This window comes from Phocoena phocoena, chromosome X (assembly GCF_963924675.1).
Source record: "Phocoena phocoena chromosome X, mPhoPho1.1, whole genome shotgun sequence".
Taxonomy (NCBI): domain Eukaryota; kingdom Metazoa; phylum Chordata; class Mammalia; order Artiodactyla; family Phocoenidae; genus Phocoena; species Phocoena phocoena.
Window position 1 is genome coordinate 5,280,245 of NC_089240.1, and position 72,089 is coordinate 5,352,333.

Here is a 72,089-nt window from a genome sequence, read left to right on the forward strand (position 1 = left end):
ATCAGGGTGCCAGCATGGTCAGGGTTTTAGTCCACTGAAGCTGCTACAACAAAATACCGTAAACAGGGTGACGTATAAACCACAGAAACATACTCCTCACGATTCTAGAGGATGGGAAGTCCAAGATGAAGGTGCCACCAGATTCAGTGTCTTGTGAGATGCTGCTTCCTGGTTCGCAGACGGCTGTCTTCTTGCTGTGTGCTCACATGGCAGAAGGGGTGAGGGAGTTCCCCACGGTCTCCTTTTTAAGGACCCTAATCCCAGTCATGGGGGCTCCACCCACATGACCTAATCTCCTCACAGTCATGGGGGCTCCACCCACATGACCTAATCTCCCAAAGGTCACCCCTCCAAATGCAATCCCTTTGGAAATTAGGATTTAACTTATGAATTTGGTGGGGGGACAGAAACATTCAGTGTGTGGCAGTTGAGTTCTGGCGAGGGCTCTCTTCCTGGCTTGGAGACGGCTGCCGTCTTGCCGTTTGTTCAGCATGGTGGAGAGTGGAAACGCTGGTGTCTCTTCCTCTAGCTATAAGGACACGAATCCCATCATGAGGGCTCCAACCTCTTGGTCTCATGTAAACCTAATCAGTCCCCATTGGGCCCACCTCCAAATACCATCACACTAGGGGTAAGGGCTTCAAACTATGAATTTTGAGGGCACACAGTTCAATCCATCGTACCAACATTCTAGATGAAAGTTTATACTGACACATTGAGCTGGCTTCTTTGCTTCTAACATGCACTGAGAGATAAAACAAAAAAAGTAAAACTTGAAGGGTGATCGCCAAACTCCCAAATGAGGACGTTGTTTCCTTGGAACAGAAACCAAACAGGAACTCCAAGCAGCAAGGGCCAAGGATGCTGGGCTATAGGTCCAGACGCAGGGAGGTACTAGGAATTCAGTTCTCAGGAAACAATGGACGTTGCCTTCATGAGTCTGTGAAACTGAGCTTGCCCTTTCCTGAAACAAAGAATAATCCTGTCCAATATTTCTACTTTCAATCCTTTTGGAACTTCACCCTCACCATTCATATCTTACTAATATCCATCTGTGTTCTGATTTATTACCTTCATTCAGGACTACTTTCGACAGTTAAAAGATGTCGTGGGAAAAATGAAAATGGCATCAAAACTTCCAAACTATTTTCCCCTTCAGAAGTAACTTTCTACACAACTGTCTACACAAGATTTATTTTATTCTTCCAGTACTGAAAATACAAAGGCACTCATGGAATATAAGAAGAGAACAGGATAAGTTGAACACAGACATGACTTAAAAACAAAAAACAGAAACACAAAACTCAATGACCAAATTTGAATCTGCATTGAAATTATGAAAGAATGGAACTGACAAGAAAAAATAATCAACTTTCTGGCATGTAGAAACACGGGACACTTTCCCGGAGTGCAGAAAAATAGATGTAAATGGCGAGAGATTAAAATTATAAATGAGAAAGAAAAGAATCAGCTCCTAATTAGTGTTCTTGAAGATGATTTGAAAGCAAACAGAGCAGAAATAATAGTCAAGGTCTGTAACCAAAGAAAACTTTACTATAAAGTGAGAAAACAACATGAACCTAGCTTGAATGGCCTCACTTGGGTTTCAGGCAAAGTTAATAAAAATGAAATCAACTTGAGACATGCTGTGCCATCGTAGCTGTAATAAAGATGAAGTAGCATCTCTAACTCCCCTGGCAGATAAAGCAGGTGACATAGAAAGGCAGCAAGGTGGGGCTGGTCCCACGCTTCTCTGGAGCACCACGTGCTAAAAGATCCAGTAACGACATCTACAGAATGTGGAGCGGTTAGTATTCCTGACCCAAGAATTTCCTCAAGGGTGAAGGCAAGTGAAGCATATTCCCAGGCCTGCAGTGGTTCCCAGTGTAGACCATACAAGGAGCTTTTCTGAAAACGATGACTTAAAAATAGATTCCAGTCCACGAAGATACAGATTTAAATGATGAATAGAAAATTGTTCTAGCGATGAGCCTGGGAGTGAATTATTTGTCCAGCTTTCTAGACAGTTGTTGACAGTGTGATTGTGATGGAAAGAATGAACTCAACGTGGTTTTTGATCTTTTCCCCATTAAATGGGGGCAAGAAGAGGTGTTGTAGTCGTCACTGTTGGGTATGCACCTTCTAGGTGGCGCTTGCCGTATTTTGGAATTCATACAGGTCACCTCTTTTCAGTCTCCTCACGATCACAGGAGTAACGTATTATAGGCCAGACACATAGATTTTAAAAATAGAAGTAGATGACATTATGTCTCCAAGATGCTACGGAAGTTTTGTAAGAACTAGATTCTGGATGACAACCACGAATGTGATGGCTAACCAACGGCGATACATGAGCCCTTCAGGTCAGCAAAAATCTAGACCAACGGTTTCCAAATAGCTGTGCAATGGAGTTACCTGGGGAACGTCAAAAATTAGTGATGCGGGGCTTCCCTGGTGGCGCAGCGGTTAAGAATCCACCTGCCAATGCAGGGGACACGGGTTCGGGCCCTGGTCCGGGAAGATCCCACATGCTGCAGAGCCACTAAGCCCCTGGTGCCACAACTACTGAGCCAGCGCTCTAGAGCCCGTGAGCCACAACTATCGAAGCCCGTGCACCTAGAGCCCATGCTCCGCAGCAAGAGAAGCCACCGAAAAGAGGAGCCCGCTCACCGCAACGAAGAGTAGCCCCCGCTCGCTGCAACTAGAGAAAGCCCGTGCGCAGCAACGAAGACCCAACACAGCCAAAAATAAAATAAATTAATTAAAAAAATCAGTGATGCCTCTGTGCTGTCCTCAGAGATCCTGATTTTATTTCTGGGGTGCCATGTGGTCTTTGAAGTTTTGTAAGAATCATCCATGATTCTAATGTGCATAAGAATTTGGGGACCGCTCATCTAGACAATAATATCTGATTTCCTCTGCAAAGACCTGGAAATGGTGTGAGAGGACCAGAAAGGTGTTTAAACCTGTCATTGTTCATATGGAATAATCCACAGTTATTGGTGTGGTTCTCATTTTGATAACGAAGGACTGGTTGATAAGAACTGAATTCACTCCAAGGAACTCCCCAGTAGGAAATATTGGAGAGTCTGAAGGGGGGGATGTCCCCAGAGAATGGGGCTGAGCTCAGCCAGTGGTGCTCTACATGGGTGACTGTGCCCTCACAGCAGACCCCTGGCAATGTCTGGACTGAGCACTGAGGAGAGGGTGGGAGGGTGACTTTTGGAATCTAGTGTGCAGAAGCCAGAGACGCTGATAACAATTTGGGGGGAAATTGGAGTTCCTGCTAGAGACCATGTGGTATGTCCTAAAGGTACATGTGATGGTTAATTCTCTGTGTCAACTTGTCTGGGCCAATGGGGAGCCCAGATATTTGGTTAAACGTTATTTCTGGGTTTGTCTGTGAGGGTGTTTCCAGATGAGATTAGCATCTGAATTGGTAGCCTGAGTAAAGCAGATGGTCCTCTCCAGGATGAGTGGGCATCATCCAGTCTGTTGAAGGCGTGAACAGAAGAACAAGCCGGAAGAAGAGAGAATTTGCTCTCTGCCTGATTTCATAAGCTGACCATTGGTCTTCTCCTGCCCTTGGATGGGCACTTATACCACCAGTTATCTCTTTCTCAGGTCTTGAGACCTGGGCTGCAACTTTTTTTTTTTTCTTCCTTAACAAATGGGAGGCTTGTTGCATCCCTGCATTTAGCAAGTCTATTAGCACCGTCTTTCCAACACCATTTGCTCACTTCATGTCTCTGTGTCACATTTTGGTAATTCTCACAATATTGCGAAATTTTTCATTATTATTATATCTGTCATGGTGATCTGTGATCATTGATCTTTGATATTATCATTGCAAAAGATTATTACTCTGAAGGCTCAGATGACGGTTAGCATTTTAAAAAAATTTTTATTGGAGTAGAGTTGATTTACAATGTTGTCATAGTTTCAGGTGTACAGCAAAGTGAAATCTGTTATACATATAGCCACTCTTTTTTTACATTCTTTTCCCATACAGGCCATTACAGAGCATTGAGTAGAGTTACTTGTGCTATAGAGCAGGTCCTTATTAGTTATCTATTTTATATATAGTAGTGTGTATATGTCAATCTCAATCTTCCTGTTTATCCCTCTGCCCACCCCCTTACCCCCAGTAACCATAAGTTCATTTTCTACATCTGTGACTCTGTTTCTATTTTGTAGATAAGTTCATTTGTGCCCTTTTTTTAGATTTCTCGTACAAGCGATACCATATGATATTCATCTTTGTCTGACTTACTTCACTCAGTATAAGAGTCTCTAGGTCCATCCGTGTTTCTGCAAATGGCATGGTTTCATTCTTTTCTTTTTTTAAAATTAATTAATTAATTAAGTAATTAATTTTATTTTTGGCTGCATTGGGCCTTCCTTGCTGCTCGTGGGCTTTCTCTAGTTGCGGCGAGCGGGGGCTACTCTTCGTTGCGGTGAGCGGGCTTCTCATTGCGGTGGCTTCTCTTGTTGCAGAGCATGGGCTCTAGGCACGTGGGCTTCAGTAATTGTGGCACGCAGGCTCAGCACTTGTGGCTCAAGGGCTCTAGAGCACAGGCTCAATAGTTGTGGCACAGGGGCTTAGCTGCTCCACAGCATGTGGGATCTTCCTGGACCAGGGCTCGAACCCATGTCTCCTGCATTGGCAGGCAGATTCTTAACCACTTCACCACCAGGGAAGTCCCTCTTTTCTTTTTTTAGGGCCGAGTAATATTCCATTGTATATATGTTCTGCATCTTCTTTATCCATTCAACTGTCGATGGACATTTAGGTTGCTTCTATATCTTGGCTATTGTAAATAATGCTGTCATGAACATTGGGGTGAATGTATCTTTTTGAATGAGAGTTTTTGTCTTTTCCAGATATATGTCCAGGAGTGGGGTTGCTGGAGTATATGGCAGCTCTATTTTAAGTTTTTTAAGGAACCTCCACACTGTTCTCCATAGTGGCTGTACCAGTTTACATTCCCACCAACAGTGTAGGAGAGGTCCCTTTTCTCTGCACCCTGTCCAGCATTGATTGTTTGTAGACGACTTTTTGATGATGGCCATTCTGACCGTTGTGAGGTGATACCTCATTGCAGTTTTGATTTGAATATCCCTAATAATTAGTGATGTTGAGCATCTTCTCATGTGCTTTTTAACCATCTGTATGTCTTCTTTGGAGAAATGACTATTTACATCTTCAGCCCGTTTTTTGATTGGGTCGTTTGCTTTTTATAGTGACCTGCATGAGCTGTTTTTTTGTGTGTGTGTGGAAATTAGTCCTTTGTCAGCTGCTTCGTTTCCAGATCATGGTTAGTATTTTTTGGCAAAAAAGTATTTTTAAAATAAGGCACGTACATTGAGATTTTTTTAGACATAATGCTATCGCACACTTAAGAGACTAAAGTATAGTGTAAATATAACTTTTACATGCACCAGGAAACAAAAAAAATCTGTGAATTGCTTTATTTCTGTATTCACTTTATTGTGTTGGTCTGGAACCAAGCCTGAAATGTATCTGAGATACGCCCATAATAAACCATATAAATATATGGACTGGTTTCTGTCTTAAGGAAACCACATGAGAACTTCATAACTTGCTTTAAAAGGACCTTTCTGCAAACAAATGCAAACTATGTTTCATTCGCAGGTAACTGATACCAAAAACCCTACTCAAAAGTATAATGCAAAAAGGGACACCTAATGACTCATAAAACTTAACAGTCAGTCAGTAACTAGATAAGAACTCCTTTGTCAGGGACACTTTTATTGGAGCTGTGTAAGCATTGTAAACACTCAGTAATGTTTGGTGGCAACTGTGTATTATTATCTTATTGTAAAATTGTAAGGTAACTTTTTCTGATGAAAGAAACCTGTAGGCATTACCTTTAATGTTGACAGACCTACTGTTCAGGGAAATTCTTTCCTGAAACTCTTTTCAGAAACTACTAGTCATTTTCTATACACCAGCAATGGGTCCAAAAGAAAACAGTATCAGACATCTTTTAGAAAACGTATCAAAAGAAAAATGTAAGTTGGAAGTGCCGATTTTCAAAATAAGTCCTTAGCCAGCTGCTACCTTTTTTTAATAGAAAATGACATTTATTTATTTACTACAGTTTTATATATTTAAAAAATTTTATTGGCGTATAGTTGGCCTACAGTGTTGTGTAACTTTCACGTGTACAGCAAAGTGAAAGTTTTTATACCTATGTATACATATCTATATATTATGTATATCAGTGTATATATAGATCCATATATAGATATTTATCCATTGTTTTTCAGATTCTTTTCCCATATAGGTTATTACAGAAAACTGAATAGAGTTCCCTGTGCTATACAGTAGGTCCTTATTAGTTTTCTGTTTTATATACCGTAGTGTGTGTATGTTAATCCCAGTCTCCTAATTTATCACTTCCCCCATGTTTCCCCTTTCACAACCATAAGTTTGAATTCAAGATTAGTGAGTCTGTTTCTGTTTTGTAAACAAGTTCATTTGTATCATTTTTTATTAGATCCCACATATAAGTGCCATCATATGGTATTTGTCTTTCTCTGTCTGATTTACTTCACTTAGTATGATCATCTCTAAGTCCATCCGTGTTGCTGCAAATGACATTATTTTGTTCCTTTTTATGGCTGAGTAATATTCCATTGTATACACGTACCACATCTTCTTTATCCATATTCCTCTGTTGATGGACACTTAGGTTGCTTCCATGTCTCTTGGCTATTGTAAAGAGTGCCGCATTGAACATTGGTGTGCATGTATCTTTTCAAATTATGGTTTTCTCTGGGTATATGCCCAGGAGTGGGATTCCAGCTGCTACTTTTAAAAAATAAATTTTATTGAAGTATAGTTGATTTACAATGTTGTGTTAATTTCTGCCGTACAGCAAAGTGATTCAGTTATACATATATATATTCTTTTTTTAAATATTCTTTTCCATTATGGTTTATCATAGGATATTGAATATAGTTCCCTGCGCTATACAGTAGGGCCTTGTTTATCCATCCTATATATAATAGTTTGCATCTGCTAACCCCAAACTCCCAATCCATCCCTCTCCCACCCCCCGCCCCCTTGGCAACCAGAAATCTGTTCTCTATGTCTGTGAGTCTGTTTCTGTTTCATAGATAAGTTCATTTGTGTCATAATTTATATTCCATATATAAGTGATATCATATGGTATTTGTGTTTCCGACTTCACTTAGTATAATAATGTCTAGGTCCGTCCATATTCCTGCAAATGGCATTATTTTGTTTTTTTTTATGGCTGAGTAATATTCCATTGTATATATGTATCTCATCTTCTTTATCCATTCATCTATTGATGGACACTTAGCTTGTTTCCATGTCTTGGCTATTGTAAATAGTGCTGCTATGAACATAGGGGTACACATGTCTTTTCAAATTATAGTTCTGTCTGGATAGTTGCCCAGGAGTGAGATTGCTAGATCATAAGGCACACTAGTTTTCTTTTTTTTTTAGGAACCTCCATACTGTTTTCCATAGTGGCTGCATCAATTTACATTGCCACCAACAGTGTAAGAAGGCTCTCTTTTCTCCACACCCCCTCCACTTGATACTCTTGATAGACTCTTTAATGATGGCCATTCTGACCGGTGTGAGGTGGTACCTCACTGTAGTTTTGATTTGTATTTTTCTCTAATAATTCAGCTGCTACTTTTAATCAACATTTAGTGTAATGTTCTCCAGGTCCATCCATGTTTCCTTCCTTCTAAGGATAGGATTCCTTCCTTTTTAAGGCTGAATAATATTCCATTGTTTGTATATACTTTTTCTTTTTCCATTCATCTGTTGATAGAACTTGTGTTGTTTCCGTATCTTGGCTATTGTGAATAATTATGTAATGAATGTGGGAATGCAGATATCTCTTCAAGATTCTTTTAGATATATCCTGAAGTAGGATGCTGGGTCATATGGTACTTCTATTATTTTTTTGAGGGTAAGTTTCCCATAGTGTTCACCATTATCCATTCCCAACCATGTACAAGAGTTCCAGTTTTTCAGCATCCTCATCAACATTTTATGTTTTGTTTTTTTGTTGTTTTTTTTTGGATCAGTAGCCGTGCTAACAGGTGTGAGGTGATGTGTCACTGTGGTTTTGATTTGCGTTTCTGTGATCCTTACGATACTGCATATCTTTTCATATACACCTGCTGGTTATTTGTTTGTCTTCTTTGGAGAAATATCTGTTGAAGTGAAATAAGCCACATTTACGGGACAAATACTGCATTCCACGTATCTAAAATAGTCAAACTCATAGAAGCAGAGAATGCAGTAATGGTTGCCGTGCTCGAGGCTGGGGAAATAACGTTTCCGGTACACGGGATGAATAAGTTCTAGAGAGCTGCCATATAGGACATAGTGCGTATGTTAACAGTGTGGTGGTGTGCGCCTAGAAATTGTTGAGAGCAGATTTCATGGCACGTGTTCTCAGCACACAAACAACAAATGGACACAAGGAAACTGGGAGGTGTTGGGTATGCTGTTACCTTGATTGTGTGGATGGTATTACAGTCATTTGCATATGTCCAAACTCATCAGTTGTACATGTTAAATATGTGCTGTCCTTTGTGTATCAGCCATTTCTTAATGCAGCATTTACAGTAGCAAAAGTAGAATGAATTGGGAGGGAGAGAGATAAATTAGGAGTTTGGGATTAACATATACACACTACTATACAGAAAATAGGTAAACAGCAAGGACCTACTGTGTAGCACAGGGAACTATATTCAATATATTATAATAACTATAATGGAAAAGAATATATATACACACACACATATACATGTGTGTATATATATAAAACGAAATCACTTTGTTGTACACTTGAATTTAATATAACATTGTAAATTAACTGTACTTCAATTTTAAAAAAAAGTAGAATATAAAAAAAAAGCATGTTAAATTCAACGCAAAGAGGATACCAAATAATTTGTTTGAAAATCAATAGTATGACTTATTTTTTTCATTTCTGAAAGTGATAATATGATCTCTCAAGGAAACATTGAGAAAAGCACATTAGCAAAGAAAGCTTGCCTATTTAAAACGTCGCATCTAGATAATGGGGATTTTCTTCCATTAAAACATTGTCAATCAAAGGAGTCCTGCCAAAAAAGAACTGGGAATTTTTCGTGGATTCATAGACACCATTTGCCAACCTGATCCAATTTTTCTCTTGTTGAAACTGCTTCATTAATTTAATGTGCGAGAAATAAATATTTGATGTGCAATTAGTTGCAGATTATTATAGCCCTAATGGAAGCTTTCCAAATAAACAGCTGCTCCAGCACTTCAGATGCACGGAAAGCAAGGCACAAAATGGAAAATATAATGACCCACCATATCTACAGAGGAAAAAAGTTAAAATATTCAATTAGTGAGGAAGATTCCTGTTCATTGAGAAGTTTATCAAAGCATAACAACAAAAAAAGCGGCCACACATGGAGCCAGATATCCATCCACCTGAGTTTTCCTGGAAATGTTTACCTGCAGATGTAGTACATTTTTGCCCAAGACGAAAATGTTATGGAAATTGATATGGCCCAATTCCACCAATTCTTCCAGATTAGCCATTTTATATATACAGATGTATATCAGTGTATGTTTACTGTATCTTGATTATTCTATATTAGATTCGCATTCATGGTCTAAGTGTCTATTTCTGTGTCCACACATGAATTGTAATGATTCCACTTCAGGAGCGAACGGTGTCAGCTGGAAAGTTCAGTGTTGATCGAGCTGTTTTAATTCAAGAAGGCTTTGGGGTTTCAGAGCACACGCTCAGACCCTGTGAGGGAACTGACATCATTCAAGTACTTAAGCTCCCCTTGAGTTTTACAAAACGGTACCTTCCCTTCGAGACAGATCATAAGAACCGAAGTTAGTTGTCTCTCTCCCCTGCAACACCGGAAGCAGCTGAGGGTAGAGACTGTAACAGAAGTCTCAGCATCTCCAAATTCTGGTAGAGCTCCTGACGGAGTAACTTAGTCACGTTCCTTGCAAGGACGCCTGAAGCTCTTTGCCCTACGGAAAGAGCAAGAGATACACCTCAAGGGGTGAGCATTCTGAGCTCCACAGAAAACTGCTGGCTAAAAGTAAATGGATGTCTCTTATTAAGAGCGGAGTGAGAGGACACATCCTCCTCTTAGGGCGCCAATGGAAAGAGCAAAGGGAGTTTCTGGAATTGGTAAGACTCTGGCTTGTGATGACAGTTGTGAGTATCCAAAGAGTCCGTGGGAACTGCTTACAATAACCAGTGTTCTGGTATTCTCTTCTAGAAAGCTGACTGGGGCAAATGTACTATTTGTTAGGGCTCTGTTCCATCCTGAGGTTAAACTCTGCAGTCCACTGCGTTTTACCTTTACTCTGCTCTGAAACGCCCCTTTGGTCTAAGGGAGGTCGGATTCTGTTATTGTTTGTCTCAACTTCCCTGCCACCTCCGTAAGCCAGACACGCACAGACCAGAAACAAAAGAAGAAAAGCGCTGCGTTGACACCATTTCTTCTGGGCGGAAATGAACTATCTTGTGATATATTGATGCAGACTGCTTTGATGATCTTCTCATGATGATAGGTCTGGTTAATATTCGCTCTCCTGGATCTGGGTGGGTCTGTCATGTGACTAGGGCGGAAGGGACGCCATGCTGTCCCTGAAGCCTCGGTACCCAAGGTAGGGCAGCTTCTTCCTAGGCATCCACGCTTCGGAAGGCAGCCATCATGCTTCAGGGAAGCCAGTAATCACACACTAGTGCCCGCCCAGCAGCCCGGCTGAGGTCCACGGACCGCCAGCATCATCCCCAGACATGTGAGGGATCAGATGGTTGAACCCCGAGCTCTCCCGCCAGAGGCAGCTGTCACCGCAGGAACAGCCACAAGCTCTGACCACCGAGACATGCCCCAAATTGCAGATGTGTGCAGAATAAAAACAAATGATGGCTGCTGGTTTCAGCCAGTACCTACTGGGATTGCTTATGAGGAAGTAAATCACAACAAACACGCGAGCGCCAGAACTGAGGCCACTTATTCAATACGTTTATTTTTAGCTTATAATGTACAAAAGCTATTCAGACGTGTGGCTTTGTGGCCACCCATATCCCGCTCACCACAGATGACTCAGTAGGGAAAGGAGATTTAGTGTAAACATCTTTGCGTGAAACGAGAACCTAAGTCATTTGCCCTGGCCAGGAGCTGACATTATTATAGGGAAAATGGGGACAGACACCTAAATCAGTACCGTAAAGTGGCACCCAGGAGTACTTTGCAGGTTATTCATTCAACACTTGTATGTTGGGACCTGCTGTGTGCCAGGAACGCTGGCCTCTGTGGTATAAATCCAGCGGGAGATTAACAAGGATCCTGCTGTCAGGGATTTTATATTCTGACAGGTGTAGATAACACACTAGCAAATAAAGAAAAGTGCTTCTGATAAAGAAAAGTGCAGGACACAGCAAGGTGGAGGGGCTGAGGGGAACCACGACCTAGAAGTATCAGGGAATTCTTTGATAAAGTGGCCTTGAAGCTGAGACTTGTGATGAAAGGGGTCTGGGTAAAGGCAACACAGCAGGGGTGAGTGAGAGGGAGTCTTGAAGAAACAAAGGAGGAGCGGGGAAAGGAAAATCTTCTGCAGACGGAAAACCTTTGGGTCCTCACAGGCCCCGGAGAGGTACCTGAATTGTATTATTGTGATTACAATACCTGGAAAAGTCTAAATGATTCACGGACACCACTTAGAAGGATGCAGTCCCTCCTCGTTATTCGCAGGTCCCCTGTTTGCAAGTTCATCGGTGCCACTATGATCTATTTTTAACCATTAAATGAACGCTCCAGGTACTTTTGGGGTCATTCACAGACGTGCTCAGCTGGGGTTGGACAGGGCAGCAGTGCCTCTGGTTGCAGCTTTCAGGCTGTCAACAAGTGTCCTTTCTGTGGACTACTTAGTGCCACGCTTTTCACATTTATGTGTCTTTTGTTGATGACGTTGCTGTTGGAAATGACCCCCAAGCCCAGTGCTTCAGTGCTGTCTGCTGTTGGGAAGAAAGACCAAGAAATGCCTTAGGGAGAAACTACATGAGTTAGATAAGCTTTTTGTAGGCGTGAGTTGTAGCGCTGATGGCCCCGAGTTCCCTGTGGATGACTCGGTGGTATCTATTAAATAAGGTACCTTTAAACAGATACATACAGTTAACACAAGATTATGTATTGGTCAGCTGGTGAAAATGTTGTGACCCGAGGCTCCCAGATACCTAACCCTGTACTTCCTAGCAGCAACGGTTTGCTATTCACTAATTCAGCACCTGCGATGACTCTCCAGGGCATAATTGCAAGAATGATGAGAATGGGCTGTATTTTCAGGAGGTCCAGTTGAGAGGCAGACATTGTGGGGTGAGCAGTGGTTGAGCTTGGTCACGTGACAGGCTTTGGCAGTGACCTGGATGTCAGGCATAAATCCAGCAACATCCCAGGGCTGTGATGCTAAGTGTAGAGTAGGAAGAGTCTTCCAGTGGAGAAGGAGGGTCACAGGAGGGTTGATGGAGAAGGCAGCACTTGTGAAGAAGGCAGCTTTTGAGCTGCATCTTGAAACGATGGGCTAATGTATGTGAGTTTATTTATCACAGAGACACGTGTATTTATGTGGTAATTGTATATTCACATAGTACCGAGCAGAGCAGTGCAGAAAACTTAGGAGCAAATTAAACCCATTTTTTTAGTTGAAGTATAGTTGGTTTACAGTCCTGTGTTAGTGTCACAATATATACAGCAAGGTTTTTTCAGATTATTTTCCATTATAGTTAATACATGATATTGAATATAGTCCCCTGTGCTATACAGTAAATCCTTGTTGCTTCTCTATTTTATTTATGGTAGTTTGTATCTGTTAATTCCATACTCCTAATTTATCGCTTTCCCCTTTGGTAACCATAATTTGTTTTCTATGTCTGTTCCTGTTTTGTATATAGATTCATTTGTATTATTTTTTTAGATTTGTATTTTTTTTTAGTGATATCATATAATACTTATTTTTCTCTGTCTGACTTACTTCATTAAGTATAATATTTTCTGGGTCCATCCATGTTGCTGTAAATGGCATTATTTCATTCTTTTTTATGGCTGAGTAATATTCCATTGTATTGTTATGTATGTACCACATCTCCTTTATCCATTCTTCTGTTGATGGACATGTGGGTTGTTTCCATGTCTCTTGGCTATTGTAAATAGTGCTACTAGGAACATTGGGGTGCATGTATCTTTTCAAGTTAGAGTTTTCTAAAACTCTTACAGTATTTATTTTTATTTTTTGGCTGCGATGTGTGCGCAGCATGCGGAATCTTAGTTCCCCGACCAGGGATGGAACCTGCGCCCCTTCTAGTGGATGCACAGAGTCCTAACCACTGGACCGCCAAGGAATTCTATTACAGTATTTTTAAGGGATATGCTTCATGTATATCAGGAACCTCAACCCTTACCCACAGCATGCAAATATACTGATTCAAAATGAATCATTGATGCATTATTAACAAAGGCCCTCAGATTTTTAAAAACTGTAGCAAAGGTAATAAACTCATCAGAGATGAACATTCTGACATAGGAGCAAAGTCAGACTGCAAAATTTGGGTGATTTATGCTTTCAGTCACTAGAGAACATCTAGATAAGAGAAACCTCTTACTTTACAAATGAATAAAAGCTTTCCTTTCCTCCCTCCTTCCTTCTCTCATAGCACAAAATTTTAAGTACTCATTGAACCCTTCTAGACTGCTCTAGAACCTAGGAATACTATAGAATGTACATTCCACTGAGGTGAGGGGCATAGACTTATCAAGGAAATATATACTTCACAAGGTTGTTGCTTTAAGTGGAATTAAATGTCATTAAGAAAATAAACAGGGCTTCCCTGGTGGTGCAGCGGTTGAGAGTCCACCTGCCGATGCAGGGGACGTGGGTTTGTGCCCCGGTCCGGGAAGATCCCACATGCCGCAGTGTGGCTGGGCCCGTGAGCCATGGCCGCTGAGCCTGCGCGTCCAGAGCCTGTGCTCCGCAACAGGAGAGGCCACAACAGTGAGAGGCCCGCGTACCGCAAAAAAAAAAAAAAAAAAGAAAATAAACAGAGTTACATACTTCAGGTTGGGAGGGGGTAAGGGGGAGCATGGACAATTTTATAGAATTTTGGTTAGAGTAGCAAACCAAGAATAATGCTGTTTATGGCTAGAAAAAAATTAATGGAAGTATCATTCTCTACTGGATGGTGTATTTCTATACAATGTCTACCTCTAAAAAGGTAAGTATAATTTGTCTTTACGCAATATTTAGGTCTAATTTTAACAGAGATTTTGTTTACTAGAGAATGGAGACTTAGTTGAGGCCAAGTGGTGGGAACCTTCAATGAGACCAGGCGGCACCTCTGGATGTCAGGGGATAATCTGCATCACCCACTACCTGACTCAGTGGTTCCCAATAGAGCATCCTCAGGCCGTATGCATCAGAATCACCTGGGGACCTTACTTAAAGGGCAGGTTCCTGAGTCCTACCTCCTGGCAACCTTATCGTTAACAAGCACCTGGAGTGGTTATTTGGCCCGTTAGAGTTTGAGAATCACGGACTGGCTGGGTGGACATTCCAGATTTCTGGCATAAGGTCAAGGGGCACATGTTTGCTTCTGGATATAACACATATATTCTGTCTTTGTGAAAATGAGACGCATTGGAACTTATCACCTCCATCAGGAACTCTCAGACTCCCAGGTTCTTGTCTTTCCAGGAGAGCTCTGAGATGTGAATGCCACACGATGGGGCCAGAAGGTGTCGCCAAGCTTAAGCTCTGCTGGTGCAGGAAGAGGCTCTTAACTTCCTAGGGTCTCAGTTTGTACATTGGAGGAGAGGATGGAAGGCATGGTAAATGCAAACCACATCCCCGCTCTCCCAACCCCACTGAAGTCATGAAGCGAGACTTTGAGGGTCGTATACATACGTCCCATGTTGATGTTGCATTCCCGTGAAAGAAAAGGACTGGAAGTGATTGCGTTCCTCCTATGTGCCAAGACCTCTTAAAATACCATCTCAAGTTAAAGTGAATGGATGAATTGCTCACCAAAACAGTTTAGGGATAGCATTGCTCTCTACAGTCTACAGGGAGAAATGATTTGCTGAGCAGAATACAAACGAAGACCCAAATCTTCCTTCTGTCACAATTTCAGGTTAACTCTATGTAAGACCGGACACTATAAAACTCCTAGAGGAAAGCATAGGAAAAACACCCTTTGACATAAATCACAGCAAGGTCTTTTATGACCCATCTCCTAGAGTAATGAAAATAGAAACAAAAATAAGCAAGTGAGACCTAATTAAACTTAAAAGCTTTTGCACAGCACAGGAAACCATAAACAAGACGAAAAGACAACCCACAGAATGGGAGAAAATATTTGCAAATGAAGCAATGGACAAAGGATTAATATCCAAAATATATATATAAACAGCTCATGCAACTCAATATTAAAAAAACGAACAACCCAATCCAAAAATGGGCAGAAGACCTAAACAGACATTTCACCAAAGAAGACATACAGATGGCCAAGAGGCACAGGAAAAGATGCTCAACATCACTGATTATTAGAGAAATGCATATCAGAACTACAATGAGGTATCACCTCACACTGGCCAGGATGGCCATCATTAAAAAGTCTACAAATAACAAATGCTGGAGAGGGTGTGGAGAAAAGGGAACCCTCCTACACTGTTGGTGGCAATGTAAATTGATACAGCCACTGTGGAGAACAGTATGGAGGTTCCTTTAAAAACTAAAAACAGAACTACCATAGGATCCAGCAACCCCACTACTAGGCATTCACCCTGAGAAAACCATAATTCAAAAAGACACATGCACCCCAGTTTTCATTGCAGCACTATTTACAATATCCAGGATGTGGAAACAACCTAAATGTCCATTGACAGATGAATGGATAAAGAAGATGTGGTATATATATATATATATATATATATATATATATATATATATATAATGCAATATTACTCAGCCATAAAAAGAAATGAAATTGGGTCTTTTGTAGAGATGTGAATGGACCTAGAGTCTCATACAGAGTGAAGTAAGTCAGAAAGAGAAAAACAAATATCGTATATTAACACGTATATGTGGAATCTAGGAAAATGGTACAGATGAACCTATTTGCAGGGCAGGAATAGAAACGCAGACATAGAGAACAGACTTGTGGACATGGGATAGGGGAAGAGGAGGGTGGGACAAATTGGAAGATTAGGTTTGACATAAATATACTACCACGTGTAAAGTAGCTAGCTAGTGGGAACCTGCTGTATAGCACAGGGAGCTCAGTTTGGTGCTCTGTGGTGACCTCGATGGGTGGGATTGGGGGGGAGGTCCAAGAGGGAGGGGATATCTGTGTATGTAGAGCTGATTCACTTTGTTGTACAGCAGAAGCTACCACAACATTGTAAACCAAGTATACTCCAATTTAAAAAAAATAAATTTAAAAAATAAAGGCATTATTTAATTATTTTAAATTCCTTTTTTCTTTTTTAATTAAGAGCATTTCATGTGCTCCACATAGGCATCAACCAAGAAAGACTTTACTTTGACTTTCCTTAAATAATCTCCCACCCTTCCTTGTACTGTTCAGTAACATGTTCTAATATCATATCATGGCTGTGTTCTAAAAATGCATAGCTTACATGGTGGCTTACTAGTAGGAGCAGCCTTAAACGTGAGTTACAGATACTTGCCTCAAGAGTTTATCTGTTTTATTATTGATGACCATAAAACTGGCAGACAACTTTTTGCCTAATCACATTTCAAGTATAGTGTTTGATGAAAACATTTTGTAACCTCCACGTGGAAACATAAGCAACACACAAAAATGCATGCAAATAAACCTTTCTATCCTGGCAATCCAGGGTTTCTGTGTTACAGATTCACGTTAAAGATCGCAAGCCCAAGATAAATCATGGTACTTAATATTGTGCTGTCTAATGTGCCTGTCAGTAACCAACAAAGCATTGTTATAGCTCCCTCTCTTGACTTATGTCGTTTGCTTATTATTAAAACATTTGTCCTGTGTCCTGGAGGAAGGAATCTGGTCATATTTTTATTTATTCACTTGAATACATTTTGAGAATTAGCATACTTAGTATACCTATATTGAATATTTACCAACTTGTAATAAAAACGTATTTAAATTTATTTAATGTACTGTTCTACATACAGTGTATGATTTAGTGATTCAAGTGCCTCCATGTGTGTATAGGTACAAACATATGTAAACATGTGGGTATGTATATGCATACATATAGGACACGTGTAACTTTAAACATCATATATATGTATAATACGATAAAAAAATTTAAGTTTATGCTCCACCATAAAGCTATGACCAGTATTTGTATGGAATCTAATGGATTAAATTCATTTCTACTGTATTCGTAATTTACTTAAAAACTTTCCATTTAAATCAATAAATACTACACTGCAGTCACAGAATTTTAACGTTTTCCATGATTTTAAACTTTAATTCCCTTATTACACAGCATACTTCCAGTGGAGGATGTGTTATACTCCTGTGGTTAACCGTACAGTTTGTAAAATCCAATAAAACTTAATATAATAATATCTGACAAACAAAAGAATTAATTTCTATTAACTATTTATTTGTATAGTCCGTGGCTCATCGTAAACCAAGCAAAAGCGTGATACCCTGGAGCAGAGACACGTAATAGACCTGTCCTAACAGGATGAGTATTCTTACCTGCCTCTCCCTCTGGAGGAATACAGTGGGCGAACTCATGAAATTGGCTTTTTTTTAAACCGTCATTTTATTTACTTATTTTTGGCTGTGTTGGGTCTTCGTTTCTGTGCGAGGGCTTTCTCTAGTTGTGGCGAGCGGGGGCCACTCTTCATCGCGGGTCGCGGGCGTCTCACCATCGTGGCCTCTCTTGTTGCAGAGCACAGGCTCCAGACACGCAGGCTCAGTAGTTGCGGCTCACGGGCTTAGTTGATCCACGGCATGTGGGATCCTCCCAGACCAGGGCTCGAACCCGTGTCCCCTGCATTAGCAGGCAGATTCTCAACCACTGTGCCACCAGGGAAGCCCTGAAATGGGCTTTTATTACTGATTCATTGCATTTAAAATGAAGAAGCAACTCTGGATGTTCAAGAATTCAAATTGAAAGGAGACTGGGAATTCTAAAGTCAGTTATGGAGGTGAAGTGAAGACACAACTGAGAATGGTTCCTGATGGTAGTGATTTTCAAGCAGGCAAGGGGGTGGGTGCCGGCACTGAGGGAATAAAGCATAAAAGCCTTCACCTGATGTGTTTGCTGTGAAGTCCAGGATGGCTGTGGGAAACCCAGGTTGACTGCTAAATGCCCCCAGGGGCATCCAACAAACTAGGATAGGAGTCTAGGCCCTTACAGAGCTGGGGTGCGTGTGGGAAGTGCTGCAGTTTGTCTGGTGCTTTCATGTGAAGACAGGGAATCCATGTGTTTGAAGGCTCCCTGGCGAGGCCATCCCGCTGACAGACTCTCCTTGTGATGGACAAGGTGCCGGTTATTTCAGCTTCCTTCCCCTTGCCCGGATTGAGCTTTACCTGGGATATTTCTCAGCGAGGGAGAGCAATGGTGCACGAACGTGCAGTTGATGTGTGTTGAAAATGTTGTGCTGTGTGCAGTGGGGGCCGTGGGGGGCTTTAAACAGAGGTGGTGAGTAGTTGCTCCGGTCTGTGCATCCTCCAGGTTTCCTGTACTTTCTGAACGCAGTGTTCTCACCCGCTGAATGGCAATTGCTGGGAGGGCAGGTCCTGGGTCTGCTTCTGAAACGTAGCTCAGGATCTGGCGTAAGAGGTCCGGGATGAATATTTTTTTTGATAAGTGAATGAGAGTAAATATACTGAGTGGTGGGATGGATGCCTGGCTGCATGGACAGATGGGTGGGCAGTTCATGGTGGGTATAGGAGGGAGGAGAATGAGAAAAACGTGCTTATAATATTCCTTTGATGTTACTTAAAAATACGTATAAGACAGGGTGGTCCCTTTAAAGAAATGCTGGATTGTACACAGCCTCTGGTGTCAAGTCTTGTGCCCCATGATCCCTTGAATACCTAGCTGATCAAGAACCTTCTACCGTGTGTTTAGAACATCAAGACAAGCCATAGAGGATTTAGCATCTATCACTCTCATGTGGCTTGAGGGATAGCAAACCCCTCCCAGCTTCCTGAGTAGCAATCTCTCTCTCTCTCTTCTTGTTGGAAATGTATCTACTTTACATTTAGGCAAGAATCGGCTTGGTGAAAATGCAAATGATATTAAATCAATTTTAAAATTTGTTTTGGTTTGGTTTTGCTACCTGACAGTGCATCTAGCTAAACACTGAATTTGACCCCAAAACACCAGAAAATCCTAAGAGCTTCGCAGGAGGGGGGATCCCTGAGACATTGGAACTTTCTGAGAGCTTCATAGAAACAGATGATTGGGCAACACTAGGAAGACAGGTCCTCTATCATTTTGCCTAAGTCAGAGTCCTAAAAGTTAATTAACTCTTAAACGAAGGCACATGCATGGGTACAACAGTGAGCTTCCCAGGCGGGGGTCTTCATTTAGAGGGGTAAAGGGAAGACCCATCAGATGAGACTGGAGAAGTGTTTAGGAGGAGGAAAGATGGTTCTGTAAAGCTTTGCATAAGGACATTTCTATCATGGTTCCTGAAGTTATGCCGTGTGGGCTCCAGTGGCCACGTTGATGACGTGGAGCATGAGGTATGAGCCATTTCCACTTGGATTTTTTTCAACATATCTAAAAAGGACAAGGAAGTATTGCTGTGCTGATGGAACCAGGAACTTGTTCCGAAGATGAGGATGAGAATGTCCTCATTATGTTCTGCCTTCAGAGAGAGGGGACGTTTGGGGGCGAATATCATTAATCCTCCGGCAGCAATAGAGAAGAGCAATTTGAATAAGGAAAGGCAGCCTCAGAGGAAGGAAAGAAAACTCTCTTGCAATCGAGTGCAGTTGTCAAGAATGAGTCACCCAGCCAACACTGCGTGGAGAGCCTCTCCGAAGGGATAAAAAACAGAGAAGGACACTCAAAAATTGTTCTGTCATTCTCCTCCCTCCCTGCCAAACTGCTTCCCTAAATACCAGATAGAGAAAGCTCTGAAACAGTGGCAATATCGAAATCTATTGTTGCAGGGGAAATGCTGTTCCTGGTGAGGCAGAAACGTCTGGAGACTGAGGAAGAATAAAAGGTCAAAGGGCCCCACATGTGACTGTGGATGCTTGGGAGAAACTTGTAAACTCTTTCTGGAGTCAACAGAGTTTCTTGGGGTATCGCCGATGCACTTCCTGGATCTTCAAGTATGTGTTAACTGAGAGACAGGTTGATATTCTCTGCCTGTCTTTTCTAGAGAGTGTAGTAGAGAGATCCCTGTTTCAGTAGAGGTTTTGGGAACTTCGCAAATGAATCAGTGTACATATCATCTGTCTCTTATAAAAGCCCACATAATAAAACATTCCTAGAATTTTAGTTTGGGGGTTGGAAGGGGGTGCAGGGGAAGGAAGGTTTCTGCAAATAAATGTGTATGTCTTTTCCTATGAGCAAAAGAAAATATAAGACTGATGAACCTCTCTTTGGCTTGTCGTTCAACAAATGTTGACCTAAATTCACAATCCAAGCTTCTTAGGTGACTGAATCTACGTTCCTAGGAGCACCTAATTCCGCGGGGGTTCCTGATGGATTGCATCCTGACTAATTCTTTATGTTTTCATTTTGTGCTTTGTATTCACCTGGGAGTTGACTCATAATAGTGTCAGCAGATACAAACATCAAATGAATGAACAGGATTGCCTTTTATTAAGGCTGTTTATGCCTCATCTCCCAGAGAGTCTCTAGTTTCTTGGTGTATCCAGAGTCTTTTTCTTGGTTAATTTGAGGACATAATTCAGAGACATACAGCAGCCGACCTGTCAAACCCATCTTTGGGCCTCCCACATGGACCCTATTTCATTCCTAAGATGATTCACCAGAAGGGGTGACAAGGACATAATACACTATCACATGGATCAATGACATATTACACCTATGCAGGAAAATGACACAAAGTAAAAACAAATACGTGCAAAAGTTATATTCAGAACCACTTGGGATGAGGGAGATTGATCATTAAGATGGCCTCACTTGGACAGTCTCAGGGACCTCTGGGACAACATTAAATGCACCAACATTTGAATTATAGGCGTCCCAGAAGAAGAAGAGAAAAAGAAAGGGACTGATAAAATATTTGAAGAGATTATAGTGGTAAATTTCCCTAACATGGGAAAGGAAATAATCAAGTCCAGGAAGCGCAGAGAGTCCCATACAGGATAAATCCAAGGACAAACATGGCAAGACACATATTAATCAAACTATCAAAAATTAAATACAAAGAAAAAATATTGAAAGCAGCAAGGTAAAAGCATCAAATAACATACAAAGGAATCCCCATAAGGTTAACAGCTGATCTTTCAGCAGAAACTCTGCAAGCCAGAAGGGAGTGGCAGGACATATTTAAAGTGATGAAAGGGAAAAACCTACAACCAAGATTACTCTACCCAGCAAGGATCTCATTCAGATTCGACGGAGAAATTAAAACCTTTACAAACAAGCAAAAGCTAAGAGAATTCAGCACCACCAAACCAGCTTTACAAGAAATGCTAAAGGAACTTCTCTAGGCAGGAAACACAAGAGAAGGAAAAGACCTACAATAACAAACCCAAAGCAATTAAGAAAATGGTAATAGGAACATACGTATCGATAATTACCTTAAACGTAAATGGATTAAATGCTCCAACCAAAAGACAGAGACTGGCTGAATGGATACAAAAACAAACCTGTATATATGCTGTCTACAAGAGACCCACTTCAGACCTAGGTACACAAACAGACTGAAAGTGAGGGGATGGAAAAAGATATTCCATGCAAATGGAAATCAAAAGAAAGCTGGAGTAGCAATTCTCATCTCAGACAAAATAGGCTTTAATATAAAGACTATTACAAGAGACAAAGAACGACACTACATAATGATTAAGGGATCAAACCAAGAAGGAGATGTAACAATTGTAAATATTTATGCACCCAACATAAGAGCACCTCAATATACAAGGCAAATGCTATCAACCATAAAAGGGGAAATCGACAGTAACACAATCATAGTAGGGGACTTTAACACCCCGCTTTCACCAATGGACAGTTCAACCAAAATGAAACTAAATAAGGAAACACAAACTTTAAATGACACATTAAACAAGGTGGACTTGATATTTATAGGCCATTCCATCCAAAACCAACAGAATACACTTTCTTCTCAAGTGCTCATGGAACATTCTCCAGGATAGATCATATCTTGGGTCACAAATCAAGCCTTGGTAAATTTAAGAAGATTGAAATAATATCAAGTATCTTTTCCAGCCACAATGCTATGAGAGTAGATATCAATTACAGGAAAAACTGTAAAAAATACAAACACATGGAGGCTAAACAATACACTACTAAATAACCAAGAGATCACTGAAGAAATCAAACAGGGAATCAAAAAATACCTAGAAACAAATGACAATGAAAACATGACGACCCAAAACCTATGAGATGCAGCAAAAGCAGTTCTAAGAGGGAAGTTTATAGCAATACAATCCTACCTCAAGGAACAAGAAACATCTCAAACAACCTAACCTTACCCCTAAAGCAGTTAGAGAAAGAAGAACAAAACCCCCCCCAAAGTTAGCAGAAGGAAAGAAATCATAAAGATCAGATCAGAAAAAAATGAAAAAGAAATGAAAGAAACAATAGCAGAGATCAATAAAACTAAAAGCTGTTTCTTTGAGAAAATAAACAAAATTGGTAAACCATTAGCCAGACTCATCAAGAAAAAAAGGAAGAAGACTCAAATCAACAGAATTAGAAATGAAAAAGGAGAAGTAACAACTGACACTGCAGAAATACAAAGGATCATGAGAGATTACTACAAGCAACTCTATGCTAATAAAATGGAAAACCTGCAAGCAATGGACGAATTCTTAGAAAAGCACAACCTTCTGAGACTGAACCAGGAAGAAATTGAATATATAAACAGACCAATCACAAGCACTGAAATTGAAACTCTGATTAAAAATCTTGCAACAAACCAAAGCCCAGGACCAGATGGCTTCATAGGCGAATTCTATCAAACATTTAGAGAAGAGCTAACACCTATCCTTCTCAAACTCTTCCAAACTATAGCAGAGGGAGGAACACTCCCAAACTCATTCTGCGAGGCCACCATCACCCTGATACCAAAACCAGACAAAGAAGCCACAAAAAAAGAAGACTGCAGGCCAATATCACTGATGAACATAGATGCAAAAATCCTCAACAAAATATTAGCAAACAGAACCCAACAGCACATTAAAAGGATCATACACCATGATCAAGTGGGGATTTTTCCCCAGGAATGCAAGGATTCTTCAATATATGCAAATCAATCAATGTGATATAGCATATTAACAAACTGAAGGATAAAAACCATATGATCATCTCAATAGATGCAGAAAAAGTTTTTGACAAAATTCAACACCCATTTATGATAAAAACTTTCCAGAAAGTAGGCATAGAGGGAACTTACCTCAACATAATAAAGGCCATATATGACAAACCCACAGCTAATATCATTTTCAATGGTGAAAAACTGAAACCATTTCCACTAAGATCAGGAACAAGACAAGGTTGCCCACTCTCACCACTATTATTCAGCATGGTTTTTTTGGTAGTTTTAGCCACAGCAATCAAAGAAGATAAAGAAATAAAAGGAATCCAAATTGGAAAGGAAGAAGTAAAACTGTCACTCTTTGCATATGACATGATATTATACATAGAGAATCCTAAAGATGCTACCAGAAAACTACTAGAGCTAATCTATGAATCTGGTAAAGTAGCAGCATAAAAAATCAATGCATAGAGATCTCTTGCATTCCTATACACTAATGATGAAAAATCTGAAAGAGAAATTAAGGAAACACTCCATGGCAACAAAAAGAATAAAATACCTAGGAATAAACCCACCTAAGGAGACAAAAGACTTGTATGCAGAAAACTATTAGACACTGATGAAAAAAATTAAATATGATACAAACAGATGGAGAGATATACCATGTTCTTGGATTGGAAGAACCAACATTCTGAAAATGACAGATTCAATGCAATCCCTATCAAACTACCAATGGCGGGCTTCCCTGGTGGCGCAGTGGTTGGGAGTCTGCCTGCTGATGCAGGGGACGCGGGTTCGTGTCCCAGTCTGGGAGGATCCCACATGCTGCGGAGCGGCTGGGCCTGTGAGCTGTGGCCGCTGAGCCTGCGCGTCCGGAGCCTATGCTCCGTGATGGGAGAAGCCACAATAGTGAGAGGCCCGTGTAACACCAAAAACAAGAAACAATAAAAAAACAAACAAACAAAAACTACCAGTGGCATTTTTCTCAGTACTAGAACAAAAAATTTCTCAATTTGTATGGAAACACAGAAGACCCTCAATAGCCAAAGCAATCTTGGGAAAGAAAAATGAAACTGGATGAATCAGGTTCCCTGACTTCAGACTGTACTACAAAGCTACAGTAATCAAGACAGTATGGTACTGGCACAAAACCAGAAATATAGATCAATGGAACAGGATAGAATGCCCCGAGATAAACCCATGCACATATGGTCACCTTATTTTTGATAATGGAGGCAAGAATATACAATGGAGAAAAGACAGCCTCTTCAGTAAGTGGTGCTGGGAGAACTAGACAGCTACATGTAAAAGAATGAAATTAGAACACTCCCTAACACCATACACAAAAATAAACTCTAAATGGATGAAAGACCTAAATGTAAGGCCAGACACTATCAAACTCTTAGAGGAAAACATAGGCAGAACACTCTATGACATAAATGACAGCAAGATCCTTTTTGACCCACCTCCTAGAGAAATGGAAATAAAAAGAAAAACAAACAAATGGGACCTAATGAAACTTCAAAGCTTTTGCACAGCAAAGGAAACCATAAACAAGACAAAAAGACAACCCTTAGAATGGGAGAAAATATTTGCAAGTGAAGCACCTGACAAAGGAATAATCTCCAAAATATACAAGCAGCTCATACAGGTCAATATCAAAAAAAAATAAAATAAAATAACCTAATCCAAAAATGGGCCAAAGACCTAAACAGGCATTTCTCCAAAGAAGATATACAGATTGCCAACAAACACATGAGAGGATGCTCAACACCAGTAATCATTAGAGAAATGCAAATCAAAACTATAATGAGGTATCACCTCACACCAGTCAGAATGGCCATCATCAAAAGGTATACAAACAGTAAATGCTGGAGACGGTGTGGAGAAAAGAAAAGTCTCCTACACTGTTGGTGGGAATGTAAATTGGTATAGCCACTATGGAGACCAGTATCAAGGTTCCTTGAAAAACTAAAGATAGAGGTCCCATATGACCCAGCAATCCCACCACTGGACATATACCCTGAGAAAACCATAATTCAAAAAGAGTCATGTACCACAATGTTCATTGCAGCACTATTTACAATAGCCAGGACAGGGAAGCAACCTAAGTGTCCACTGACAGATAATTGGATAAAGGAGATGTGACACATATATATAATGGAATAGTACTCAGCCATAAAAGAAATGAAATTGAGTTATTTGTAGTGGGGTGGATGGAGCTAGAGTTTGTCATACAGAATGAAGTAAGTCAGAAAGAGAAATACCATATGCTAACACATATATATGGAGTTTAAGAAGAAAAATGTCATGAAGAACTTAGGGGCAAGACGGGAATAAAGACACAGACCTACTAGAGAATGGACTTGAGGATATGGGGAGGGGGAAGGGTAAGCTGGGACAAAGTGAGAGAGTAGCATTGACATATATACACTATCAAATGTAAAATAGATAGTGCGAAGCAGCCGCATGGCACAGGGAGATCAGCCTGGTGCTTTGTGACCACCTGGAGGGGTGGGATAGGGAGGCTGGGAGGGAGACGCAAGAGGGAAGGGATATGGGGATATATGTATACGTATAGCTGATTCACTTTGTTATACAGTAGAAACTAACACAACATTGTAAAGCAGTTATACTCCAATAAAGATGTTTAAAAAAAATAAAAAAGACAGTCTCACTTAATGAACTAGAAGGGACAGATGTTCCTAAACTATTCACAGATTAACTCAGAAATAGATTGCAGCCAACAGACCTGCCAGGTCACATCCTCTGCATTTCTCATCCCCGCCCCCCCCCCACCTTTTTTTTTGTTGAAGTATAGTTGATTTACAATGTTGTATTAATTTCTGCTGTACAGCAAAGTGATTCAGTTCTTTGGCAGGAACGAGTCTGTTCTCTGTGTCTGTGAGTCTGTTTCTGTTTTGTAGATAAATTCATTTGTGTCATTTTTTAGATTCCATATAGAAGTGATATCATATGGTGTTTGTCTTTCTCTGTCTGACTTACCTCCTTTAGTATGAGCATCTCTAGATCTATCCATGTTGCTGCAAGTGGCATTATTTCATTCTTTTTTATGGCTGAGTACTATTCCATTGTGTATATGTACCACATCTTCTTTATCCATTCCTCTGTCAATGGACGTTTAGGTTGTATCCTTGTCTTGGCTATTGACAATAGTGCTATGAACATAGGGGTACATGTATCTTTTTGAATTATAGTTTTGTCTGGATATATGCCTAGGAGTGGGACTGCTGGATCATATGGTAGTTCTGTTTTCAGTTTATTGAGGAACTTCCATACAGTTTTCCATAGTGTCTGCACCAATGGACATTCCCACCCACAGTGTAGGATGTTTCCCCTTTCTCCACACCCTCTCCAGCACTTATTATTTTTAGACTTTTTGATGATGCCCGTTCTGACCGGTTTGAGGTTGTACCTCATTGTAGTTTTGATTTGCATTTCTCCAGTACTTAGCGATGTTGAGCATCTTTTCATGTGCCTGCTGGCCATCTGTATGTCTTCTTTGGAGAAATGTGTATTTAGGTCTTCTGCCCAGTTTTCTATTGGGTGGTTTGGTTTTTTGTTGTTGAGTTAGATGAGCTGTTTGTGTATCTTGGAAATTAAGCCATCATCAGTTGCCCCCGACTTCTAAACAAGCCTTGCCGTTTTCCCATACACCAAATCTTCCTCTTAATCATAGACAAGTCTGGTCCTGATTGTCACCATCTATATTGGGTTGAGGTGATGAGAATTCTTAAAGGTTTTTTTTTTTTTTTTCCTCATAGTAAATACTGCTTTATAAATGATCATGCATATGTGTTGATGACACATATTTGGACTTGACCTACCTAGTCTACCTCATTTGGGCACCCATCAGTCATACTCATTATTTAATCTTGGCCATGATGACAATGATACTATTAATATATTGTGGCCTTATGGATATCCTCTTCCATGTCACAAAGCCAAGTACGTCTTCTACGTCCACACGTCTGGGACTCTGGCTGAAGCGCAGACAGGGTCAAAGTCACCCCACAGAAGGATCTTCAACACCATGTTGTTATATGTGGGAAAATGAAAAGCAAAGGGTCCAAGTACCCATGGTACCTGCATAAAATGGATATTACGCAGCTGCTCAGAATGTTTTCAGTGCATTTCAGTTCACGGGTAAGGGTTCAAAAATAGAATATTAATCGAAAAATACAGGCTATAATGCTATCGCTATAGAATCAATTAAATTTTGGAAGATCTGTATGTACATATCTAGAAGACCTATGTCTTTGAGACCCCTATATACACTCCCTCATGTACGTCCCCATCCACATCTGACAGAGACAGAGAGAGGCGGAAGAGGGAGGAAGGTGGAGAGAAGGAGGGAAGGAAAAACATTCAGAATCTTGAGAGATATTAATAAGTATCTCTAGTAAAGACATCATAGGTTACTTTTACTTTCTTCTTTGCCTTTCAGGATTTCTAAACTACAGTTAAATATGATCTGACGTGTGATTTTGTAAAATCAACCACGTATGACAATGCTGAAACTGCACAGTTTCTACAAAGCATGACATGGGAATCAAAACCTGCCGAGGAAAAAGAAGTACTGCCCCAAGTACGAGAGAGTCAGTGTTTTCTGATTGATGTGACACTGGGGTTCAGACGTGAGATTCTGCCCTTGCTCTCAGTAATGGAGGGCAGGACACTGCATGCTCATCTAAGAGTCAAGATTAGGGACTACGGCTTTCTTTTAACACGTCCCAGGGCCCAGCATGGCCCCTGTCTCCCCAGCAAGCTCCCATTAATTAGCCAGGAGGCACAGAAAGGTCAGAACAGAACTTAGCCCTGGAATGATACCAGCCACCGTCAATGTAGAGAGGACATTCGGTAGATTCAGAAGCCAGTGAACGCTGCTATAAACCTGACTGTCCTGCACACAGTTGACTTGGTGTCCTGCTATGTCTCCCCGAGAAGTGCCTCTCGCCCTGATCAGTGAGAATAGCGACGTGTGCTTTGGACGTGCATCAGGAAAGTACCAGTCGTTAAATCTGTGGCTTGAAAGCTCACCCAGAGTACTCTGCTCTTACACAACTAGTGGTAATCTGAACAGTTTTCCTATTCCAAGGTGTTGTTTTAGGAGGGAACTTAGATGATCTTGACCAAACGTCAGCAGATGCATAATTGCCAGGCAGGTGTCGTTTCAGCCTCTCTGTGATGTCTGACGTCAGGCTGAGTTGCCATCTGGCGTTCATTTGAGATGGTCACCTGGGAAGCCTAAATTAACGACATGGCAGAGATCAGGTAATTGGGTACCATCATTTGTCAGGTAGGCACTCTGGATTTGAAGCACCAAAGATGAACCTGGAAGGTGCGGAGGTGATGGTAGTGACATTGGAAGAAAGACCTTGCCCTTGACTTCTTTCTGTCGACTCAAGAAAATAAAGACGCATATTTCAGAACTTAGATCTCTCACTGGAAAATTAACCTCCTCATGCTACGTGAAAAAGATTTCTTTCAGAAGTTTTTCGAACAGCGGAGATTCCTTTCTTTGACACACACACATACACATAAACAGGTATGAAAAATAGAGATGTGTATGTATTTTATTGTTATAAATTTGACTGCTCTTAAGTTAAACCTGGAGAATTTTTTAAAGCGTTTTAAATTCTTTAGCTGTGATTCTTCAGTTTTATTCTTCTTTTCCATCAAACCATTTCTCTTGTAAACACGTTTTCTCATCTCTGGTGGTAGCACACACTTACACAGTTTTTCTCACGTTCTTTGCCACCTCCTCTTCCTCTGAGTTCTCACGGTGGACTTTCCCAGGGCTCCAACTTTGGCCCCCATTTTCCCTCTGGCGGTGCTGTCTCCAGAGGCAATGTTATATAGCATTTACATCACGATGACTCCCAAATTCTCATCTCTGACCTCGTCCCTAAAATCCTGAATCCAACTACCTAATTGATCTCTATCCTTGGACACCTACAGGGCAACTCAACAGGAATGTATCCAAGATAAAGCTACTGCTTCCATAACCCACCAATACTCAAACTCTCTTTTCCCCAGTATCTCCATGTCATTCACCAGCATGGGACCCCGGATTCACACATGTGATTCCTTTCTTTCTCTCTTCCCACATCCATTCATAGACTCCATTACTAAGCCTTGTCAACTCTACTTTTAAATTGTATTCCAGATCAGTCCAGTTTTCTTCATTTCGACTAGTGACAGCTTTCTCTAGGCCGCCATCATTTCATCTTTGTTGTTACAAGAGCTTCCGAGGGGCCTCCCAGTCACCACTCCTACACAATCCCGTATCAGTTTGCCAAAAATTCCACAGTTTGCGTGATAAATTATCACTATTGCTCCAAACCCTGCAGGACTTCAGTCACACTTCGATGAAAGCGAAAACTCCTAGACTAGCATAAAAGGCCGTCCATGACCTGCCTTTCCTCACCTCTTCTAGCCCATCCCTCCACGACGAGGTTTCAGCTCCACAGGTTCCTCCAACATGCTATGCTAATTCCTGCCTATGGGCCCCATCCCTGAGGGCTCCCTCTGCCTGGAATCATCTTCCCTAGTGTGTCCACATGCCTGAGTCCTTAACTTTCAGGTTTCAGTTTATATATCCACTCTAAAAAAGCCAGCCTTAACCGTACAATATGAAGGAAATCTACCAGTCAGTCTCCAGAACGTTTTCCTGATTTATTTTCTTCATAGCACTTACCACTTTCTATTTATTTGACGTTGAACAAAGGATCTTTTTACACCTCGTTTTCTTGGTCTTTAAAAAAGGCACAATGATACTTCATAAAGCTGCTCTCAGGATTAAAGGAGTTCATACACAGCAGTTAATTAGAGCCGTGTTCACATTGGCAATCAATACATTTATTTGTGTACACAGAATTCAATAAATATTATCTGTCTAGTATTAAGTATCATATTATCAAGGATATGAACTATTTTATTGGGGCACAGTTGATTTACAACGTTATGTAAGTTTCAGATGATTCAGTAGTTTTATAGATTATAGTCCATTTAAAGTTATTATAAAATATGGTTTATATTCCCCGTGTTGCACCCTACAACCTTGTATTTTTTTTCTATCCAGTAGTTTGAACTAACTTGTTTTAAATCACAGGTAATAATTAGGCAATAATTCTGCAATGAAGTGCCCAACCAAGGCCTTAACTTCACTCTCAAAAGTCTGTAGCTTAAAAATACTACAGAATGGCCCTCTCACCATTCCTGCACGTGTCTTTTGGTGAACTCACATAAAAACACGTTGCATATTTACCCAGGAGTGGGGATGCTGGGTCACAGCATAAGCATGTCTTCAGTTGCACATAGCTCCCGACAGTTTTCCAAAGTTTATTTTCCCAATGACATGCTTACATTATATTTTAAGTTCAGTCAAATGGTTTTCACATTAGCAATGTTGCAAAATAAGTCCTCCAGAATATAATCCATATGACAAAATATATTCCTATTAGCTCAGAAGCTTATTAGAATTAAGAAGAAATGTATCAGCATAAAAACGATAAAGAAATTACAAACGACCTATCACTCTGCATTTGTATTGCATGAATCATTTAGAATATCTCATTGTTTTAATTGCAACCAATTACCCCAGTCGCAACAGACACAGTATTATTATATATTTTAGGAATAAATTAAATATATCATCTAGTAGCTCATCCTAATATCCTGCTCTTGGACTCATTAAATGATCAGAGCTTCCATGGATGCTCATCGGAATTTCAAACCCACATGAATACATCATTGGGCTGAAGGTGAACGTCTTGAAGGCAGATTTACCGGAAGGCTAGGATGTTAGGACGATAGGTCATGTGCATTTCTATTTCTATCACGTGCAGCAACACGCATAGCGATTGTACCATCTGGAAGGTTTAAAGATAACTAAACATGAAGGTGATATCTGTAATTGTTTTATTGGGTTTTTATTGTATGTGAATCCAATATTGCCTTCATCTGACTCCTTAGGTAAATAACTAATTTTCCAGTTTCTTAAAGTAGACAAATACATTTAGTCAATAAGAGAAATGAATATTTTGAGAACAGTTTTGAATAGGAATATCCTGTGTTTGAGACAGAATTTCACAGACTGTGGTGTGACATAATCATTGGATCTAATAATGTGCCTTCCTCCTTCACTTCTCCTCCAAAATGAAAATCCTTAGAGGTCACCTTCTATGGTTTGGAGCTAGTATTAGAAACTTATTGCTTTCTTATATTTTGGTACTTCTTCCCAGCCTACCAGCACAACATACTTAATCTGAGTTGTATGAAATGTGTTGTTCGGTTAACTCACCGTCCCAGTTGATGCGTAGGTTTGCTAATTATGTTTAGTTTGACGTTTCACTTTCGCTGTTTAACCAGATTCTAGCTACATCAACAGCCCGCTTTTAGGTAAACTCATTCTCTTCCTGTGTTTTCCAACTGCCCTTTTTTTTTTTATCAGTTTCCTCTTTTGTTTGTACTGTTTCTTGTGCGTCTTTAAATTGGTGTACATTAATTTATAAAGATTAAGAAACAGATCTTACAAAAGTAAAAATATATTTCTCATAGGCTCAGTATTGGGGGAACTAACCAGTTTAGCTTCGTTGTATGGAATTTGTGCCTTTCTTTTCCATTGTGGATTTAGAAGTGGATAGAAACTAAATCCGCTTGGAACATAAGCCCAGTGTTGGTCTAAACTTCTTCACAGGTGGTTTGTATCCTAACCCATGAAAAACCCAAACCCCTTGTCTTAGTTCATTTGGGCTGTTATGAAAGAATACCATTTGCCTGGGTGGCTTATAAGCAAACAGACATTTATTTCTCAGATATCTGGAAGCCTGGAGGTCCAAGATTACAGTGTCAGCAGACCCAGTGTCTGGTGAGAACCCACTTCCCAGTTCATAATCTTCTCACTCACTGTGTCTTCTCTCTGGGGTCTCTTTTTTAAGGGCACTGATCCCATTCTTGAGGGCTCCACCCCCATGATCTCATCACCTCCCAAAGGTCCCACCTCCTAATCCCAACACGTGGCGGGTTAGGATGTCAGCATCTGGCGCTGGCAGGGGGTGGGGACACAGACATTCAGTCTACAGAACACATTTTAATAACACAAAGCATTATTGTGAAGGAATCAGAATGCCATGGCGTGTTTCCCCATAACATTGTCATTTCTTAGAGGAATACCAACAGTGATATTTTGTACAACGTTGGTATATAGTAGCTATTTCTAAAATAGATGTGCATTCTGGTGCCTAGTTCTTGCATTATAAGCAAGTCCCATTTTTCTATAAGGAAAACTCAAGCACCCTAACACTGTGTGACTTGTATTTGTATCTCGGCTTTGGTGGGAGGGAGCTGCAGTGGTAAGAAGAAGAGCTTGGAGCCAGGCAGATGTGGGATCAGGAGCATGCTCTGACATGGGGCTTTAAGTCCATCCCTTTACCTCTCTAGGCTACCATTCCATCCTCTGTGGGACAGAGACAATAAGACTTCAAAACATATCTGTAAAGCACTTAGCAGAGTGGAAGGCGAATTGCCCTTCAAAATAGCTGTAGCGATTGACAGCCTTCCGGGGCCACGTGGGGATTCCACTGAATCCTCTCCCTCGTGGCCCATAACCAAGCAGCTGCTAAGTTCCTACTCTTGGATCTAGAGTAGAGTGAGGAAGGGCGGCATGGCTGGAGCTTAGACTGTGCAGGCGGGTGGGTGATGAGAGATGACGCTCAATGATGCTGAGAGCCCGGCAGGGTCTAGTTCATGGAGAGCCTCAGGTCGTATTCAGTTAAAGCCAGTCTTGACCCTACAGGGTGAGACCTTTGAGCGTGTTCTTCCTTCTGTCTGGAAATCTTTTGTCCCATTTTCACTCACTCCTCCCTATTCTCTCTGCATCTTTACATGTCTAATGCCAAGTGCTATTTCAAGTCTTCCCCAAGATGGAACCTCTTTCATTTTTCTGTGATGCACTTCATCTCGTCCTTTTCAGATTCCTGCTTCGTCACAGATGTGATGCTCTTCAGAAAACTTGGCTAGTATCGGTAGTTGACTGTGGGGCCTCTGAGTGAATGCGCATGGCCTTAGATTCAGACATTCATCACACAGTCCTGCAATAGCTTTTTAAAAATGTGTCTGTTTCTCCCATGCACTTGGCATCCCAGACAGGACTGGCTTCACCACACTACCATCCTTTCCCCACTCCTCCACAACTCTCTCTGGTTAACACCCCCTTCCCCTTCCAAGACCTCTGTCCTACCAGCCTTGGGCCTTCCTTTGACAAACTCACTCTCCTACTTGAGGACTTGAGTATCGTTCCTTATGGGAACAAGCCCCAACAAATACTGATTGAATGACACAAGAATGTGAAAAATACATGGAACACAGGGCTGTTCTTGACATGCCTTGAATGAGCTGTGTTTACAGCTTAGTTTATTGTTGTTTCAGCTACTATTTACAACTCAGTTTATCATTATTTATGCTACCACTGCTTAGAATTTGCTTCCTTTTTCTTCCATTTCCTTTTTAGTGACTTTTCTAGTTTTCCCTAAAGACATATTTAATCATAGATATTGTAGCACTTAATTAATTTCTATTGACTATGGTCTCAAAATACCTAACACGTAAATGCAAAGTCTACTGTTTCCATCAGTGACTTCCTTGGCAAATATTGAGTTATTTACCCACAGAGCAGGAAATGTAAACAACCTCATTACTCTCTACTCTGCCTGACCCAGGGCCCCCTCCTCCCAGACCTCAATGTAAAACTTACTGAGTATCCAGTCTCATATATTATTTACAGAGTACCATTGATTTATACAGCTTTTCCTAGGTCAAAAGTCTGGTGATTCATTGGCCCCATATCCAGTCTGACTGCAGGAAGAGGAACCGTTTGCGAGGATACTATTTCCCAATGCGTGAAACTGTTGTAGTGGGTTTCTTCTGGTTTAGCCAAACAAGAATGCTCTGTAGGAATAATAACCTGAAACATGTGTGGACTCTGGCGAATAGATTCTCTAAGTAACAACTGAAAAGAAATTGCAACAACTATTAAAGTGAAAAGCCTTACCCAGAATCAGAAATTATTTCATCACCAGTGCTTACGTGAAGATATTTGAAGGCCATATAGACATTTCTAGACCTTCCGGCAGTAGGCATGAACAAATAGGATATGTACAGAGCTACCTGCCACTTTTTGTATTAGACAAGTGCCCATTCCCTCCTCAGAAGTCCACAGGAAACTTCTACTGTTGCTTTCTTGTGCTTGTCTTAAAATACGGATATTAGCTCATTTAACTTCCTGAAGTTATCTGAACACAAATCTTGGCTCATTCTGTATTTTTTAAAAATATTTATTTATGTATTTGGCTGCGCCGGGTCTTAGTTGCGGCACGCAGGATCTTTAGTTGTGGCTCGCGGGATCCAGTTCCCTGACCAGGGATCAAACCCAGCCCCCCTGCAGTGGGAGCATGGAGTCTTCACCACTGGACCACCAGGGAAGTCCCTCATTCTGTATTTTTTAATGTTTGCAAATTAAAAAGAAAATAAAATGTAAATAGGGCAGGAAAAAAATGCCATAATCTTAACACACATGGAAAAGAAAGGGTTAGTGGCAGTCTGGGAATCCATTGTCTTTTTTTAACTAGGGACACTGAGAAAAAGAATGAAAGGTGACCAGGGCAGTACTTCCTGTGAGCTTGTCAATGTCAGACCTCTTGGCAAATCACTGAAACGGTAGTTCCTTATCGTAGAGTCTATGTCCGTCCACTTTTAGCAGAATGTAACTGGTCTACCTGGTATTGTTTATGAGTTCAGGGACATGGCTCCCCAGATGATGTTACATAAGTGATGGAAATATCTGAGTATAAAAAAAGGTGGTTCATGAAACTAGTTGCTCCCTTCTGTATAGAGGATACGCTTCCACAATTTCACAAGCATCACTTAGAGACCTTATATGTTAAACCTGGATCAGAGTGTCAAATGAAACAAAAAAGGATTCTACAAGTATTAATGATCCGAAAACTGCTTTGCCCATGTGGAATTATTAGTGAAGTTTGATACTAGGTAAGATGTCAGAGTGAATCTCATTTGATAATCTGGTGCATCTTATCTTCACGCTTATTTTATTTTAGTAGATATTCCTCACCTTTGTCCGTAAACACAAATATGACATTTTAATATTTCGTACCATAATGTTCACGTAGCTCTGTCATTTTTTTTTTTTAAAGGAGAAAGACTCAACATTAAAGCAAAAAGCATCCAACTTTAGAAGATAAAAGAAGAAATAGTAGCGATAGGTTTCCTTAAATTTCCCTTTCCTCTGAGTTCCGTTTTTATCTCCTTTTTGTTTGTTTTTGGTCTATTCACCTTGTTAAAACTTAGGCTATTTGGTCATCCTGAGCTATCCAGTCCATGTGGACAGTGACACACTAAAATGTCACCTGACAGCTTTTGTTTTCTCATGGTGGACTTTAAAATAGAATCGTTTTCATCATAGTGAAAGCAGGACAGTTTTATTAAATATATACATAACTTTAGTACACGTTTACGCTAAACATTTTTATAAAATAAAAAGATTGAGACACTCCCGCTTTCCAGAAACACCCTCAATTTCCAACTCCTGAATGGCTTTTCTACCACAAGCACCCAAACCATCCTCAATGTATGAAATGACTCACAGGAGGGTATAATCACTTTGGGGCATCACGTGATGGTGTTTTTATCTTACTAACTCTTTCTGTGAAGTACGAACCAATCTCAGTTTTTTTTTTCCATACTGCCGAAGGAGTACATGCATTGTCCTATGTAAATGAAACAGTTTAATTTGCATAACCTTTTAAAATTCTGTCACTTCTAAATTTTGGTGCCATTCAGCAAAGCTGTGTCCCCCTGTTCTAAAGTTCTCTACCGGGGAACAAAGCCTGTCAAAATCTGGCCTCACTTTTCTTTTTTAATTGAAGTAGAGTTGATTTACAGTGCTGTGTCAGTCTCTGCTGTACGGCAGAGTGACTCAGTTATACACACAGAGACATTCTTTTTTTTAAAAAATTCTTTCCCATTATGGTTTATCCCAGGAGATTGGATACAGTTCCCTGTGTTCTACATTTGGACCTTGTTGTTTATCCATTCTAAATGTAACAGTTTGCATCTACCAACCCCAAACTCCCAGTCCATCCCTCTCTCTACTCCTCTCCCCCTTGGCAACCACCAATCTGTTCTCTATGTCTGTGAGTCTGTTTCTGTTTTGTAGATAAGGTCATTTGTGTCATTTTAGATTCCACATAGAAGTGATATCATGTGATATTTGTCTTTCTCTGTCTGACTTACTTCACTTAGTATGATCATCTCTAGGTCCATCCATGTTGCTGCAAATGGCATTGTGTCATTCTTTTTTATGGTTGAGTAATGTTCCATCGTGTATATGTACGATAGTGGCTGCACCAACTTACATTCCCACCAACAGTGCAGGAGGGCTCCCTTTTCTCCACACCGTCTCCAGCATTTGTTATTTGTAGGACTTTTTGATGATGGCCATTGTGACTGGTGTGAGGTGATACCTCATTGTAGTTTTGATTTGCATTTCTCTAATAATTAGCAACGTTGAGCATCTTTTCATGTGCCTGTTGACCATCTATATGTTTTCTTTGGAGGAATGTCTATTAAGGTCTTCTGCACGTTTTTTGATTGGGTTGTTTGTTTTTTGTTGTTGTTAAGTTGCGTGTGCTGTTTGTATATTTTGGAGATTAAACTCTTATTGGTCGCATCATTTGCAAATATTTTCTCCCATTCCGTCGGTTGTCTTTTCGGGTTTTTTGTTTGTTTTATGATTTTCTTTGCTGTGCAAAACCTTGTAAGTTTGATTAGGTCCCATTTGTTCATTTTTGTTTTTATTTCTATTGGCCTCACTCTTTTTCAGATTACCTTTGTTCCATCCTCTCCCTTGTCTCCACCTTGGCCATGTTGAAACTGTCCCTAAGCTTTGTCAGACCGTGCACCTTCATTAAGTTCCTTGACTCACCCCAAGAGAATGAAGAATTTAAAGTGCATTTGGTAAGTTTTTAATCCTTCAAGACCAGTCAGTTCCTTCCTGCCTTCTCTGCCCACAGTACTATGTAGTTCCATTCTCTCTCCCTTCCCCTGAGGAATTAATACTTAAGCATTTACATGTTTTCCTTTCTGAACTGAGAACCTCAAAGGTAGAGAAGGAGCCTTCATCGTCTTTCTGTTCCCAAGGTCAGCGCAGGACAGTACCAGACTCTTAGCAGAAATGCAGTCAATGAATAAAGAGTGAGTGAATATATGGCAAGGAGCTTAGTGGACAAATGACCAGCCTCCATATAGCGTAAGGAGAGAGGGGTCGTGATTCTTCTCGTACGTGTAATATCTGCCCAGGCACTACTGTCGGCAGTGTCTGGAAACAAAACATTAAAAAACAAAAAAACTCCACAGTGACACAAACCATTGTTCAGACACTGTTTTTACAAAGACAGAAAAGAATTAGCTCCTTTATCAATTCTCCAAACATGCCATTTTGTGCAAAAATATGATGCCATTTTAATGAGATAGTTGCCATACTTGAGGTAATTGTGTCTATCCACAGAATAAAACTGTTTCTATAATGGAAATCAAACAAAATACCACAAGATGTACGTGTTCAGTCAGCCTGAACTCCCTGAAATAGTTTTCTTGAGATATCATTGGTGTTTTACACTTTGTCTGTCCTCGCCATATAATTATGCATTATACAGATGGAATATCAGTCACAGAAATCGTTTCTGAATGTTCCAGGGAAATTATGTGCAAAGTTCTTTGAGTTGATTGTGAGCTGCTGTTAAACTTGTCTGGTTTTTTAATGTGTGGAAGGGCATGTTGAGTGTGATAAATCTGTGCATGTTTACGTGGAGTTCTGTGCTTGTCCCATCTTAGCAATGGAAACTGAATTGTTCTCCCCCTGCCCATCCTGTCTTTCACGCACATCATTGTAAATGCACTGACCAGGGGGGCTGAGTCCCCAGTCACTTTTACACACTCAGCACCCAATACACTGATCGTGTGTTGCACAGTATGTGCTCATTAATTTTTTAAAATGAATTAATGTAGTGAAGAAATGCAGGCTCTATAGATGAAGAAAACTCAAATATACCAACATGTTGATGGTGATAAATTAAAAACGAAATAATTTCTTTTTTTTCTTTTCACATTTCGGTATGTCTTCACATTTCTAAAGGTTAAAAAAACACCCTCTCAGGACCCTCTGCTCAAATCGTAGCCCAGTTGTGTTCTGGATATCACCTGGGAGCCTGTTAGAAAGGCAAATCCTTGGTCCTCTCTCCAGCGCTGCTGAATCTGAATTTCCAGTTTAATAAGATCCCCATGTGTTTCATATGCACATTTAAGTTTGAGAAGCACTGCTCCAACACATTTTGTCTTAATATCTAACGAAATGTGTCTCCATTAAGAAAAGATGTACTTGATACGGCTAACACCACTTTCAGTTTTCTTACTGTAAATTCAAAATACTGAGAAATACTTGGTGCAAAGTGTCACTGCCTATTTCACTGGACCATGGAGGAGGTCACATTTCAGACAACCTAGAAGGTGGTGAAGAAGCAGCCATGTGGCTTTCTGGGGAAGAGCATTCTGAGAAGCAGGCATCGTCCATGCCTTGGAAGGGTGACTGGAGTGTCCAAGGGTCAGCTCAGGGCTTATGTGGCCCCTTGCCGTGGGCGGAATGAGCAAGAGAAGAGTGATGAGAAGTCACGGAAGGTGGTCGTGTAGGGCCTTTCAGCACTTTGTAAGGACATTGATGTTTACTGGCAGGAACACAGTGAACCATTGGAAGTTTGGGCCACAGGCTGGCATCATCTGTTCCGTGGGTCTCTGCCTGCTGTGTTGGAGGTAATCTGTAGGAGGGAAAGTTTGGAAGGAGGAATCCAATTAGACTATGACTCCTGTCCCCCAGGAGGGCAATGATGATGCTCTAGAGAGGGTGGTGAAGGAAGCAGATGCTTTGTGTCCTTGGAAGATGGATGCTATAGGGCTTCAGAAAACAATGCATGGGTGGCTATGAAGAAAAGAAAGCTCACAGATAGTTCCTGAGTCTTGGTCTGAGTAGAGATGACACAAAGGTGGAGAAGAGTGCAAAGGAAGCGAAGACCTTTTCTTTTCCTTTTTTCCATGTATGTGTTTGTTGGTGGGGGTGGGGTGGGATTATGGCGTGGGTGAAGTGATGAGGACATTAGCTTTTTTAAAAAAAAATTAACTTATTTATTTTTGGCTGTGTTGGGTCTTCAGTGCTGCGTACGGGCTTTTCTCTAGTTGCAGCGAATGGGGCTCCTTTTTGTTGCGGTGCGCGGGCTTCTCATCGTGGTGGCCTCTCTTGTTGCGGAGCACGGGCTCTAGGCACGCGGGCCTCAGTAGTTGTGGCCCGCGTGTTCAGTAGTTGTGGCTCGCAGGCTCTAGAGAGCAGGCTCAGTAGCTGTGGCTCACGGGCTTAGTTGCTCCGCGGCATGTGGGATCTCCCCGGACCAGGGCTCGAACCCGTGTCCCCTGCATTGGCAGGCGGATTCTTAACCACTGCACCACCAGGGAAGTCCCGACATTAGCTTCTGACATGTTGAGATTAGGATGAGTAGTTTCTTCTTCCTCATGGCTGAATAAGCCATTTGTGACAACATGGATGAGACTTGAGGGCATTCTGCTAAGTGGAAGAATTCAGACAGAGAAAGAAATGCTGTTCTGTGGAATCTTAAAAGGCAGAACTCACAGAAAAAGAGAATAGAATGGTGATTGCTAGGGCTTTGGGGCATTGGGGAAATGGAGACATGACAGTCAAAGGGTACAAACTTCCCAGTTACTAAGATGAGTAGAAGTTCTGAGGCCTAACGTACAGTATGGTGACTGTAGTTACCAATTCTGTATTAGGTACTTGGAAGCTGTTAAGAGGGCACATCTTAACTGTCCTTACCATAAAAAGGAAATGGTAATTATGTGAGGTGATGGAGGTAGTAACTAACCCTATTGTAGTCATCATTTCACTATATGTATGTGTATCAAATCATCACCCTGTACAACTTAAACTTACAGTATGTTATATGTCAATTATGTCTCGATAAAGCTGGAAAAAAAGATGGAGATGAGTAGCATCCATGTAAAACTACCAACAGAGAGTTGAATGCGTGAATCTAGCACTCAGGGGAGAGATACAACCTGAAGATAGAAGTATTGTCAGCAGAGGTAAGGTTTCGAGCCATCAGGCTAGCTGAGATCCTGGAGGGAGTACGTGTAGATTGGAAACAATAAGTATTCACAGACTGAGACTGGACCACAGCAACGTTTCAAGGTTGTGAAGCTAAGGAAAAGAGACAAAGGAGCCTGGGGAGAAACACCCAGTGAGGGAGGGAGGAGAAGAGCAGAGAGCAAGCAGCCAAGGTATGCACTTGAGGAAAGCTTTCCAAGGTAGGGAAAGGGATGCTTGTGTCCAACGATCCTGGTAGGTCCAGTCCACGGAGGACTGAGTTTGGCATTGCCTACAGCAGCATGGAGGTCACTGGTGACCTCAAAAACTCCAGTGTCGCTGGAGAGGTGTGAAGAAATCCTGGTTTAAGAGAAACATGGAAAAGAGAATTAATTGGAAGGTGACAAGATAAATCATTTTTTTCCCGAGGTGCCTTAATGTCAAGGAGAGAGCTTAGGGGCAGTTCCTGAAAGAGAAGGTGGGCATAGGAAGAGATTTATGTTTTCCCTTTTAGGGGGGTGCAGGGTTATCCTAGGAGAGTCATAGCCTACTTCTGAATGGAGGGCTCTAGTTCAGCATGTGTATAGATAACCATAGAAAGAGAGGGAGAATCGTGGGGGTGATATAGAAGTCCCTTCTGGTGTGTTTTCAGTCATGCGAGCATGGGTGGTCTGAGGTCATGAGAGGGAATGGTGGATGCTGTGGGCTTGAAGGCTGGTAAGTGGGTAGACTGGAAGGCAGAGCTTGAGGAATCTCTCTACTGATGGCGTGGATTTTCCCCCCGACGTAGGACGGTCATGAACTGAGACCAAGGATGGGGAGAAGGGATTGGACTACTGGACCCTGAAGGAGAGAGGACAAGCTGGGATCCTCTAGACCCCTGCCATTCAGAGTGTGGTCTGTACACCAGCAGCAGCAGTATGACCCGGGGGTTATGTATTTACCACCAGCCCCTGCTGCACTGAACAAACCAGAATCTGCACTTCATCAAGATGTCTGGGTGATGTCTAAGTTCTCGGATTTGCGCTCCATTGTAGCTGTTCTACATTTTGGTTTTCTGAAAAGATGTAAAAGTAAGTTTTTAAGAGTTGAATGTACTGCTTTGCACGATGCTTCTTTTTACTGTGGTCATCAGATTTTCCCATCAGAGTTAAGCAAACATCTGATAATATAATGGATTCCCCAGTCCTGTGTGTGTGTGTGTGTGTGTGTGTGTACATGTATGCATGGGATTGATTTTATTGTTTGAGCTGAATAAACTCAAAAACGCATCAGTAAATGTATGTGACCCCAGAGCCCTGACTATCATATCTTTTCTTTTTTTTTTTGTTTGTGGCTTTATTTCCTTTTTTTTTTTTTTAAACTGTTATTGCTTTATACAGATTTCCAACTTCTTCTACAATTGTTGATTTAATCTTGGTCATTTGTATTTTTCAAGGATATTGTCCCTTCTCTAAAATTTTCCAGTTTATCTGTAGGGATTTGTACATAGTAGTGCCTTATAAATCTTTCACCTCTTCTCCGTGTCTGCCACATTCAGTTCCTCATGCCTAACGGTATTGATTTCTTTTTCTGCTTTTTTTCATGCCTTTTCATTAAAATCTACAAAGTTGTCTATTTGTTTTAAAAGTATTTTTTCTTTAAGCATGATTTATTTATTTACTGAGTTTTATTTTTGGCTACACCACGTGTTAGTGGTGGCATGCGGGGATCTTCATTGAAGCACGCGGGATCTTTCATTGCGGAGCGTGGGCTGTTCCTTGCAGCACGCGGGCACCTCTTTAGTTGTGGCATGCGGGTTTTCTCTCTAGTTGTGGCGCGCAGGTTTAGGGCGCAGGGGCTCTCTAGTTGTGGCGCGTGGGCACCAGGGCATGTGAGTTCTGTACTTTGCGGCACGCAGGCTCTCTCATTGAGGCGCGTGAGCTCAGCAGTTGTGGTGCACGGGCTTAGTTGCCCCCCGCGGTATGTGGGATCTTAGTTCCCCGAACAGGGATCGAACCCACGTCCCCTACATTGGAAGGTGGATTCTTTACCACTGGACCACCAGGGAAGTCCTGAGTTTTGTCTGTTTTACTGATTGATTCAAAGAATAATTTCCTGGGCTTATTTATAATCATTAGGTTTTCTTCTTCTATTTTATGAAATTTTAAAAATTATATATAATATCTTTCTAGTAGACAAATTAGACTGTACATGTAGGAACAAGGAGGGGCAAGCAGTTATTAGAGAGTACCTGTGTGACATTTGATAGCTCTCTGCAAAGATGTTTTCCTGTGCGTTTATGTGCAGACACCATCCACCTACATGTATTTAAATTAGCCTCATAGTATATATGTACTGTCTTAATCACCTGCTCTGTTTGCGTCTTCTCAGTTCAATAGTTGAGAAAGTGATGGGGTTATAGGGAGCCTGGAATTAAAATTCTCAGCCTGTCACTGTGCTTTGTAACAAGAAGCACATTTCTTATCCACTCTGAAAGGCTCCCCCCGCCCAAGTATTTTCTGTGAAAGACAGAGTCACACCTACCCCACAGGGATGATGATGAGACCGTGGTGATGAGAAGTTTCTACCTTAGGAAATAGGCATCGATGTCAATGGTTGTTTTACAAGCATCGCCTGTTATACCTTAGCTTGCTTCGATCCTTATTATTATAAACAAATTATTTCTAAATCCCTCAATAGGCATTTTGAGTATTTATCTGACAATCTTTGCATTTTCTAGAAGTCCAACTGGTCAATAAAAGGCCTGAAAGGGTTTTAAATTGATAACCCTTCTGAAAATTCAATAGTTGATATGATAAACAATACTTGACAGTATAATACCGCATTTTCATAGGTGAAACAAATCCTGTTGTTTTAATATGAGCTCATTTGAACGCGGGGGATTTAAACGTTCAGGAATATTGAGTAAGAATATACCCATGAAGAGTGAGTCCATGTAGCTGTCTCCAACCCAGATTCGTTGAAAGAATTAGGCCCTAAAGTAATGATTTTTCGTCTGTGCATCTACATTCCTACTAGTTTTAAGAAAATAATCACTAAAATCATGTTTTCACTATTTTCTGGTGCACATAAACTACCTGGTTGAGAAAAAAATAGGAAAATTTGATTCAAATTCATTTAACATATTTAAGATGAATTTTCTTTTTGGAAAATTTGGTGAATTGAACATATTCAAAGGCAGTAAATTGCCTTAGAAGAACCAACTGGTTTTCAATAATTTGGCATTAGATGAATTAAATTGTGAAAAATTGGTTATTTAATAAATAGATTTGGAGCCACAGTTTCATATACAATAATTAATTAAATCTTATTAATTATTCACATTTTCCTTGTTTATTTTTGCCTTTTAATCTGTCACGAGCAGAATATGTTACATCTTCAACTGTCATGTTTCTGTTAATTTGCAAATTATTTTTTCTTATTTATTATTTATTTGCGGTACGCGGGCCTCTCACTGTCGTGGCCTCTCCCGTTGCGGAACACAGGCTCCGGACGCGCAGGCTCAGTGGCCATGGCTTACGGGCCCAGCCGCTCGGCGGCATGCGGGATCTTCCCGGACCGGGGCACGAACCCGTGTCCCCTGCATCGGCAGGCGGACTCTCAACCACTGCGCCACCAGGGAAGCCCTGTTTTTTCTTTTTTTAGATTCACATTTCCCTGAACTCATTAGTTCCCACGTTTATCTATATTTAGTTCACTGTGCTTTTTCTGTTTTGTTCACTTTTCCTTTGTGTAACTAATTAAACTGAAACAATAGTGAATATATTTTTGATTTCCTGTATGTTTGCTTATAAGTATGAACTTGCCCCTAACTACACCTTTGACCAAATCCCATGTGCATCAATATGTAGCCGTTTCTGAACAAAGACATTACTAATTCCCACTGTCCTGCTTGTCCGTCGTGTCCCAGTCACATCATGCTTCTAAAGGAGATGAGTGGGGGGGCTTCCCTGGTGGCGCAGTGGTTGAGAGTCCGCCTGCCGATGCAAGGGACACAGGTTCGTGCCCCGGTCCGGGAGGATCCCGCGTGCCGCGGAGCGGCTGGGCCCGTGAGCCATGGTCGCTGAGCCTGCGTGTCTGGAGCCTGTGCTCCGCAACGGGAGAGACCACGACAGTGAGAGGCCCGCGTACCGCAAAAAAAATAAATAAGTAAAATAAAGGAGATGAGTGAATGAATGCAGTTGATATTTTGCTTCTCTCTTTAACCCAACCTCCAAATCATTTATTTAAAAATATTTATTTATTGATGCATTTTTAAAAAATATTTTTTATTTATGTATTTGGCTGTGCCAGGTCTTAGTTGCGGCATGCGGGATTTTTGTTGCCTCGTGCAGGATCTTTAGTTGCCGCATGTGGGATTTTTTAGTTGTGGCATGCGGGATCTAGTTCTCTCACTAGGGATCGAACCCAGGCCCCCTGCATTGGGAGCGTGGAGTCTTAACCACTGGACCACCAGGGAAGTCCCTTGATGCAGTCTTGAAGAAAACAAAGAGTGGGGAAATAGCCAATATATACGTAAGCAACTGAATTAAAAGATACTTCATGATCAAGACAGTGTGGTATTGGCAAAAGAATAGACAAATGTGTGAAACAGAACAGAGAGCTGAGAAACAGACCTTCACAAATATAGTCAAGTGATCTTTGAAAAAGGAGTAAAGGAACCAACCACAATGGGGCAAAGATAGTCTTTCAGCAAAAAGATGGTGCTGGAATAACTAATTGGACATCCACATGTAAAAAAATGAATCTAGACACAGACCTTACACCCTTTAAAAAGTCAGCTCAAATGTGTCATAAACCTAAATGCAAACGCAAAACCAGGGGAAAGTCTAAATGACTTGGAATTTGGTGATAGCATTTTAAAGACAACACCAGTCCATGAAAGAAATAATTGATAAGCTGGACTTCGTTACAATTAAAAACTTCTGCTCTTCAAAAGACTGTCAAGAGAATGAGAAGATAAGCCACAAGCTGGAAGAATATATTTGCAAAAGATATTTGGTCAAGGACAGTTGTCAAAAATATACAAAGAACTTTTAAAACTCAACAATAAGAAAACAAACAGGCTGATTTTAAAATGGGCAAAATATCTGAACAGACATCTCACCAAAGAATATATACAGAGGGCAGATACTCATATGAGAAGAATGTTCCACATCATATGTCATTAGGGAATTGCAAATTAAAACAATGAGATGCCACTCCACAACTCTTAGAATGGTGAAAAGCCAAAACCACGATAACACCGAATGCTGGTGAAGATATAGAGCAACAGGAACTGTCATTCATCGCTAGTGGGAATGAAAAGCAGTACAGACACTTTGGAAGACATCTGGATCGTTTCTTATAGAACTTACTCTTACCATATGAACCAGCAACTGTGCTCTTCAGTATTTACCCAAAGGAGCTGAAAACTTAGGTCCATACAAAAAAACTGCAAATGGATGCTTGCAGCAGCTTTATTCACAGTTGCCAAAACTTGGAAGCAACTAAGATGTCCTTCAGTAGTTGAACGGGGGAAATCAACTGTGGTCCATTCAGACAATGGGATATTATTCAGCAATTAAAAAGAAGGGAACTGTCAAGCCAAGAACAGACATGGAGGAATCTTAAATGCGTATCACTAAGTGAAAGAAACCAATCTGAATAGGTTACATGCTGTATGATTCCAACTCTGTGACACTCTGAAAAAGGCAAAACTGTGGAGATATTTTTAAAAACTATGGAGTCTCTTTTAAAAAGGTATTTCAGGTAAGTGTTTTGAAGAAAATGCCTGAAGCTAATATGATAGGACGTAGGTAGAGGGGACAAATTGTGGTCGGTTATACCTCTCAGGGTATTTAAATTCCTCTGTTTTGGGTGAAAACAGGTTGTCTAATATCCCAGGGTCTGCTTCTGCTGTTGTGGTGACGGTAGTATTGTTATTACCATATTGTTATAAAATTGTGTGTGAGTGTGTGTTCAGGTCAAAGAATATTTTCAGAATTATTCCTTTTTAGAAAAATTAGTATAAAATTCCTTATCACCTAACATAAAGATTCCTTTGGTGGCTCAGTGTGCATACACTTGCATGCTCTGCTTCTAGGACTCACAATTTAATTTGTAACTATTAACAGACATTATTGATCACAGTATACATATTCTCTACATTTTCATTTATTTCTGTTGACTTATTCTGTCAAAGGCTGGGAAATGCAAACCGTATCTTTGCATTTCAAAATACATTTTGTTAAGTACATTTCAAATGTATTTGGATGCTTTGTCATTCACCTCATAAATATTCATGACTATAATACCTCCACTGACATTTTATCTTAATTGATGAGTGGTTTCGAATTTTGTCCTTGAGATATTTTAGTATCAAATGTTTGAGCAAATCAAGCTTTCATCCGTCTAAGAGTCCTGGTTTTTTAAACCTTCTTTTTGTGCAGATGAATTGGGTAAAGACTTGGAACATTCATTTTTTATGAATTTCAAAAAAGATTTGAAAAAAGATAAAGCTAGATAGAATTACTTAAAATCAATCTCAGTTTATTAAAATACAGAAAAATGAAAAAGAGAGAAAAATACTCATGAATAACCTGAGCTCACATTTTTAAAAAAAAAGAGAACGAATAAGTAAAAACACTGATACACACATTTTTTGGTTAAGATATTGATACTTTTTATTCACACCGCTTTCAAGTGTCTGATGAGATCATGGTTTCCATTTTACTATCTGATATAATTCCACCGTAGAGAAGATTCGTTTTGTTGCATTTACGTATTATGACACGGTTCATTTTGTTGCATCTATGTATTATTTCACTTGGCAAATTGGTAAATATTAGTGTTTGCACTCTAAGAGGTTTAAAAATAAATGCATGCAATGTTTTCAAGTGTACAGTGTGCAAAAGGTACACAGAATTCATTTAACAACCATTATCCTATTGGAAATATAGATCAAAATTATACATACATGTGCAGGTGACAAGAGCATAGTTTTAAGACCATCAATATCATGGGGTTTTAGGAGTAAAATAAACATTTTGTTCCTTAAACATCAACCACATAAACCCTATACATTTCAGTTTCAAATATGTGAAATCTAAGGAATTAGATGGTTGCTACTGTAGGCAGAAATAATGGCCTTTCCGACAAAGAAGTCCACGTCCTAATTCCCAGAACCTGGGAATATGTTCCCTTGGACAGCAGAGGGGAATTACAGTTGCGGATGGCAGGAAGGCTGCTAGGGGGCAGACCTTAAATAGGGGGAAGAGTGGATTATGCAGGTGGACCCATGGCATCGTGAAAGTCCCTCCACGGGGAGGTGGGCGGCAGAGTCAGTGTTAGAGGAGACACCCACGATTTGTGGGGTCTTTGCTGGCATTCTGAAGACAGAAGAAGCCCCAAACCAAAATATGTGATCCACCTGTATAAGCTGGAAAAGGCAAGAAACGTGTCCTCGTATACGGCCTCCAGAAAGGACCTCAGCTTTGCTGGCCTATGAATTGTCATCCCCGAGAAGCCCAAGACAGACACCAAACTCCAGAACTGTGAGAGCTTCTGTACGTGTCTATCCATTTGCGCTTAGTAGGTTCACTTGCTTACAATTTCAGTATTTGCCTAAAAGCCAGCAGACCTTCTGGATGTCAAGAGTTGATCTCCTTCTGTTCTCACAGCCACAGAGTAATGGTTAAGTCAAGAAATGGCTCCTGGGGGGAGGAGTCACCATTTGTACAAAGCAGCTCTATTGGAACTTCTTTTACACCCTCCATGCTTAGTTCAGACAGTCCTTTTTTTTTTTCTTTTTTTGTGGTATGCAGGCCTCTCACTGCTGTGGCCTCTCCCGCCGCGGAGCACAGGCTCCGGACGCGCAGGCCCAGCGGCCACGGCTCACGGGCCCAGCCGCTCCACGGCACGCAGGATCCTCCCGGACCGGGACACGAACCCGCGTCCCCTGCATCGGCAGGCGGACTCTCAACCACTGCGCCACCAGGGAAGCCCCAGACAGTCCATTTTTTAAAAGGTAACATGATTCCAGTTTTGCAAACTCAAGGTTTGAGAGTTTCACTGGAAACGTTTTGTGTTCTGGTCATTGTTGTCACTGCTTGCTCACATCCATGCTGCAGTTAGATTGAAATACAAGGGTAAGAGCTTAATTATTTTGCTTTCTATGTTATGATTTTCTTTTAGTTCGTAGTAGTAATGAAATGAAGCACACTTCTGAAGTTAGCAGAAAGTCTCCTAGATAATGACTTCTTTTAGGCATCATTGAATTTTCTCATTTGTCAATGATTTCATTTTATGTGGGGTTTAGTAAACCATCCCCTTCTCTGCGATTGTCTGTGTATCTCCAGTCTTCTTGTTTTAAAATGTTAGTTCCTGTCAAAACTATTTTTATTATTTTAAGATATCATAAAGACTCACGTTTATTTCCTGTTAGCATGCTATTGTGGCTATATTATGAAATACCATTATTTAGATCTGAAATTTTTTTGCGGTACGCGGGCCTGTCACTGCTGTGGCCTCTCCCGCTGCGGAGCACAGGCTCCGGACGCGCAGGCTCAGCGGCCATGGCTCACGGGCCCAGCCGCTCCGCGGCATGTGGGATCTTCCCGGACCGGGGCACGAACCCGCGTCCCCTGCATCGGCAGGCGGACTCTCAACCACTGCGCCACCAGGGAAGCCCTAGATCTGAAATTCTGACAACTGACCAGAACTCTCTTGATTTGTTCCTTCACGTTACAGGGAAGGATATTATTGGTTGCAATGATGCTGAGCTTTGAAACAGTGCTCTCTTGAGCAAATACGAGTCCTGGCTTTGCCTCTGTTTTAGCATCTGGTCTTGGCTACCATGCAGTTTGGTACAACGACCCAGGACTCCAGAAGGAAAGCAAACGTCAAGGAGGTTATGCAGGGCCATTTTCCTCAGTATGTATTGGTCGTACCCACCTAGATGTCACAGAAGGAGATTCACAGGTAACATGCAATCTCCTCTTGTGAAATTTAAGAATTTTTTTAGGGGGGGAATGTACTTTTAGTTTCTCTGACTTCGGTAAGAAACTTGGCACGTAAGAAAAAGATGAAACTTACAGCGACTGAGTGGAACTATTTTACGGGCAGATCTATCTTCCTCCTGAAGTAAAGTTTGAACATGGCTCCTGCCTTTTGTCTCTGCATATATCTTTTAAAAACAAAGGCTTCAGAGTTTTGCAAGCTCACAAAAACCTCTTCCGTTACAAATCTTAAACTTAAAGGAATTTTAAACCGTTTTTGGGTTCAATTCTTCTCCATAGGGAGACATAAGGACATCCTCCTTATGTCAAGGTGACTTCAAGAGTGAGGTCTGCGTAGGTAATTAATTTCTGCAGTAGAGAAAAAGCTGATTGGCATTTTGGTCCCCAAATGTCCAGATGGCATTTTTGATCGAAAAATCGACAAAGGCACTGATAGGTATTTTAGGATGAAAGGAAAAGGAAGCCGTGTCTGCCCTGGTTGGTGCTCCCCTTTGAAGGGGAGCCTGCATTTATTATTTTTCCAGGGAAGGAAACAAGTTTGTTGGGCTGCCATCCTTCCCCATGTTTGTCATCCTCATAACAACTTCAAAATAAGTCCTATATTCATTTGACAGATGAATACATTTTGGTTCAGCAGATTAAGTGATTTACAAGCTAAGAGAGGATTCAAATTTGGGTTCGTCTTTCTATAAAGTCCGGGCTTTTGTGTCTGTCTTCTCTCTTATTTTCTGTCAGAGAATAAATATGATTAACTGGGCAACACACTTCATTGTACGGCTTGCAGGGATTCTCAGACCAACCACTTAAAGCTCCCGCTTCCTCTAGGAAAACTAGAGAGGATGGAGTTAAACAGATAAAAATAGCACAGTCATTTTAGAAATCTAGATCTAAAACAGGAATAGATGCACAAGGGAAGGTGGTGTTTGATTACGATACATAATGGATTCCTGAAACGCTTAAAGGTAATTAAAGATATAAAAGGGATAGAGGGAAACGTACAACCATTATGAATATACAGCACTGTAACGAGTTGATCTTTTGAGACATAGCACTAGCTGCAGCCTCTTGTCCGTTAAAAAAAAAAAGAAAAAAAGAAGGCAGCTTAGGAGGACAAAGACGATGTAACTGCGGAGCTGGGTGCAGGCGGTGTTGGTGGGGAAAGGGAAGGAGGTGAGGGAAGTAAATACAATCGAGGGAGCCTTAAAGGAGACCCCCTGAACGACAGAAACACTCTCTGGGGTGCTAGGTAAATTTCATGACTTCACTGGCAATCTAACACAAACGAATACAAGTCAATGGCAGTCTATATCCTGAAGATTTAGTATATTTAATTCTATTTTGCAGGGAGTCCCGAGTCCAGAATGTATGTTTGGCAGTACCTTCAAGAAAGCAACGTTTCTCTTGATGCACCTGCTCTGATAATTTGCTCATCTGACTACACAGATGCACCTGCAACTGATAGGCAGGTCCAGTTATGCTGGATTAAAGATTCCTATGTAGTAGAGAGCCTGGAACCTTCCCAGAGTTTCTCCCACTTTCAGAAGTCATAAATTCAGATTGACAAGAGCATTTCTAAAAACTAGAGTCTTGGATTGTCTAGCTCCAGATAAATGATGGTGGTGGTCATTACTGTGAGATTTTGAAAGTCACATCTCTTGCTCCAGAACACACTTCATGAAAGGGCACTGGACTATTATATACGGTAAGGAAAAAAAAAAATCTTAAAGGTATACTCCTTTTGAGGAAAAAAAAATTGCAATTTTTAATCTTAAAAACACTACTGGCATTCCGAAGCAGTGACAAGGTCTTTTACGTGTCTATCAGTGAGAGCAGATAAGCATAAAAGGAAATTATACGTGCATTATAACTCTAGCGTGAGAGCAGGGTTTCTTAACCTCAGCACCACCGCCACTTGTGTCCAGATACTTCTTTGTGGAGGGCCTCCCTGTGCGTTGCAGGATGGGGAGCAGTACCCCTGACCTCCACCCACTGGATGCAGTAGCAGCCCCACCCCACCCCACTGCAGATGATACCCCCACAACGACCCAGACATTGCTGACTGTCCCATCGTGGGCAACGCTGCCCCAGGTGAGAACGAACCACTGTTTTGGAGAGATGACATTGTTTCTTTTGATTCTGCTCTTGGGGGGAGTTGTTTTCCTTTTCTCTTATTTCTTATCATCCAAAAGCTTCCTACTCTCACTTCCCAGAAAATGTAAATTCCCTGAGAACAGGAAGCTTGTCCAACTTGCTTAGTGTACTCAGAGCTTATCAGCTTGAGTAAATACTTTGTGAATAAATGGATAGAAACAAAATCAAAATCAATCTGCTCGTGCTTTATCTGGGTGGATAAAACATGCGATTTCATTAACAATATGTTTAAACCTATGCGAGTTACTCAGCTTTGTATCAGATGGAATTTTATGGATTAATTTTACCAATAATAGAAATCTTTCACTTTTACCCAGTGTCCTGCCTCCGAATTGGGTTAGAAACTCATCTAATGACCATTGTGTGCAAGAGAAATAAGTAAGAAACGTAACAGATCCTGTGATTGCTTTGCAGTTTATAATCTGGGGAAAACTACAGAATCGAGGCATGATGTCGATCGAAAGGGCAAAAGCAATGCCCACATTTAAACTGTTGTTAGGCTCTGCTTACTTTTCAGTGGGATGTTCTGGGGATTGAAATGACGTGTTCTAACACACGTGAAGACATCCGTGGTGAAGGAGCTCGCAGGCTTCAAGAGGAAATGGAGGAATGAGGGCAGCTGTGGGACACGCTACCCAGGTAAGCCAGAGGGTCGAGGGTGGGAGCAAAACGAGGGCACGACCGTTATTAAATCCAGTCCCCAAGGGTGTAGGGACGGGAGTGCTAACCTCAGTCGGAAGCTAGCCGTTGCAAAGCTCAAGGGCCAGGAGCAGAAGCCCCAGCTGTATCTGAGATCTAACGTGGTTATCCGTGAGACGGTGCAGTAAGGGCTGGCAGGTTTGGAAACAGAAGGCAGCTACTGCTGGGGGTTCCCAGCAGCAGAGAAACTCCCCATTGCCGGAGAGCAGGGGTGAAGCAGGAATTCAGCCTTCCTGGGTGCCAGGGCTCCACCCTGCCTGCAGACATGGGGGCTCAGAGTCCGGCTGCCTCAGAGGGCCGTGAGGGGCTCTCACGTAAGTGTGTTCTAAGACTCTCGGGTGTCTAGTTTTGGGGGTTTCGTGCTTATTTTCTCTGAAGATTTCATCCAGTTGTAGTAGAGCCATGAAGTGAGGAACGTCTTGGGCTGCAGTGGCCAGTAGGCACGTTGCAGCCGCTGCAGGCTGGGCCGTCTCCCAGCTCATTGTGGGCTCAGAGACACACACACTGTCTTTGGGGTTGCCTTTGGGGACCCAGGGGTAACTTGTTCCCGTTGTTCTGGAACGAGGGAGAATGGAAATAGGGATGGAGGGAGAAAGGAAGATAATGGGAAAACAGAATATACTCTGTAAACATAAAAATCTTAGGTCGTTCATGGATTTTATGCTGAAGTTAAAAGTACAGATAACCCAGTTGCAAATCCAAAGTATGTGCAGAGTCATTTCCTGTCGTTGTTTTATGGACTCCACAACGTTCTGAGTGTAAAGAGCCCTCCCCGGAATTTTTCAGACAGAATTCCCCAGAACAGAAGTATGCTTCCTCTGCATGGTGCCAGTACCCCAGCTCCTGCAGCGGACAAGACGTGATGAGCTCTTACGGAATGCCACGTAATAAGAATGATTTCCACTCGCAATGTGACGGTAGCTTTCTACAAATGTAAGTGATTATGTCTCCTTTGACTATACATGTATTCAAGTGCACTTCGGGGACAACAGTGCTTCCCAAAACATCCCCTCAAGACAGAACTTCCTGCCACCGCATTTCATGGCTGAACAACCCAAGTGGGAGTTTCCTCTTGCTGTATCTATCTATTCAATTCTTACCCTTTCATTTCTCCTCCTTTACAACCCTCTCCCTTGTCCCACGGCTTTCCTGAAACGGCTCTCTGGGGTCACTTGTGGACCTGCACTCCTCCTGGACTTCTTGGTCTCCGCCTGGCCTCCGAGGGTTCAGCTGCTTCTCTGTTCCCTCCTCGATGGGAACCGCATGAGCCTGAGTGACTTTCCTGCTGCCTCTCTTATGGTAAAGCTGACATTGCTGAACTCCCCGGATCCTTGCAGCCGGGCTCTCTGCCTGTGCCCCAGCAGTGGCGGGCTCCTTCCGACAGCTCCACCGGTAGTTAACAGAACTACCTGACTCCTTGCCCTCCCGGTCTCCCTCTGTCCACTCTTGGTTCCTCCTGAGGGCACTTCACTTGAACACACCCCTTGCACGTGAACCTGGTTCTGGGAGAAGGTGACACGCCCTGTCTCCTTATCCTTCATCTCTGCCCCTCCTGTTGCATCTTTGGGTCTGGTCCTCTCCTGGTGAGTGCGTCCGCCCCACTCGTTCAGAAATCTCACCCCTCCCACAGTTCTATCCATGGCAACACAGCCTAAATATAACCTTTCTCCCCTAGCTCCCAACTGGGTTATTTTCAGCCGGGTGCCAACAGTACCCACTTTGCATTTGTACAAAAGCAAATCTACCCCACCTAGACCCATTTCCCAAAGACGCATGGCTGTTGTTGTTTATTGTGTCCTCCTCTTTTCCTCTGCTCTGGTCCAAAGCAGCCTTCTGTGCGGTGCTGAGGTTGGAGTGGGGTTTGGCTGGTTCACTTCTGATTTGCATCTACCTTAGGCTCAAACTTAGAGACTCCAGGCCCCAAGGGTAGGGTGAAGGCGCCACTGAAACCCAAACCCAAATGAGTGGCCACAGCCCATCATCACTTGAGCCAAAGCAGCTTCAAAGCTCCAACACTCACCTGATTTCTCTGGGTTTTGGCTCTTCCCCAAAATGACTAGTCTGGCAATTCCAGAGTCTTTTTTTTTTTTTTTTTTTTTTTAGTTATTAGAAAAAAGTTTTATTTTATAATGGAGTATACTTGATTTACAATGTTTTGTTAATTTCAGGTGTACAGTGATTTAGTTATACATATACATGTATCAATTGTTTTTCAGAATTTTTTCCCGTATATAGGTTATTACAGAGTATTGAGTGGAGTTCCCTGTGCTACACAGTAAGTCCTTGTTGACTATTTTATATATAATAGTGTATATTTGTTAATCCCAAACTGCTAATTTACCCCTCCCCACCTCTTCCCCTTTGGTAACCATAAGTTTGTTTTCTATGTCTGTGAGTCTGTTTCTGTTTTGTAAATAAGTTCATTTGTATCATTTTTCTTAGATTCTGCATGTAAGTGATATCATGAGATACTTGTCTTTCTCTGGCTTACTTCACTTAGTATGATAATCTCAAGGTCAATCCGTGTTCCGGCAAATGGCGTTATTTCGTTCTTTTTCATGGCTGGGTAGTATTCCATTGTGCATATATATATACCACATCTTCTTTATCCATCCCTCTGTGGATGGATCCATAGGGTCATTACAGCTCTTGCATGCTCCTAAGAAGCCTTTAAAAGGACATTCAGTGATATCTGTTCTCCACCATTACTTTAATTCAGACCCTCAAATCCTCTCACGGAATTATAATCATCCCTACAACTGGTTCCTTAAGTCTTGTTTCGTTCCCACTCAGTGATTTCAGACTTACCCTCCTGAAATGTAACTGTGATGCCTTCCTCCTTCCACACTCAAGAATCATCGATGTCTTTCCACTGTTCAGGGAGCCATCACACGCTCCTCAGGCCGGCCAGGCCAGCACAAGTTTATTTCCAGAACATGCCCTAGTCTTATCTCCTGCGGTTCACCATCCTGTATTTAGAAGACGCTTCAGATAAACGAATTACACATTAGCGTGGGCTCTGCTTCCAGATATCTTTGTACAACCTGTTCCTTCTGCCCAGAGAGGTCCTCTTGCTTCTTCTCCTTCCCTACTACTTCACCAGCCAGGCTAGCCCACAAAACATTCCTACACACACACACATACAAGTTCTCGCTGCTTTCTTTTCTCAAGACTTATCTTCTACATGCCAACTGGTATCCCAGGGTTCTTTGTAATGTAGCCATCACCTCCTTGAATACTGGAGCTGTGTACCACCATTTGGGTACCCCTTCTCACCCTGCTACACGTGGCACAGTGCATACTGCACATGGAGTGACCCATCCTTCATTTGAAGCTACCCTTTTTTTGGAAAACTATTCTAGCCCATATGAATTAATCTCTGTATGCCTTTTTAACAATGAGGAAAGTGTCAGTGCAGGTGAGTGTCACTCTTACCAGGGTTAATTAGGCATTAACCCCATTAACAGGCAAGCAAACCAGGTGCTTAAAAATCCTGAGGAGGGGTATAAGGGGGAAAAAAAAGAAAAGAAGCCTAAATACAAGTGGACTTTTAGAAGAGACCTTGGGAAAGGAGATGCTGAGAGAATGCAAATCCAGGTCTTTTAACTGTCTTCCTGTGTCTGTTAGGAGGGAGAACGCTCACATCCAAATAAGGGGGACCGAGGGACTTCCCTGGCAGTCCAGTGCTTAGGACTCCGCGCTTTCACTGCCGAGGGTGCAGGTTCATTCCCTGGTCGGGGAACTAAAATCCCACAAGCCAAGTGGCCAAAAAAGAACCCCACAAATAAGGGGAACCGAGCATGTGTGTGTCAGCACAAAATTAGCATGGGCAGAGCCAAGGCTATCAGACAAATTGGAATTGCAGGCTGAGTCGGTTAAAAACAGTCTGCACTTGGTTGTTTGTCCATTTTAAGCACGCACAGATTTCTTCTGGGACAGTAGTAGGAACCAGCAGACGAAGCGTAATAACTGCAAGTCTTAAACTCAGAAAGACCAAGAACACCTGGCTCAAGGAAAAGACAGGAAAATTACGGCCCTCCTTTACCATAAAGCATGCAACTTCTAAGCATTAACTTGAAGCCCAAGGAAGAACAGATCGCATGAGCAAGAGATGGAAAATGGTAATCAATAACAGAATTCCCCTTATTTCTACGTTAATAGCATTAACATGCCCTGCAGGCAGTAAGGTGGCTTGTTTTATTTTAATGAAAGATTGTAACCATCTGAGATGTCAGTGATTTACTTGTTACCTTGGTTCCTCAAACTGTTTTTCCACCCGGTCTTAAATTTTGCATCCAAAAAGTATTCCACATGCTTATATGTTGTACTTGGAGATACACTGTGACCTCGGCATGGAATCAGTGTATAGTGAATGAATGAATACTGGAATGTTCTATGAACATCTCACTTGCATTTCTTCCTCTTCAGATCCTACCTGCACTTGGAATAAGATTTAAATTAGCAGAGAAACTGGATTTATTATCTTCTTGGGCATGGCACTGCTTTCCAATTCTGTTCATAATTTTCTGTAATTTTACAGGAACCCTAAACAAATATCAAATTGTTAGGCTGATGATTTGTATAATGTTGACTGATTAGTACTTAAACACATATTGACAGAGCCTGTTTGTAAAAATATGACATATATACATCGCCTTCCTTCTGAATGATAGAGATGTTTTAGTGTTATGTAGAATGCATAGCACACTTACTGTGAGATGAGCCAGCTCCAGGAGAAATATCTGTTTACACAGAAATTTAACTTTCTTATCAAAAGGTTGTCTTCAGGGCTTCCCTGCTGGCGCAGTGGTTGGGAGTCCACCTGCCGCTGCAGGGGACACAGGTTCGTGCCCCGGTCCGGGAGGATCCCGCATGCCGCGGAGCGCCTGGGCCCATGAGCCGTGGCCGCTGAGCCTGTGCGCCGCAACGGGAGAGGCCACAGCAGTGAGAGGCCCGCGTACGGCAAAAAAAAAAAAAAAAAGGTTGTCTTCAGATTTTAGGCACCTTTTGGGAAACTGGCAAATTCCCTTTGTCATGTAAAAAAGTATTCTTTCTGATCTCATGTTAGAAATATATCTAAAATTAGAAATATTAATTCAAATATCACATCATGCTTATGATTTTTGGTTATATATACACAATCTGAATCAATGTAGCAACTGTCCTCCAGTTGGATACCCTTTGGGTACAAAGAAATCCAATATGGTAAAATTTCACAAATCAGATTCATCGTGTATGAGCACAATATTTGGCTCAAATACTTTGAGGACCAGGGGGTGTTAGTAATTAAGAGGACAGGAGACGTATGCTAAAGCTCACACAAAGGAACTCGTGAGGATCGGCATGAAGTCTGTGTCTCCAAATTGTAGGATGTCTTATGTATTCGAGGATGAATTAGCCTTGAAGAATCTTCTCACCTCCCAAGCCACCCCGACCCCATTCCAACATTAGAACCCGCCTTTGGAAAAACCGGAGCCAGCAGAGCAAGTTCCAAACGTAGCTGCCAAAGCTGGACACATGCAAGATCATAGTCTTTGTGACGTCTTTCACGCAAAGAAGAGAACCAGAAGGAGGCGGGCCTCCTGTGTGTGGACTTGGCAGGGGGAGCTGGCAGGGAGTGAGCTGGCCTCTCTCTGAAGGCAGGGTGAGCTTCTGAGAGAGAAAGGGAATGAATGAGAGTCTGAACCCAGGGCCACGCCAAACGTCCTCTACATGGGGATCACCTTGGAGAAAAGTTGTCTGAGACAGATGTGAAAGGAGGAGTAAGAAAGAGGTAGTGCGAGTCTGTCCCCGGCAGGCATCCCTTTTAAACCACGGAGCAGAGGATTTGTTCTCGATGGAAATAGGAAAAGGAATAATAGGAATAATGGAATAAAGCAATAATGCCCCACCTCCCCCACCAGGACCAAGAAGCAAAGAAACACATTACTAAGGAATTCCAAGAGAACACATGGTGTTCTTACTGCGTGAGTTTCTGAATATGGACAAAGTGGATCCACAGACCCAACAGAAGATTAATATGTTCTCTCTATTAAAACAAGGTGCACATCCCATTTACTTTGGTCTACATGATCACCAAAATTTGAAAAGATTGATACTATCCGTTGTTAATAAAGGTGGGGAGCAAAATGCTCTCAGAAGCTGTTTAGAGCGTGTGTCTTCCTACCACCTTCTTTGAAGGGGAATTTGCCTAGAACTTTTCAGAGTTTCAATTATGTATTCCCTTCGAGCCAGCACTTCTTCCTGTAGTGGTTTCTCCAATGGAAATATTTGCAGAATGCAGTGATAGATGCATAAAGACTGAAGAGACTCTAAGGGACCACGAGTAGGAGATGATAGTGTCAGTGTCCGGGTACGCAGACAACGGCAACTTAAAACTAACAAGTTAATTCAAAAGAATTATTTCTTTAACAACAACAAAAACAACCCAATCAAAAAATGCGCGGAAGACCTAAATAGACATTTCTCCAGAGAACACATACGGATGGCCAAGAGGCACATGAAAAGATGCTCAACATCGCTAATTATTAGAGAAATGCAAATCAAAGCAAACTACGACGAGGTTATCACCTCACACCGGTCACAATGGCCATTATCAAAAAGTCTACAAATAACAAATGCTGGAGAGGGTGTGCAGAAAAGGGAACCCTCGTGCAGTGTTGGTGGGAATGTAGGTTAGTGCGGCCACTATGGAGAACAGTATGGAGGTTCCTCAAAACAGCTAAAAATAAAACTACCATATCATCCAGCAATCTCACTCCTGGGCATATATCCAGACAATACTCTAATTCAAAAAGATAAATGCACCCCTATGTTCATAGCAGCCCTATTCACAATAGCCAGGACATGGAAGCAACCTAAAGGTCCATCAATGGATCCATGGATAAAGAAGATGTGGTACCTATATGCAATGGAATATTACTCAGCTATAAAAAAGAATGAATTAATGCCATTTGCATCAACATGGATGGACCTAGGGATTATCATAGTAAGCGAACTAAGTCAGAAAGAAACAAATACCATATGATGTTACTTATATGTGGAGTCCAAAATATGACACAAATGAACTCATCTACAACACAGAAACAGACTCACAGACATAGAGAACAGACTTGTGGTTGTCAGGGGGAGGGGGGCAGGGAAGGACTGGGAGTGTGGGATTAGCAGATGCAAGCCAGTATATACAGAATGGACAAGCAACAAGATCCTACTGTATAGAACAGGGAACTATATTCAGTATCCTGTAATAAATCATAACGGAAAAGAATATGAAAAAGAATGTATGTATATAACTGAATCACTAGGCTGTAGAGCAAAAATTAACACGTTGTAAACTAAGTATAAAACTTAAAGATTTCTTTGAAAGGGTACTGAACAGGGAAAAAAATTAAAGTTGCAGGAGAATATACATTCTATAGAAAGTATGAACCAAATCTATTTTTGTGCTAAAAAAATAAAGATGTACTTTTGTGTCCATGTTTCTGCACTCAAAGAAACAATCATATGCCTAACAGATAATAATGAATATTCCTAATATATGCATATTGGAGATATTTGAAGACTTTGTTTTTTAATGTACATACACTTGTTTTCCAATGTGCCTATACCATTCTGAATGAAAACACCAGGATTATTTTCAAGTAAGGTTTTCTGTCAGATGTGAACATTCTAAAAACCCTCAGAATCCATTGTGTAGAAGGCAGCTATCCACTGCAAAACTTGTAGCTTGAGAGCCTCAAAGCTTTTCCCGTATTTTTTTTTTTTTACTAAGTCTTCTGACTTGTGTGAAGGAAGTAAACGCACCTGAAACTAACATGTCGCATGTTGTCAGGCTCGGAAACTTCTCTATCTTCAAAATAACCCTGAGGGGGGAAATACTTCAGCCCACGTGATAACAGTTTGGAAATGCTTTGCATGTAGAAGGGGGATATAAAAATAAGTGACGTTTACCTCTGCAAAATTTTAGGACTACAGTATTTTTATGAATATTGTTGCAGATTATCTGGTGTTATAAGAGGTAAAAAGATATGGAAAATGTACAGAACGTGAACAGAACTTTAAGAGTATTCATCAAGAGTATGAAGATACATCGTTTATAAAAACACCACCACGGTCAAAAGACATTAGCCAGTACAAAACTAAGGGTACTACAGGTGTCAATACCTATGTGTAGTAATTCAGTACCTTGCATTATTCTATAGCCATCAATTCTGCTTTGTATCATTCTGTATTCATCGATTTTCTACATTTTCATAAGCCATAAATAAAAATTTGTTTCCCTTTTTCATGCCTGTTCTCCCAAAAACAACCTTCTACTGATGGTCATAGATTATTCAGGAAGAACAAGAAAAATAATGGGAACTAAAATAAGTAGGTAAGGAGTATTTTTCTCTACCCTAAACATTCCATCTGTGTAACTATATTTATGGGATGTAAAACACCTGTTTTTATTTCTAAGGGACCAGTCTGGTTCTAAAGTCGCAGCTGGTGATAGTCTGTGAGGGTGTTCAGATACTGTTTCTCGAGCTAGGCAGATGGCAGTGAAAAGCAACTTCATAATTTATTTCTTACCACCATCCAAGAATTTGGACAGACTCCTGGGGACAGAACTGGCAGTACGTCAGCTTAAACGGTGCAGGACATGTGTTCCGTATGTGTGCATCAGGGATAACTGTAAGCATGTACTAGTCTAAGGGACCAAACACCAAGGATGATAATCTCATCATAATAATGGTCAGTAATCACAGAAGTCAATACCCAGGACTAAACTGCAGATGGGAGAGAACAGTAATTTCGAAGAGCACCACTGACCTAAACTTTCCGACGTAAATGGGCTTGACTAGGTCCCCCTCAGAGCAAGCAATGGCAAAGAAGGCTTACTCCAGTTTGTATAATGAAGGGAAAGTGGTACTAAATTAAGGTGTTAATGAATTGTACTAAAGAGCTGAGATGTCCAGATCAAGTGACAGCTTGGGATAAAAGCTGGGGTTACCAGAAAATACAACTGACCAAGTATTGGGAACAGTGATTTGGACAGTTCCTTATATAAAGGACAATAGTGACCTCTAAAAGGAGGGCCTCTCTTGTTGAGTCAGGAAGTCAGGTAAAATCACCTTGGAAGACGCAAACAATCCTGATGACCTACACCAGGAATAAACTGGTTGATAAATCAGATCTTTCAACTGTGGGCAGCTAGAATGCTCATCTTTAGAGTGTGTAGGATTATTGAAACACTGGACACGTGTACAGTTGGTGAAACTGATGAAAACAAGAGAGACAACCCTAAAAATGAGTAAGAGGGAGTCAGAATATAAAAGTAAAGAAACACCCTTAAATCTATTAGCACTTTTGACCTGATTAGCCTAAGTGAACCAATCCAATTTTCAGCAAGTTTAATAGTATGTGTGTATTGTGTCTGCTTCATACAGCACTTAAAGCATTTAAGAAAATCAGACACAGCGGACTGTGGTTTGAACTAGAGAAAAATTGATCAGGTGTGCAATCGACATTTAAGTGCTGATAGAAATCTAATCTGTTTAATAAACTTTTGCTTTATTGATTATAAAATATGGATATTTAGAAGAACGCTATACAGGTAAATTAGGTATCAAAGTAAAAACAGTGGTCTATCAAAATTAAAAAGGACGGACGCAGCAATATCTCACATGGTTTACAGCTAGTAGAAATGGATAAGATTAAAACTAAACTCTGGAAATACATGTTGGTAAAGGACATAAAACTAAGGATACAATGTCCTCTGGAATATGGTCAGTAGATCCTGTAAATGCAGAGGATATCATCACTAATTGAAAATATGTGATCTAAAAATATTTATATTAGGTAACAGGACACAAACAAGATTACTCCGTGAAAGTATTTGTTGGTTATTAATAGAATTAATTCGTAACAGAGATGTTCACTGTCGAAAGGAAAGTAGGTGGTATAATTCAGCATTTGAAAGAATAAGATGAAAAAACGAAAAGTCAAAGGACAAGTAAAATTGAAGACTATATATGCTTAATCCTACATCTGGATGGAAGGTGGGTGCGACTTGAAAAAGAAAAACATAACTGAGGGTTTCAAAGCCATGGTGGGGATAAAGGTAAGTTTCAGCTGTGTCAGAGACCGCCACATTGAGGCATATTCAATAGGCAGTTGGATAAATGGGGCTAGGGGTCAGATAATGGCAAGTCTGGACCAGAGCTAGAGCTTGGGTGTCGTCAACTGATCACATCTGTAGTTCCACTAACCTACTAAGAGTGAGTGGGAAAGGCTAAGGGCTAGCAAGATGATCTGAGATGCCCCAACATTAAGAGGTTGTGTTGAAGGAAACAAAAAGCTAACACAGGATGCTAAGAACATCATCTAGGGACATAGGAGGAAAACCATGGGAGAGCATGCATGTTTGGGGAGAGCATGTGGAATACTGCCAGGACATCAAGCAAAATCAACAATGAAAACGCCCTGGGTTTGTCCCCTTACACCTTTCCACTTGGCAGGAGTAGTTTTGATGGAGGGACAGTGCACACGCCAGACTAGGGTTTATGGAAAGTAAGCAATGGAGGTGGGACGAGTCTGGCTCTGAATAGGAGTACAGAGAAATGGCGGTGCCTCAAAGGCGAGTGGGGCCCTGGAGAACTTTTTTTCACTTGTCATGTGAGAGATACTGAAGCCTGGTGGTGATGGAAAGTATGAAAGAGAAGGGGAGAGGTTGATGATGCAGGAGAGAGTAGGTGAAGGATAGAAAGAGCTCCCTGAAAGGGTAAGAGGTGTGGGGCAACAAACTAAATGCACAAATTTTGCTTTATGAGGCAGGGAGAGACATTCTCTCCATTTTAGTAAGAGGGAAGGAAAGGAAAATAGGAGTGAGTACAGGAAGATTTAATAGATTGACTACGAGAAGGGGATGGAGTTCCCATCAGATGCATTTTATTTCCTCATGGTGTGGAAGGTGAGGATACAGGCTGATTCTGAGAAGGACTGGGGGAAGCATGATATCTAAGCAGATGAAGAAGGGAACAAAACTGTTATGACAGTGGAGTAGCAGAAGAGTGAATTCACTAGGAAACATTCTGAAACATTAAAACTAATTTAAGGGCTTCCCTGGTGGCGCAGTGGTTAAGAACCCGCCTGCCAATGCAGCGGACACACGTTCGAGCCCTGGTCTGGGAAGATCCCACATGCCACTTAACTAAGCCCATGAGCCACAACTACTGAGCCTGCATTCTAGAGCCCGTGAGCCAAAACTACTGAAGCCAATGTGCCTAGAGGCCGTGCTCCGCAACAAGAGAAGACACTGCAATGAGAAGCCCGCACACCACGACAAAGAGTAGCCCCCACTCATGGCAACTAGGGAAAGCCTGGGCACAGTGACAAAGGCCCAACACAGCCATAAATAAATAAATAAATTTTTAAAAATTAATTTAACAGAATTTAAAATCAGAAAAATTAGTTTACAATTTAAATTCAGTTTAAAATCAGGAAACTGATTTTTGCAAAATTTGGGTACAATAAAAATATAACACAAACTATTTTGTAAAGTCTTAAACTTTAAATTATTAAGTAAACTGCTAACGTGATTCTACCACTGGTGGTAGAAAGACGAATACTGTCATTACTAATCATTAAAATAAGTTACTGCAGAAACATCCTATCACCTATTAATAGACTTTTTCCTCAAATGGTCATGGAATTTGGATATTCATTTTCTATTAATGTCAAAGGTAAAGCAGTTTTCTCTAATGAGTTTAGAATCTGGCTCACCAACACTACAGTTCTATGTACAGAATGTTTTATGGACTTTCACATCAGAAGGAATACATCCTGCGGTTGTGGTATTTCCATGTTTCTCTCCCAGACCCACACCTCATTTCTCCCAATCAGTTATTCCATCCATCCGTATCCAGGGCAGCTCTGGCACCAGAGTGCTTTCTTAGCATCCTAGGATCCTTCACATCATGACCTTCCACTCTCCTATCTCCAATTCCCCACCATCAGAGTCCTTATTCTGTTTGCACATGTTGGCTCTTTAATTGTGGTACAAAGCAACTTATTGGTTTCATGAATAGTCAAAATAAATGATCTTGGCTAGTCTGGCAGGCACACATTTTGTTTTTTTTTTTACATAGCTGTTCTACACTTAGATGCTTTGTCTTTTGTTCTGAAATGAAAGCCAACACCCTGTTCACTCTCTCTTTTCTACCCAACCAATCTGTTCTAGTCCACGTCTCCCTGCCTGAGATCTTGATTCTCTAAAGGAGCTCCTTCTCAGTCTTGCACCAGTGCCTTCGACTCAGCCTGTTCCAACTTTCACCAGAAACTTGCTCAATAAATGGACACTCTTGGTGTTCTCTTCCTTTCCTCCATCCACAGGATCTTCCTCATGTGCTGACAAAGATGCCAGATACTTCTTTCCCAATTTCCTTACTGACCCCGACCAAAAATAACATCTATCCACACATCTAACTTTCAAGTTTACTCTCCTCTCTCCATCTCTTTAATAGCAAACACCTTGGAAAAATCAGTCTATAAAATATAGCAGCACAGTATAACCTGCCATTTACTACCCTCGCAGAACAATTTCTTATTCCAATCACTGTGGAATGCACCATCTAAGAAGCATTTCTCAAGACTCAATGAATCTCTTGGGAATGTAGTTCAAATGCAGACTCTTGTTTGTGAGGTTGGGGATGAACCTTGAGATTCTACATTTCTAACAAGTTGCTAAGCAACGCCCAGGACCACAGTTTGAAATGCAGGAGCCTAAAGCATCATTACTCAAAGACATATTGGGTTTTTTCCCACAAGCTGTCATTTCACAATGAAGACTAGAACTTTGTTTTCATATTTTCATCTCTTTTCACTCTTCAACTCATTGCTATTATTTTCCAGAGCCCATCCCTCCAACAAAACAGGCTCTCACCACTAGTGTGTCTCTATGATGTCACATCCGGTGGCTTTCCCATCTGTATTTTAAATGCCCTTCTCTGTTGAATTCAACACACTTGACTACTCATATGATGAAAATGTACAACTCTGGCTTCCCTGGAGGAAGAGATTCTTTTAACAGCATTACTGAGCAAACATCAATTTTATTCTTTATAAAAAGCCAGTAATGAAAATATTTCAGTATTTACCTCTTTCCATAGTGTTTGAGCCTCATGCCAAAAAGGTGAACATGGCCTCAAAGCCTGAAGTGTCAGAATATCCAGCCCCAAGCCCACAGGACATCAGAGATGGCATGTGACCCAATCACACCCCAGCAGAATTGCCTCTTGGAATTTTCTATTAAGTCTATTAAAAACAATATTCTCCTTATGCCCTGTGGCCACTAATATGGTAAAATACAAGTTTTGCTCAGAGAGCAGCCACTTTTCTCACCTTCTGGGGAGAACTGGTACTAAATATAGTGAATACCTGGTGACTTCACCTGGGCAGTTGTGTGTTCCAGATAGATCCTGGTCTGTGTGCCATATGTTCCAGTGATTCCTCCTTCTTTCTTTTAACCCTCTTTGGCTGAAGGTCATTGGAACCGGGGTTCCCTCATGTGCAACAAAAAGTTTTGATAATTAATTGTCCTAAAAATTATCTCTTTATTTGGCTTCCCTTAAATAAGAAACATCCCTAATGCTTCCTCAGAAAATCAGACAAAAGACACTAAGAAATTACTTATCCTTTTTTGCTGATTGTTTGGATTTGTTTTTCTGTTTGTTTGTTTTTGTTTCGGCTGCGCCACTCGGCTTTTGGGATCTTAGTTCCCTGACCAGGATATCATACCACAGCTGATGGCAGTGAAAGTGTCAAGTCCTAACCACTTGACTGCCAGGGAATTTCCTATATTTGTTTTTGTAGTTCTGTTTCCTTCCTTTCTTCTTTTGTCCTCTTTAATCAAAACGTGTGAGCAAAAGCAGTTCTAAGAGGAAAGTTTATAGCAATACAAGGTTACCTCAGGAAACAAGCAAAATCTCAAACAACCTAACCCTACACCTAAAGCAACTAGAGAAAGAAGAACAAACAAAACCCAAAGTTAGTAGAAAGAAAGAAATCATAAGATCAGAGCAAAAATAAATGAAATAGAGACTAAGGAAACAATAGAAAAAAATCAATGAAAGTAAAGGCTGGTTCTTTGAAAAGATAAACAAAATTGATAAACCTTTAGCCAGACTCATCAGGAAAAAAAGGGAGAGGGCCCAAATCAATAAAATTAGGAGTGAAAAAGGAGGAGTTACAACTGACACCACAGAAATACAAAGGACCATAAGAAACTACTACAAGCAACGGTATGCCACTAAAATGGACAACCTAGAAGCAATGGGCAAATTCTGAGAAAGGTTCAATCTTCAAAAAAAAAAACCAGGAAGAAAAGAAAAATATGAACAGACCAATTACAAGAACTGAAATTGAATCTGTGATTTAAATACTCCCAGCAAACAAAAGTCCAGGACCAGATGGCTTCATAGGAGAGTTCTATCAAACATTTATAGAAGAGTTAACACTCATCCTTCTCAAACTCTTCCAAGAAATTGCAGAAGAAGGAATATTTCCAAACTCATTCTATGAGGCCACCATCACCCTGATATCAAAACTAGATAAAGATGTCACAAAGAAGAAAATTACAGGCCAACATCACTTATGAACATACAGGCAAAAATCCTCAACAAAAAACTAGCAAACTGAATCCAACAGTACATTAAAAGGATTTCACACCCTGATCAAGTGGGATTTATCCCAGGGATGCAAGCATTTTTCAATATTTGCAAATCAGTGTGATACACCACATTAACAAATTGAAAAATAAAAGCCATGTGATCCTCAAAAGAAGCAGAAAGGGCTTCCCTGGTGGCGCAGCGGTTGAGAGTCCGCCTGCCAATGCAGGGGACGTGGGTTCGTGCCCTGGTCCGGGAGGATCCCACGTGCCGCGGAGCGGCTGGGCCCGTGAGCCATGGCCACTGAACCTGTGCGTCCACAGCCTCTGCTCCGCAACGGGAGAGGCCACAACAGTGAGAGGCCGGTGTACAGCAAAAAAAAAAAAAAAAAAAAAAAAAAAAAAAAAAAAGCAGAAAAAGCTTTTGATAAAATTCAACATGCATTTATATAAAAATTCTCCAGAAAGTTGGCATAGAGGGAAACTACCTCAACATAATAAAAGCTATATATGACAAACCCACAGCTAACATCATACTCAACAGTAAAAAGCTGAAATCATTTCCTCTAAGATCAGGAACAAGACAAGGTTGTCCACTCTTGCCACTTTTATTCAACATAATTTTAGAAGTCCTAGCCATGGCAATCAGAAGAAAACGAAATAAAAGGAATCCAATTTGGAAAAGAAGTAAAACTGTCACTTTTTGCAGATGACATGATACTATACAAGGAAAATCCTAAAGACACTACCAGAAAACTACTAGAGCTCATCAATGAATTTGGTAAAGTTGCAGGATAAAAAATTCATACACAAAAATCTATTACATCGCTATACACTAACAATGAAAAATCAGAAAGAGAAATTAAGGAAACATTCCTATTTACCACTGCATCAGAAAGAAAATACCTAGGAATAAACTTACCTAAGGAGGCAAAAGACCTGTACTCTGCAAACTATGTGATGCTGATGAAAGAACCCGAAGATGACACAGATAGAAAGATATACCATGTTCTTGGATTGGAAAATTCAAATTGTCAAAATGAATATACTACCCAAGGCAATCTACAGATTCAATGAAATGCCTATCAAATTACCAATGGCATTTTCCACAGAACTAGAACAAAACATTTTTAAATTTGTGTGGAAACACAAAAGACTCCAAAGAGCCAAAGCAATCTTGAGAAAGAAGAACGGAGCTGGCAGAATCAGGCTCCCTGACTTCAGAGTGTACTACAAAGCCACAGTCACCAAAGCAGTATGGTACTGGCACAAAAACTGACATATAGATCAATGGAACAGGATAGAAAGCCCAGAAATAAACCCACATACCTATGGTCAATTAATCTACAACAGAGGAGGCAAAAATATACAGTGGAGAAAAGACAGTCTCTTCAATACATGGTGCTGGACAGCTACATGGAAAAGAATGAAATCAGAACATTCTCTAATACCATACACAAAAAATAAACTTAAAATGAATTAAAGACATAAATATAAGACCATATACTATAAATCTCCTAGAGGAAAAAATAGGCAGAACACTCTTTGACATAAATTGCAGCAATATCTTTTTGGGTCCATCTCCTGGAGTAAAAATAAACAAAAGGGACCTAATTAAAGTTAAAAGCTTTTGCACAGCAAACCATAAACAAAACACAAAAACCACCTACAGAATGGGAAAAAAAATATTTGCAAATGATGCGACCAACAAGGGTTTAATTTCCAAAATATACAAACAGCGTATATAACTCAATATCAGAAAAAGAAACAACCCAATAAAAAAATTGACAGAAGACCTAAATAGACATTTCTCCAAAAAAGAAATACAGATGGCCAGTAGGCATGTGAAAAGATGTTCAACATCGCTATTTATTAGAAAAATGCAAATCAACACTACAATGAGATATCACCTCACACCAGTCAGAATGGCCATTATCAAAAAGTCTACAAATAAATGCTGGAGAGGGTGTGGAGAAAAAGGAACCCTCCTACACTGGTGGTGGGAATGTAAAAAGTGGTACAGCCACTCTGGAGAATAGTTATGAAATTTCCTTAAAAAACTAAAAATAGAGCTACCATATGATCCTGCAGTCTTATTCCTGGGCATATATCTGGAGAAAACCATAATCCAAAAAGATACATGGAGCTTCCCTGGTGGTGCAGTGGTTGAGAATCTGCCTGCCAATGCAGGGGACACAGGTTTGAGCCCTGGTCTGGGAAGATCCCACATGCTGCGGAGCAACTGGGCCCATGAGCCACAGCTACTGAGCCTGTGCGTCTGGAGCCAGTGCTCCGCAACGAGAGGCCGCGATAGTGAGAGGCCCACGCACCGCGATGAGTGGCCCCCGCTCGCCGCAACTAGAGAAAGTCCTCGCACAGAAACGAAGACCCAACACAGCCAAAAAAAAAAGATACGTGCACTCCAGTGTTCACTGCTGCACTATTTACAATAGCCAAGACATGGAAACAACCTAAATGTCCATCAACAGATGAATGGATAAAGAAGATGTGGTAATATATGTACAATGGAATCTTACACAACCATAAAAAAGAATAAAATAATGCCATTTGCAGCAACATGGATGGACCTAGAGATGATCATACTCAGTGAAGTAAGTCAGACAGAGAAAGACAAATATCACATGATATCACTCATATGTGTAATCTAAAAAATGATACAAATGAACTTACATACAAAACAGAAAGAGACCCACAGACATAGAAAACAAACTTATGGTTACCAAAGGGGAAGAGGGAGGGAGGGATAGATCAGGAGGTTGGTATTAACAGATACACACTACTATATATAAAATAGATAAACAACAAGGGCGTACTGTATAGCATAGGGAACTATATTCAATATTTTGTAATAACCTATAAGACAAAAGAATCTGAAAAAATAGATGCATACATATATATGTATAACTGAATCACTTTGCTGTACACCTGAAACAAACACAATATTGTAAAGCAACTATACGTTAATAAAAAATGAAATATAAAGAAAAAAAATCACTTATCCTTTCTTGGCTGTCATTGAGCATTTATTCTGCCAGATGAATGTTACCATCTATTTGTCACATTTTGAAAATAAAAAATATTGATCATGTGATCCAAGTCTGTAAAATGTGTAGCTTAATAAGACTATACACCACACAGGGTATAATCTTCCTGTCTCAGAAGATTTTATGTCATTATCACATAAGTAGGCAAATATGTAAAGTTTTCATATATGTCTTGCACGTTTTTAAGAGGTTATGCATCTTTTTTGCTACAGTGAATTCACTGTTGCACTTTTTAAATTCTGCTGGTATAAAAGTACTATTAATTTTTGTATATTATTATAGCATTTTTAATGAATTCTTTAACTTTTTGTAATACTGTTTCAGTTGATTATCTTGGATTTCTAGGCACAGAATCATTCACTGATTACTCAACTATTGAGCATCTGTGGTGTGTTACCTCATGGGCATAATGCTGGACGCAACTTACAAATGATACTGGCTTTGCTATTTTTTCCCACATTTTCTTATTTATCTTTGCTTCTGTGTTTCCTAGAGCTTCCAAAACCTGAGGCACAGTAGCAGAGATGCCAGGCATACTTGCCTTATTCCTGATTTAATGGAATGTCTTTCACACTATTACTATGCAGAGGCTTGTCATTTGCCTGTGAATAATTTTTTGAATGATTTTTTTATTGAAACCTCTTTATTCTTAATTGTCACTTTTTTATTAATCTAGCATGCATATTGCAAGTTATCAAATTAATGCCTCAGACCAAAACTTTTTTTTTTTGGCAATTTGCATATGACTTAATTTAGAATTTTACTGCTGACCTATCAACATCCAATTGTTGAATGATGGACAGGCAAGACATCACAACCAAGTTGGCAAAGAAGGAGAGCTTACATACATTAGATAGGTAAAAACAGATACAGAGACATATATTAGATAGGTAAAAACAGATACAGAGACATAGAAATAAATATACTTAGATGTAAACGTTGGTATGTCCATGCACACGTACATATACGTCCAAATTCCCTATCCCTATTCTCTGAGAGGACCTGGGAGCTGCATCCCACCAATAAGACTGTTATCTGGCTGATAAGTTTTTGTTTATAGGTACCATAAATATAAATACCATTTTCTACTATAAGGAATTACAACCTTTGGAGAAGTAGCTGATTCCAGAGCTGGGGCAGAGAAGGGACAAGATAAGCCTGGAGAGTATTGTTCCACAAAGCAAGGAATTGTTCAAAGAATGATGAGGATATGTCAAATAGCCAAAACTTAGAAACAACCTAAATGTCCATCGACAGATGAATGTATAAAGAAGATGTGCTACATATGTACTGGGTGGGCCAAAAAGTTCATTTACGTTTTTCCATAACATCTTACGGAAAGACCCAAACAAACTTTTTGGCCAACCCAATACAGTGGAATACTATGCAGCCATTAAAAATGAAATAATGCCATTTGCAGCAACTTGGATGAACCAAGAAATGATCATACTAAGTGAGTCAGACAGAGAAAGACAAATACCGCATGATGTCACTCATATGTGGAATCCAAAATATGGCACAAATGAACTTATCTATGAAATAGAAACAGACTCATTGCCATAGACAACAGACTTGTGGTTGCCAAGGAGGATGGGGGAAGGGAGAGGGATGGACTGGGAGTTTGGCGTTGGTAGATGCAAACTAGTACATTTAGAATGGATAAACAACAAGGTGTTACTATACAGCACAGGGAACTATACTCAATATCCTGTGATAAACCATAATGGAAAATAATATAAAA